Here is a 62,421-nt window from a genome sequence, read left to right as displayed (position 1 = left end):
TGGATAGCTAATACATTTAAATTCAATGCATTAAAAGTTTATTTCATTTTGACTGTACCATTTTAAAAATGCAGGCGAATTTATTACTCTTATCATTTTAATACACTCAAATTACAAAAACTCACCTACATATAACAGACACGAATTGCACACAGGAGTAATATTTACACATCACACATGCTATTACACTACGCACATACATATACAATTACAGACAGCACTGCACATGTACAACACAAACAAAAGGGTTATTGATCCATAAAACTACCTACAAATTTTGACTGAAATTTATTACTCTCTTCGTCCATAAAATGTTGTCTAATTTTGCCTATTTTGTTCGTCCGTGAATTGTTGTCGTCCATTTTGTTTTTTTCATTTTTTGTTAATGGACCACACTTTCCCCTAACTCATTACACTACATTATTTTTATAAAACTAATACAGTATATAAATGTGAGACTCACATTCCACTAATTTTTTTCACCCACTTTTCTTCACATTTCTCAAAAATCGCGTCAGTCAAATGTGGACAATATTTTGCAAATGGAGAAAGTAGTATTTTTTACAAACTAAAAAAAATTGGCCATGAATGTATTTAGTGTAGTGAATTTCTCACAATTTGAATTTCTGGTGAAATTTAAGGGAAAATTCCACCTACATAATTGGATGTGTCACGTTGCATTCAATTTAGGGCAAAACCAAACTTTTGAGAAATTCACTATAAGGAATGAGTTTATAATATTAGCGACCAAGTTTTAGTTCGTAGGAATGTCAAGTTTCGGCCACAGTTTATGATTTTAGGAACCATTACACCTAAATAATAGTATATCAAATGTTTTGTCATTATCTATCAAGCAATATATTTGAAATTAATGTTTTAAAAATAAAATTGATAAGTCAAACGGTAAAGCTATCGATTCACACTTTAAAACGGCTTGGTTGATCATCGTTTAAAGGTACAAAATTGAACCGGACCAATAGCCAAAAATAATGCCAATTTAAAGGTAAAAAGCGAATAAGACCAAACACCGATACATCATACATGGTTAAATCAGTCGAACAAGCCAATCCTATATTATTTTTAAAATATTATTTGAAACCGTGGCTCTAACTTCTTTTTTAATAAAGGGCCCAATTTATCCCAACATGGAATTTAAATGAGTCGATTTTTAAGGAAACTTCAAATCATCTGAACACACCTTAAATACTTTTCTTGCTTATCTAACACTAAAAGAAACTTAATATTTTTCCTCCAATAATTCGATGTCCGGATATATTTATAATAAAATTACTGTAGCCTCTTTCCAAGTTAGGATAAGTCCAAGAATGCCCATTCCTCATTTTCATCATGCAATAAGCAGAGATCACGTCCGTGCATACAAATTCAAGCAATAAATAAATAAATAATAATGCATCCCTCCAAAAATTTTGATTGAAATAATTTAAACCAATGGGAAAATCCCTCGTAATATTTCTTGGAGGCCAAGCAGTACGTAGGCGAACTTAGTTCAAGGTTTAAAAAAAGCATATGATAATTTCGAAGTAAATGTAGGGTAGGGCCACCCTCGTAATTCGTAAGATAAAAGATAAAATAGAAAAAAAATAAAAAAAAAAGGACAGGCGCACTTACATAATTGAGAACCTGTTAAAAATGAGAATCCAATGTGGGGCAGTATTAAATTTAAAAAAATTGGTGACTTCAATGCACTGTTTGCTACTATCAATTTTAATAGGCCCACATCATTCTTCATCATCAGGACTTTTGCAAAATATTGTCGATTTTATTATTTACGAACTGACACAAAAATCAATATACGGCGGAGAGGATGAGATGACAACCACCAGTCCCACGTTTTGTCCTCTTTCATATTCACATTTTTATTCATCAGAACAAGCATACCAAATTATTTAAATAACTATTGGCATGGATCAATTATGTAGGATGTGAATTTTCTATATATATAATGTACTCCTGATTATGGAAAATTCAAATAAATATATTTTCGATATAGTACTATAATTTACAAAAGCAGAGACAAAAGTGCATATATAAGGAATCTTCATAAAAACAATTTTGGTTTATGTTATAATCCTTGAACAACATAAAAAGAATGTTTTGTCTCTTAGAAAACAAGAAAAATAAGTAGTACTACTAGACAAAAAACATTAATTAAGCATATAAGCCCCCTGGAAGGAAAATTCGTGAGATGAAGAATCAATATTAATTGACTTGAAATGTCTTCACCAATTAATCAAATTTTGAAGGCATATATTATTGTGTTTGTTTAAGAGGTCTGAGAAGAGGGAATTTGGGTAGTGAAGGGTCACTCGCACTTGCTTCTTTATTGCAAAGATACACGCCACTTTTATTGGGATCATCACATTCACTCGTAACAACAAAGCAAATTTGCTATAGTAGCAAAAGCTGATTTCGACTTTCCACGACTTTGTTACACTATTTTCTTATATTTCAAGTAAAGCTAATTTTGTGCATGACATTTCATGGAAACACCGAGCAAAATAAAAATTTAGTATAGTATTTTGTTTCAAGTACTTACTATTCCTAGTTCCACTCAAGATATCCACATTCTTGATTGGCACAAAAAGTGATTTAATATTTTAATGAGGAGTGAGGAGAGAGGAATTTATTTCCAAATACAAAAAGTTAATATCTTGAGTCTAACAAACTAAAAAGGAAATATAAACATCTTGAATGAGACGAATGACGAAGTATTGCGCATAGATATAAATTGAACCTAGCAAGTGGGGGGACACTGGGGCCTAGGGTCATGGGCAGTCATTAAACAAGCCCCTATGCAAGGATGATATACATAAATCGAGAAATGTTATAGAGTAAACAATTTTAGTATTTAGAAGTATTTTTATAATTTTATGGAATTTGTAATTACATATTTTAAAAGATGTTGTTATTGAATTAGTTAAATTTCAAATTTTAGATATTTATCTCGTGCTGTAATAACAAAAAATTAGTTTATACAAATTAGTCCAAATTTTGATTTTTATCTAATTCTATTATCTTATACTCCAGTACATGAACTTTTTTTTAATATGGAAATTGTCATAGTTTTCATTGGCTAAGAACTCTAGTTCGTTAGTGATCGATATAAAATAGCAGTAGATTTTTTCTAAAATTAAATTATATGTTTAAGTTAGATTTTGGATATTTGAGGACTTTTGTTACTTTGTGAACTATTTAGAAATAGAGGGATGATTTAGAGACATAATGTCTCCAAGCCATAATACCCCTATGTCACTTTGCCATAAATTAAATTATTATATGGACTAATATATCCTTATTTTAAATTATAAAAGGAAAGACAATTCATTTATTATATCATTTATCTAAGTAATCAATCAAATTCATATCAAAAGTCAACTCATCAAATTACACTCTTTTATCAAAATATACTCAATCATCTAAATATACTCAATCAAAACTAACGAAATCTCAAATATATTAATTTCTCACTCCATAAATCATAAAAATGACTACATGCATATACATACTTAATTTCTTAGTATTATCATCCAACAAAATAGTTATACTCATTCGAATTAAATTATTTTATTAGTATTAAATAATTACTAAAATTCTAAGTCATAAAAATGACTACATGTATATACACTTAATTTTTAATTGTTATCATCCAATGAAATAGTAATAATTATTCGCATCAAATTATTTTCTTAGTGGTATTAAATAATTATTAAAATTCTAAGTCGTAAAAATGACTACATAAACACACATACTTAATTTCTTAGTCTTGTTATCCAACTTATATGGTAATAGTCATCCGCATCAAATTATATTATTAGTATTAAATAATTATTAATATTCTATGTCTTAAAAATGACGACATGCACATACATAATTTCTTCGTGTTATCGTCCAACGGAATAGTTATAGTCATCGCATCAAATTATTTTATTAGTACTCTATTAAATAATTATTTTTTAAAGAGAGTATTAAATAATTATTAAAATTCTAAGTTATAAAAACAACTACTATGTGCATACACTTCATTTTTAATTGTTATTATCTAACGAAATAATAATAGTCATTCACATCAAATTGTTTTATTAGTTGTACTATAAAATAACTATTAAAATTCTTAGTCATAAAAATGACTACATGCATATACATACTTAATTTCTTAGTGTTATTGTCCAACGAAATAGTAATACTCATTCACATCTAATTATTTTATTAGTACTAAATAATTATTAAAATAGTAATAGTCATTCTTGTATAAAGTATTTTAATAATATTAAATAATTATTTTATTAAATCTATTAAATACCTATAAGTTTAGAATTTAAAAAATATTGTATAAAGTATTATTTAAATACAGGTTAATTCATTATATTAAATTAAATTTTAAATAAACTAATACGTATTATGTGAAGTTAGAAAGAATAGTTCAAAAGCATATTTATGTAATGAATTTAAATAAACTAATATTACTTAATAAGTTGTTTGGAAATTTATGAGAGATTGATAAAAAGATTTGAATATATATTTGCCTAAATCAAGCCATCCATAAATATACACATAACTTTCCTAAACAAGTAATTTTTAAATACAAATAAATGTTTCATATGCATAAGTGTAGTATGGTACATGTACAAAACATAAATTTAAATAAAAATTTAAAATAATCTAAAATGACTATTTTAACCTCATTATAGCATTATGGCTTGGAGACATTATGTCTCTAAAACATTTTCCTTAGAGATATTGTATAGTATCTTAAAATACATTAATCTTTGGATTCCTTGATCAGATATTAAGGATAAGTATCAAAATTTCACTGTAAATTGTTTCATTCTAGGAGGCAACATCTCTGCCAACAATACATGTATCTATTTGTTTGGCTGAAGTGCTGTATTATTATGTAATTGTCCTTTTCACAATCTATGCACAGTGAAGGGATAATATATAAGGTAGATAGCCATTCAAATTAAAAAGTGCCCTAATTATGGACGGCTTAAATAGCTTAACAACAGACAATAGATCTTACTGCCGAAATACGTTCACTCAAATAAATGAAACATGTAGTCTATAATTCTATATCAATTGAAAGGAGCACTTCTGGAGTTTAATAATAATCAAATTTGATTTTTGAAATTTATCTACCCTTTAATTTGGAATTTTGGATTAATTAATCAAAACAAAATATAGTGACGTATTTATAAATTGTGTATGGAATGGATTGATTTTCTTCAAGACCTCTGTCAGCACAAATTCTTGGAATCCCTTAACCTCATGAAGCATATAGTAATATAAATGACAATTATTAAAAGACATCGAGTTTATTTGCGGCAAGTTAATTAAGTAGAAAATACACCTTTCAAGGTAAAGAGATAAGGGTTAGTACAAAGTAATATCAAATCAGTATGTACTAATAATTAAAAAACGAATAATCCGTACAAATTAAGTTGTCTGTTCTTATATTTTTTCTATCAACCGTGAATCTATTGATTTGTTTTGTGTGTGGGGACAAAACTTAAAGATTAAAGCTAAAGAAAATTTTGACTTGGCAACATGTTTTACTTTTTTTTCAAACAAATACAACTATCGTCTAATGATAAAGTAGGTCTTTTGTCTTGGTTTCAAATCACAATAACATCTTGATAAGTCTAAGTCGTAGATGTAAGTTATTCTTTAAATGCATATGAATGTGAGTTTGTGAGTAAAATAGTTTAATCCAAATTGACCTAAGATATTGGATTGGACTTATTGGCATCCAATATATATGTATCCTTACTTGAGATGTATCCGGAATTAATTACTATTAATATTTTTTTAGTTAAACAAATCCAATGTGTTCACCGTGCATATCTTCACCAATTAATATAGTATTGGGATCGAATTATGTATTTTAAGGTTGCATTGGCACAACTTAACCAAAGCCACCTAAGGGAATTGATTGACATTGAGCAAGATAAGGTAGAAGACAAACGCTTTTTAACATAAAAAGGATATATTTTAGGTTAAATACACTTTAAAAAAGTTCACGTTCTATAAAAAATTTCTTTTGCCTGTAACCAATTGTCTTATTTTTTTCATTTTAACTCATCTACAAAATTTAATCCTTTATTTTTTGTGATAAGTTTCTTTCTCAAATAAGAAAATCCTCATTGTCCACAAATAATACTTTAACCATTTTTTCCTTTTAATTCCTCTTATACTTTATCGAACTAACATTAAACCCCATATTTTTCATCATCAAATCTATAATTGGTAGTGGATGGATGAAGTATTTAATTAAATCTTAAATTATATATCAACTTTATATCAATACATACAGCTTTGAAGTCCTAAAATATTGACGTAACACTCATTATTTGTTAGTATTAAAGTGCAAAACAACGTCGTCATTTAATTTCATCATATCATTTTAAAGAAGGGAAAAATAATCGAAAAAATTATAAAGTTTTGGTCAAATTTTGATTTGTCTTGCGACTTTGAATATGAGTCAAAAAAAATTGTACTTATGAAATTTGTATTTGTGAACAAATATCCCATGGCAAAAAAATTAGGTGAATTTTTATCTAATATGGAGCTAAGAAATCATACGTAGATGACACTGCTAACGAGTTAAATAATATTACTATAGTTTACTCCTAAATAAAATGATGTTGTTTAGTTGAAAATATCATTAATATATTACACATAATTAGTGATCATAATTTTTATCATTAGATAATTAAGAACAAATCAAGTTTTCATGAATTTTCCAATTGATTTGGTCTTTTCGGCAATATGCCCTTTAAAAAAAGTACTAGTACTATAAATTAAACATTGGCAATTTTGTCATTGTGCATCAAATATAACCCCCTTAATTTCGTGAATTTTGTATTGTTTAAATAGCTCATGCCAAGAATCATGGTTTTGCACTCTCAGCTCATGCTTTTCCAGTGAGTAAAGACAAACGATATCGTTCAATCACCTTTATTTCCTCTCCATAACTCCATTCGTTATACACATGATGTTTTCTTCCCACCTGCGGCTGCAAGGTAGTAGTACCAAAATTTTGAGAGATAATATCTTCACAACTATAATTACCAATAGTCAACTCTAAGTTTTGATGAGAAACACGATGTTTTACTGCACAATTAATATCGAGTTCGCAACTCTATTCCATCATGATTCATGCACGTACATACATACAGGGGCGGAGGCACGATGGGGCCTGGGGGGCCCTTGGGCCGCCCCTCACCCATTTCAATATTTACTATATATAGTATATGTAATTATCTTTTCCAAGATGAAGTGCTAGTGTAGTTGGATTGATATTCAGCCTCTTGATCTTGGAGACTACAAGTTCAATTCCCACCTGGAGCTTCTGATTATTTTTCAAATTAGTAAATTTTGTTAATTTTCTTCCATTGTTCTGTTTTATGGATTTTTTCACATTACTAACTTCGACTTTTTATTTTTCAAATTAGTAAATTTTGTTAATTTTCTTCTATCTGTTTTTGTCTTATGGGTTTATTCACATTAACTTTTATTGATTATTTCTGACTTTTTATTTTTCAAATTAGTAAATTTTGTTAGTTTTCTTCTATTTGATTCTATCTCGTGGGTTTTTTCAAATTTACTAACTTTTATTGACTTTTTTACTAGAATTTTTTTGCATAAAATCATCTTAATTCATATTCATAAAAGAATTGTTTTCATAATTTAAGAAGATAAAAAATAATTCTTTGATTTCATAAATATTGTTAATTATTAAGATATTAATAAAATCAATTTTAATGTGATGCTCTTTATTATAAAAAATATTATCGTAGATAATAATTCTTTGATCTAATTATAAATACTACCAAAATATATTATAAAATATTAGTAGTAAAATATGTGCTATGTTCTAAAAAACTATTAACTTATTAGTTTTCTTATTATCCATTTCTCACCCGCGGTTTTTTATAAGTATTTTTCACGTTCGAGTTGTTTCCATGTCGTTAACATTGAACACACTTAATAAATTTTAATGGCAATTTGAGCCCCCCAATGTTAAAATTGTGGCTCCGCCACTGCATACATATATTTTCGATCTTCCCTCCACCATCTTAAATCTTGATTATCGTGGTCTAATCTCTTTGTGCGAGTATTAATGTCTCCTAATTGAAAAGTGAACTAGAATCCTAAACTGAAAAAAGAAACACAATATTGCTACAAAACTACAAAATGTAATTAAATTAGTCATAATGAAAATTGAACAATTTACAAGTATTGCATTGCTATTATTGTAGTAGTTAATTAAATAGAATGCACATTTTAAATTTTTAAAATTTTAAGAATGTGGTCCTGTCGTCGGTGCAGGGTACACCCACGGCCCCTCTATGTCCATCCTTAATTTTAAGCAACTTGATGAAACTAACGCGCAATTAATGCGTTACAGTGCTAACAATAATGAATAATAACGTGTAACACTGTTCAATTAAATGAATTTCTTTAATTTAAAATTAAATAAATGATTGATTTTTTCTGTAATTAATGATCGAGTTTGACCAAAGTTGACGACCATTCAATAAGTCAAAATTAGTTGACCTGTCGGTGGATTTATTTTGATTGAAAAGTTTCAATGGATTTATATTTTGGGAATCCATGTATTCAATTTTTTTTATTAGTATAGTTCTGATTAAACAAACAATTTGAAAAAATTTGGAAGTTATAAAAGATTAAAAGATTCCTGAATTATATTGTTAAGCTTTGATAAAAATGAGTAAAAGTTTCTCTTGAGAAAAGACCCCTTCTAGAATATTTTTCACAAAGTCGCCATATATTTTTCCTTAAAAATTGTTAATCCATTATTTTTGTACTACTGTATTAATATATTTATATTTTAATATCACTTGCAGAAACTGCCTTTTGAATTCATAAAATGCACTAACAAATATGGAATTTTTTTCAGTCAATAGAGAAGAATGCCGGTCATATACATGCTAAATTTTACGTAATAAACATTAAATTTCACACAGTGTCTATAAATGTAGTTATTACCAAATCACCTCAAAAGTCATTATTGGGTTAGTATTAATGAATAGAATCCTATGCATGAAGATATTTAAGGTTGCAAGAAAAAAAGAAGGAATGATTAGAATACATTAGACATGCACACATGGGATTTGAGAGGAATCCTATGTAATAGAAGATTCCACAATTAATACAGTGCCATTTAATTACTCACCTTCATTTAATTCTTTCCATACTTTTTTCAATTCCCTCCCATTTTTGAATTCCCTTAGGTTGTATTCGGAGTTATTATGGGAAGAAAAATGGAGATTTGAGCTTTTGCGGTGTACACATTCATTTTGAATTGATTGAATTGGAAAATTTTGCTATTGGTCAACTGGGTAAAGATGCTTTTCTTTTTTCCCTTACTATTTTTGTTATCTTTACGAGTCTAGCTTACACATAGATGTGATTTATTGCAGTTTTATGATTATCTAAATATTGACAAAATTTTATTAGTTTACATATAAATTTTAGATTTATATTTTGGTTTTAGTCGAGATATGTAATATTCTACTCTTAAAAATTTTAATTTACCGATACACTGAATACAATATGATGTTTTATGTTAAATCGGAAAAATATCCAATTACTTATAATGATATAGGTTTATGTTAAAATGACAACACTTCTTAAAGTGACACCATGACACTACATATACAGCAATATTATAAACGTTACACAACAATATTACAAACACTACATAGCAATCTATAGATTGTTGTATAGCGTGTTGGATATTGCTGGATAAAGAGCAACAAATTGCTGGATATTGCTGGATATTGTTGGATATTGTTGTATAAAGAGCAACAAATTGCTGGCCGAGCTTTTCAACCTTTTCTTTTTTTTGCCACGTGGCAGCTTATTATTCGTCCACGTGTACAAATGATTGGCTAGAAATGGTGGTATGGTGTTATTTTAAGGGGTGGTGGCACCCTAACATGCCCCTAAGGATATATGCATAAATAAGTTGCGATGCTCATATTTAATTGAAGAACTTATCTTCTGTCCATATTTTATAAATTTGGCCTCCAAAGTTCGAAATTATGTTCTCCATCTTATTCAAAGTTAAAGTAAAAAATTCCCGGCATTAGATTTTTGTAGTAGAAGAGAATTGCAGTTTTACTTATAAAGTTTATATAAAAAAATATAATATTTCTTCCGTTCCACCATAAGGTGCACTTAATTTTGTATTTGTTTTGTAAAAATAATATAAAATAATTAAAGTGAAAATAAATTAAAATAAAAAAGAATATAACACTTAGTAGTACAGTATTTAGTGAAGCATTGAAAAATCTAAAAATATGAAGCGAAACATCCCCCAAAGCCATAGACCAAATAGGCCTATTTGATGAGCCCACAAACCGAGTGGGTTCAGGCCCATATACCTCTTCTGGGGGGGGGCCTCCGTTGAAAATGAAAACACTGTACTCTACCCGGGCTGCCCGTAGAATCTGGGCGGGAAGCGAATTGAGAATTGGATTTGGCGCCAAAAGTGGGAGTATAGCCCGCAAAAAGCGGTGATTATTCTTTTTCTCTTTCATCAAGCCGTCGATTATACGGATGGTACTTTGTTGTGCACCTGCAAATTGCAATCCATTCAATCACAATCTCTATCCCTCCATATTATATTATCCTTGTGATTTACCGTATTGTTTTTGAGACAACCGTTTCGTATTGTGACTTAAATAGTAAAAAATATTTTTGTCAATTTATCTATGTTTTTGGTGGTCTTTTAAATAAATAATAAAACACTAAATTTCTACTGTAATGTTACATTTTTCGTATATTGCAATACTATTGTACTAGTACTACTTTGGTATTTGTATGTGTCCATATTCAACAATGATATTGTTAATCACACTTGTACTATTGCCACATTTAATTTGCATGAAAAATATAGAGTTGTTTGATAAAAACAATAAATTTTGATAAAAAGGTGCAACTCCCTTTGCTGCTACAACTGCCAATCTGCTGAAAAGCATCCAAGTAAGACAGATTTCCATGCCAAGAGTAAAAGAAGCAATTGTTTCTATAAAGGGAGGGGCTCCCTTTTCATGAAATCTGATAGCATGAAATACACCTAGTAAACTACAAAGGTCCAAGCTAAGACAATCTTTGAGCTTAAGCAAAGTAATTGTATACTGTCTTGATATCTAATGAACTGATACAACGAGGGAGGAGTGTACGCGTTTGGGACAGCTCAACGACGATGTAGTAAAATGCGAATACAGAGAACCCAGCAGGGGAGATGAACCATGCAAATATATATGTAAGTAGCACTGTTCCATGCCCTAAGGGACTCGGTCCAATTCCAGAAGTCATCTAATCTGACTCTGTCGAAACTATCTAATGCACCTCTCAACAAAAGAAATGCAGTTGGAGGAAATCCAGCAAATACCAATAAAATGTTACAAGCTCCATGGAGAAGTGCCTTCATCGTTTTGGCTGACACGTCGATCCTCAAGGGTACAGCCATTAAACACATCGGAACTAGTAGCAGGGCTCCGATTTGTGCTGTTGCATAATTTATCACAGACATGAGACAGAGTCCTATGAAAGCAGCAGCAACAGTCACAGCCTTAAGGAGAGTCCATTCCCTGATTTGCAGTTGGCTTGCACGTGGAATAGATAAAGAACCAGATGCTGCACATGTGAAGAAGAGCCCAACTAATGAAGACACGGTCCACATCAAAAGGCTGGTTAATGGTGAGGAATTAGGAAACTGGCAGAGAAAATAAGGAATTATTGTTACGATTGCACCCCATAAATGGACAATGAGAACAGTTTTTGCAGTGTGAAGCCAGTTCCATGCTGTAAAAGTTGGGATTGATTCACCAGGATGAGATGGTTCCAAACTGACATCATCCTTCCCAGACTTCGATTTACTAGCATCGGAAAAGAGAGCAGCAGCAACCAATGGAAGGGGTGCAATGAGCAATGCAAAGGCAATCATGTATATCCCAACTGAAACAAACCTATTCGGCGATGTCATGAGATACAGAAAAAAGGACTGATGAAACTTCTCGAGAAGATTATTCACAGACCTTATGACTCCTTCAACCAACCTGTAAAGAAGGTGAACTCGTCTTAGTGGAGGAACATAATTTAGAAATAAATATACAATAACCACATGGAGCAAATAGGACAAGAAAATTGAAAAAAGAGCAGAAGAAATTTATTAGCATCAGGCAAATGAATCACTAGCATTGCTTGGTTTAACTATATATGGGGACACAGGAGGAAGCACAAACTGACCTCCCAGCATGCAAAAGGAACAGAACCCTCTGACTTGACGAGAACCTTGGTGAGAATTCCAAAGTAATAGAATCAACTTGAAAATCACGGAAGGCACCATGTGGACCAGTTGGAACGCCTAAAGCCTGATATAAATGACAGGAATGCAATCTAAAAGTGAATAAAGGGTAACGGCACATTTAAGCCTTGAAGAAAGTTGTTAAAACAAGTAGAAATTAATCCTCAAAGGCCATTTGTAAGAACTATTTTCAAGAAGACGATAGAGTGGTTAAAAAAGTAGGTAAGATGATACATCAGTACTTCACATAAATTGTAAAGGCATCCATGAAATTAAAGCAATTACCTGATTGTAAAGGGAACTGGCAAGAGTGGCGCAGCCTTCGACGTAGTCAGAAGCAGGTATGCCAATTTTCCAATCAGGATTTAAGCTCTTAGCAACCTTGCCGAGCAACTCCTGTAGTTCACCCAGGCTGTACAGCCACCAAGAATCAAGCAGAGACCAAATTTTCTCTACCCTCACTTGTAATCCCTGTCCATGCACAGCCAAATAATTGACAATGTTGATGAGGTCCAGATTTGGCATCTGCCCGTTGGAAGCTTCAGCATATATCTTGAGACCATCCTTCTCAAATCCTGTGCTTCTTTCAGCAACCTTAATGACAAGCGCAGCTGCCATTGTGCCAGCACGTCGAAAACCATTAGAAACCCCATTTCTCTTTACAGAAGTCAATTCATGCCCAAGAACACTACTTGCACCGCACATATCCTGATTTTTCTCCAAGTCACCACGTGATAGAGCATAATAATCTCTCAGCCATGCAGCAACTGCAGCATGTTCCCCATGTCTTGAATCAGCAGCAAGCCATATGATATCTTTAGCAAGCCAACTAACTCGAGAAAGTAGAGAGAAGACTGAGTATGCAACGCCAAGAGATAATGCTTCACTAGTAGTGGTCTTGACAGAATTATAAGGTGTTACTATAACAATAGCTTCCTTCCCATCACCACGTGGAGCTCTTACTATTCCAACAGTATTGATCCCATAAGATGTACAACTGTAGTTTTCTCGGACTATACCGACATCAGGACCCAAGAAAAACTGCAGGGGGTGAAAATTATCAGATATTGGTTGGATTTGGTGATAATTAACTTCACCGCCTGATTCTATTATGTGCTTTCCTATCATCTCTGGAATTTCACTGCATGGAAATTTTACAAGGCATAAATCAAGACCATGGATAAGTTCCAAGAGCTCAACAACTCTAACAAATGCAGGAAGAAGCAAGTCCAACAAATTCTTGAAGGCAATGACAATATACTTTTTTCTAAACTAGTATAAGTGCTCGAAACAAGGCCAAAAATCATTCATGTATTGAGCTTTTGCAATTGAATGCTGTCCCGCTTGCCTTTGGTTTTAAAGAATCAATACACCAACTCATCTCTCAGTCATTATGCAGATATTTTCAGAAACATATTTCAGTCGTAAGAGGAGCATAGCCTTGTGATGCAAACTACTTCAAAAGTGGGACACTCTATCAGCGTATCTCAATATAGTTTTACATGTTGAGGAATACATCTGTCCTTAAATGCAAATCAGAGGGAAAAAGCTTAGATGAGTTGTTGTGGACAGAATCTGAATTCAAAATTCAACTGGTGCAACCCAAATTTCTTTTTCCTTATTAAAAGCTTTTGCCATCATATATGGACCACCTAACCACCAAAATTAACCAATGCAACCACCATCACTCCACTTAAATACCGTAAAAATAATGTAACTGGATAGGGTGAAGGAGGTGTGATAGAAGACAAATACTTAAGGATGTGATGACAAGGTGGGCATATTTAATGCCACAAGAGGGAGAAAGCGTGTGATGGTGTTAGAAATTCAACTAGATTCATTGTAAGAGCATAACATGGAGAAAATGGATGAGGTAGATAGATTAGGATGGCCATAACATGACCAATTGAAAGCATAATAAGCACACACCTTTGGAATATATTCAACCCAATAAATTATACAACAAAGGCATATAAGTAGACAAATATATGACACTAACGCATCTGCACAACCACAGCCTTGAAAGAAATACCTACATGCCAGTGTTGGTAGAAATTGAATCTATACTCATTATCTTGTTTAAAAATATATGCCCATCTGAAGCATCAGCACTAGAGAGCATTGGGCTTGCAGAACCTACAAATTGACAGTGCAAAAAGAAGGGAGGAACAATATCATCAGCGATAAAAATGAATGTAAAAAATCATGTTATTTTTCTTTTTTGATAGTAGTAACTATCTTTATTGCCAAATTGGCACAAGTTCAAGCATAAAACTGAAGCAGCAAAGTATTTAGAATAAACCACACCTACCAACAAAAATCAACTCAAAAATCCTGATTACAACAAACTGTGGTATTTTCTGATACTGCTCAAGATTGACATATACACAATCGTACAAACAAGTGATTTTAGTATGGATCACAAATAAATCCACAAAAAGTAAGTGGTGCTCTAATCCACTACAAAATTTTCACAAGCAACAGCTCAACAAATTTTTTTCACAAATGACCACATTATAAATGACTACCGTACAGAATAATCTAGAGAGAGAGAGGTAAAACCTACCAGGCATTAACGCATTCTCCGAGATATAAGTGTTCTTGGCGAGAACAGGCAAAAGCAGGAGAGTTAAAACTCCAGCTACGCAACATATGATGCTGAAAATTCGATTTCAAAACCAGTTTTAAGTTTCCTTGGCAGTAAGGAACTACTCTAGTCTTCCCATAATTCTCGAAATCTACACCGATCATACCTGACTAAAAGACTGTGAGAAATGAGAAAAAGGCCGATCCGAATAATTGGCCGCGGCTTCGGTTTGACGACAGCTGCAACTTCCGCCATCGTCGGTCGGCGTCAAGCTTCCTGAGTCTCGATTAATTATTAATAACAAGCTTCCCTTTTTTGAGTATAGATTCAGGGGTGGAGACAGTTCAGTTTCAGTTAGAACCAATCGATGATCTCGATTAACCAAAACCAAATTAGCCACATCCACCCACACACAATCCCAATTAATTCCTTTTTCAGCATATGGGTATTCTAGTTTTGGAGTAGGAAAAAAATAATTAAGGCAGAAAAAATTAAAGAGAAACAGAGACAGGTAGCACAAATTAAAGAGTGAGGCTCTTGGCGTGGAAATGGTGGGTGTGAGGTTGCCGGTGGAATGGCCGGAATTCGGGAGACAGAGGAATAGACACTAGAGTGCGACAGTGCTTGCGGTGCCCCAGCCCCTTGGTGTTCATTGATTTTCGTCCGGTTCTCGAACCACCCCATATCCGCTTCATATTTTACATCAAATCGAATCGGAAATATAAGCAGTACAACATTTTTCACAATTCAAATTCGTTTATGTGAATATATTACTAGTATACTAAAATATTTAAATTAGCAAAAATTGAGTGAGTGAAAATGCGTGAAAAAACATTTAATTTAGCAATAATCTCTCCATTATTCTCATCGTTACTTTATATTATTTTCGCTTTAACTATTTTATAGTTATTTTTAAAAAATAAGTGAAAAAATAAAGTATCTCACTTATGGTAGAACGAAGAGAGTATCACTATATTTTCATATTCTTATAGATATAAGTCTAGGGGTGACCAAACGGGTAGCGGGTATCGGGTAATCCCGAACCCGACCCGATACCCGCTATCCGAAAAAATCGGGTACGGGTTCGGGATCGGGTACTGTATGCATGAAAATATCGGGTATCGGGTATACCCGTTACCCGAGCGGGTATACCCGAATAACCCGCAATACCCGACTTCATTAATGTTTGTACCTTTTATTTACACAAGTCTAGCATTTACTCACCCTATAATACTTATAATACACAAACTCAAACAACCATCCATTCCATCCCCGATGTGGGACAACTGAAAATTCATGCAAATATGAAACTCATTGGAAGAGATGATTATAAACAAAATATTTCCGAGAGAAATTGATGGTTTAATTTTCTAACCACAAACAATCGTTCACTTCTATGATTACATACATATATACATATTTTTGTGATAAAAACCATACAAGCAATCAACCAATATTAATGTGAATTATGAAATAAACAAAAAAAATTAAGCATAGTAAACCAAATTAATTAAGAATATTTCTTATTAAGCTTTAAAATTTGCAAAATATTTATATATCTATTTCGCAATATTTTAATGAAATGTCCTTTGCATAGAATATTTACAATTATTTTTATTAAAGGCTTCTACTTGGTATTATGATTACTGGAGTATAGTGCTAAAATAAAGAAATTATTTACACCATTATTTGTCCATATGTTAATTAAAAATTAATTCATATTGAAATAAGAAATACTCCAATAAAGAAATAAAGAAATTATTTACACCATTATTTGTCCATATATTAATTAATTAATTAATTCATATTGAAATAAGAAATAAGAAAATAAGTAAAGCTAAACTTTTATCAATATTTAATTAAATATTAACATGAACTTGTATGGAATGAATATGACTCCCACAATGCTAATCCCACATCGGTCATGTATGAGAGAATTAATTAGACAAAATCTATATAAATATTGTAGCGGTTCATTGCAGCCAACATGCACACAACGGGTGCGGGTACCCGCAGCTGCGGGTTCGGGTATCCGATGCGGGTATTCGGGATACCCGTTTAGCCTTGCGGGTCGGGTTCGGGTAGGTAAAAATTGGATTTTTCGGGTTCGGGTACCCGCAAAATCGGGTGTAGATACCCGCGGATACCCGTTTCGACACCTCTAGATATAACGTATAGTTATGCTAATTGTTCAATGTGTGTGATTAGTTTGAATAAACTCGATTCGAAGAGCTCAAAAATCGATCCAAAACTGACTCATGATCCAATAAGTTTTGAACCGATTTGTCGCAATCTAAACTCGTCCCATGATTTAAACATATGGCTTATTTATAAAGTTAATAGTACTTGTAATTAATAAAAGTGAATTTTGTGTTGGGTAATTATCTACTTGTGTGTTTCAATGGAGTTCCTTTTTACAAACCTAGGTTTGAATGAATGCTTGTGAAATTTTCGTTTGTCAAAATCCAATATACTATTCATAATAGTAGTACAAAGTGTTGCAATCATCACTTTCTTTCTGATGAAGTAATGATCAAAATTTTCCAAGCTTAGTTTTCCTTGTTGCTTCACGCCTTCAACTATACACATTCGAACACAGTGTATTTTCCGTATCATTACTACTAAGCTTTATTAATTTAATAATTTTTTTAATTTTTAAAAATAGATATCAATCGTTAAAATGGGTTCGAATATTCACGCAAAAAATAATTTGCGAAAGGTTAAAATCAAAACTTTCCGAAAATGTGAAGGCAATAGTAGCTCGGCTTAATAATAAATGCTCCAATTATATACTACTTACATAATATTGAAAGTATTGAAATCCCTGCTGAAGCTTCCCCACACAATTAATAGATCAATTAGACCAAGTTTTGGTTTAAAGTTGAAACTCTAGACTAGGTCCAATTATATATAACTAAAATATAAAATCTGTGTTTGCGTGTATTAAATCTCAATACATTGTAGACTAGCTCCACCTAAGTAATACAGTATAGTAATAGTATCATTTTCTAGGGACAGTGGGGCCAATAATTTAAATAAAAAAATTTGATCAAATTTTAATTAATATCATAATGTTTGAAAATTAAATATTAATCAAATTGTTTAAATAGTCTCAATTATCACTTATGTGTTCAATACAACATATTTGGGTGGTGCTTGTTTCACTAAAGTAAGAAAAAAAAAACTACACATTTTAATAAAACAACAATATTTTGTAAACAATTGAGAAAAATGAAAATGTAGTCATTTAATATTTCATTTTCATATTGTATATATTGATCAGAAGTTAATTATATTTTGTGATTTAAATGAGTAATATCCATTACTAAAATGATCTAATTTGGCATTTGTTAAGATAATTAAATACTCCTAAGAAAAAGGAATAGAATCATCATATGCAAATTATATTTTTTATAATGAAGTAGAAAATTGAAATAGTGGTTTGAGTGTGTATGACCGGTAGGTCACGCGCACAATATCAGTGTGGTTTGAATTGGTTGGGCGTGTGTGACTATTGAGTTTTAAACAGCGATTTATATCATGTGCTCAACGCGATTCTTTTTCTCCCCAATCACACGCTTATATCTCCCCTCCATCTCCTCCAAACACCTCTCCAAAAATCTTCCAACACTCTCAATCAACCCCATTTCCATTGCCATGGCCGGAGAACCCAAGTCTTACGCCGCCGTCGTCGCCGCGGACGATGTCGACGCTAAGTACGGATTCGAGCGCACCGAGATGTACCAGACAAACCTCGCCGGCACCGTTGACTACTTCGAGCGCCACGTCTTCCTCTGCTACAAGTCGCACGACTCGTGGCCCTCCAAAGTCGAGGATTCCGACTCCGATCCGCTACCTAAGAAGTTCGCTTCCGCTCTCAAAGCTCGTAGGAGCGATAACAAAATCAAGGTCAGCCTAACAAATACGCTTATTTTTAGCTCTTTTTTTCCTTTAGAGTTTGATATTTTAATTTTCGTTGGATGTTCAGTAACGTAGTCTGCATTTCATGTTAATACACATGGTTTAGGTATGTAGTTGAATCAGTTTTTAGGCTTTTACTATCGATTTAGCTAAACCTAATTTTTGTGTGGTTTGATATGTATGTTCTGTTATTGATTTATGGTATACTATTGCTGTTCTTATTTAGCTCGATCGGTCAGATCATGACGCTGTTTGCTGTTTGATTCAGTTTATTGACTGACCGAACTTGGTGAATAGTTCATGTTTAGATTTCAATTTTGGATCTGCTGCTGTTTTCTGTTTCTTGATATAATATGATATGCCGCCTTATTAGGTTAGGCATATTTATATTCTAGATCTAACATTGAGAAAGACAATCATGATACCTAAAAGTTTTGATGATTTTTGAATTGTAGACTCGTTTGACCATATGCGAGGCAGCCCATGATATGAACTTGTCGGATGGAGATGTTCTCATTTTCCCTCAGATGACTGTATACAGGTATTAACAGAACTTGATTCCTTATCTGAACTTGGTTCACCAGTGTTGTGAAATGTCACTGAGATGCCCACATAGGGGCTGACTGTGTGTCACAGACTCACAGTAGGCAGGTATCCGTATCAAATGGAATGATTGATCAAGAAATTCAGGGCCACCCAGGGCTAGGGGGCGCATTGAGTTGTTCATGTTTAGTTTAATTGGCTCTTTAATTTATTAAGCAAAACAGTGCTGTTTTTTTGTCAAAGCTATTCAATTACTAAAAAAATTTATGAAGCCAACGTGTTATTCTAAGATATTCATTTACCATGGGATAAAAGTTTATATGATATTGCTGCTTTTGCAAATTTCCCATTTGCTTATTTAACTTTTGAAATGAAAGATTACAAACACTGAGTGATACTCAATTTAGACTTAGCAATTCTAGGTTTATGTAAAATCCTAAACAGAAGAAAATGGTGCTGCCTGACCATCCTATAGTCAATTCTGTAACTGTTGGTAATGCTAACACACACCTGATGACCAATTAGTTGGCATGTACTTTATAAGCTTCTACTTTCTATATTTATATAGTGTTTTGGTGCATGTTTAGGGGATCTAATCATGAATCACATGATTGCATCTTTATATTGGCTCCTTGATTTAGTAACTTCTAACAGCTTTTAAACTTTGTGTTTTGTTTGTGAAGGGGTTTGACAGAGTCAGATGTTGATAGCTTTGTTGAGGACGTACTAGTGAGTGGAAAACCTTGGCTTTCTGGAGTACAGGAGGAGTTGAATGGTTCATATGTGTTTGTTTGTGCTCATAACCAACGAGACAGGAGATGTGGTGTCTGTGGCCCACCTTTAATTGAAAAGTTCAAAGAGGAGATTGCATCCAAGAATTTGAGCGATCCTGTCTTTGTGACTGCTTGCTCACATATAGGAGGACACAAGTATGCAGGAAATGTGATAATCTTTAGTGCTGATTCTGATGGAAAGGTTGCTGGCAACTGGTAAGGACTCTGCATCTAATTGCAGTGTGTTATGTTACTCAAATATGCTCAGGACTGCTTGAACACATGTTAAGCTGTATTGCATGTATATCTATATTAAAGAAGGTCTATTGACTATCGTAATAGTAATATTATCTTCTTTTTTCTTTCTGCAGGTATGGGTATGTCACACCGAGTGACGTTCTTGAATTAATTGATACACAAATTGGGAAGGGAGAAGTCATTGAGCGGATCTGGAGGTTTGTGTTTTCCTCCTTGATAGTAGTACGACTTAAGAACCAATGTCATGTTTAAAGCTGCAGGCTAGTTGAAGCCACTGTTTCACTTCTCTGGCAAACAAAAGTAAAAGTGATTTTCAAGATCTCTTTGGGTCGTAGTGAGAGCAGCAATGATGTTCTTAATGGTTTTGTATATGTGCATTGGATCAACTACATCTCAAAGGCAAAAAGTTAGATACATCCTGTTTTGCTTACTCATGAAACAACATACAAAGCCAACTACCATGTAGAAAACTTTAAACTTCTCACGATGAACTGTGCACCTATTTATTTTTGTGATCTGATTCAGACAATATGGGAACTTTGTTTTTGAATAATGATTGAGTAGGGTTTTTCATTGTTTATTAACACTGGAAGTATTGTGGCTATTTTCCAGGGGGCAGATGGGTGTAGCTGTCAAAGAAGCTGAAAAGGTCGAGGAACCAAAGGTTGCTAATGGAACAGGCACAAACAACCATGAGCAACAGCCTCAAGAGGTTGCTGCTGGAGAAACAACAAAAAACGTGGGAGGCTGTTGCCAAGGTGCTAATGGTTTCTCATGCTGCATGAATGAGGTTGTGGAGAAGACAGACAAGGAACCACAAGGACTCTCTGCCTGGACCGGGAAATGGGAGCAGCGTCAAGTCCTCACAACTGTCGCTGTGGTGGGTGCGGTGGCTACTATCGCTGTGGCATATGGTGTGTACCGTAGGGCAAGATGAAGGGAGTATTTTACCATATTTTCAAATAGGAAGTTGCGTGCCCATGATTTTATACAGATGCTGAAGGTTATATGAATAAATATCAGAATACCTGTGATTGCATTAGTCTCGGAATGTAGTTATCTGAGATCTCGTAGACGCTGGTTGATACACCAATACTGAATGCTGATTCGTCATCCCCAATTGCCTAGCCGTATAACATTTGTGCTGTGGTTGGCTAAATGACTGAACCATATAGTATGTCCTGTTTTTTGCTGAGTGGCATTACCGGTTATATACAATGGCTATGTTTTTTGTTTGTTTCTGTTCAAATTGCTCATTGCATGAAATAGTCACTTTCGACTTATGCATATAAAAAGGATTTTTATATTGTCAAAAAACTTCTGCTAACCAGCCCAATAAAGGGAGTTGATGTTTATAGCAGTAGCTCCCGGAAGCATTTGTGGGCAGCCACGACAAAAAACATCGTTATATTTTTTGTCGTAGAAGATCAGCATTCATGGAGAGAAGTCTTAACTTGGGGATGCCGTTTTCTCGTAGAATAAATGTAGTGTAATTGCTCATCATTCAGTCTTTTTATTCTTGCGTACGTAGAGGAAAGTCTTCTGAATCATGATTACTCGACGTCACTAGAAGATATTACGATATAGTAATATAATTAATAATCGTATAGTTATAGACTTATGGTGACTATTTTTTTTCAAAAAAAAACGTGTCATTATAGTGCAATCATATTAGGTGGTGACGATGCTTGTGGGAGCATTTTTATTGGATGGATGGAGTGGGTCTGGGGTAGTGAGTAACGTTGGAGGATAGATTTTGTAAAATGAGTGAACGATAAATAATTATGACTCTATCTATCTTGGAGAGGTATGAACAAAAATTACCTTCTATTCCTATCATGTTTAGTTTATTTATCTTGTGTGTTCGGATTATTTGTACCGATGCATCACACAAGTTATTTGAGTTAACATAATTTTATTAGGGTAATTATGTTAATAAGATGGTATGTGAATAACCGAATAAATAAATACGACAGTTAGGAGGTATAAATGTATTTGTAATTTTTTTATTTTAAGTTTTAATAAAGCTATGATAAGAAGAAAAGTAGAAGGCTACGACAAAAATGGAATAATACTGGAGTACTAAAGTTGCACCAAAAAGCTCATTTGAAGAAATTCTGTGCCCCACCCCACATATGACATTTTGAATAGACCAATTTCACTGGAATAGGAATGTAATTTGTGTGTCACTATAATATTTTCATTCTTCTAATAATAAAAGTAAAAACACATCATAAAAATTTCCAACATCTCTCAAATGAGAAGAAAATAATTCCACTATTATCTCTGTACACGAACAAAGCAATGCTCCACGGTAACTAAAAAAAAGCCAAAAAAACTAAACCTACAGATTCTAATTTGAGCCAAACACGACACATGAAATGCGACTAAAACTAACATCGATCATGTCCTAAGTTTGGCAATCATTTCCTCAACCATCTGAAGAGAAGTTCCAGCCCTATCAATCTTCCTCATCACCTCTTTAAACACCGCTTTCTTGGAATGCTTTCCCCTCGAAGAAGACGCTGACAACGAACCATTGTCGTCGTCTTCTCTAAGCAACAAGAGCAATGCTTTAGCCTTCTTTCGAGCCAGCCATGTACCATCGATGCTCAACTGCAACAGCCCCGGCATCGCCCCTTCCCTCAAAATCAACCCTCTATACGTCTCCCTGCTGCTCTTGCATATCGCCAGCAGAACTCCCGCCGCATGCTCCCGACACACGGCCGTCCCCTCCTCCACCGCCTCCACCACCATCTCGATCGCCCCGTCCCTCTCACTCACCTATATATTACCACGCATTACAAAAAATTAGTCTCTTTATATATTTTTCTTATCAATTTTATAGTGTAGTTCACTACTAAGACTATTTTTTTTTTTTTCCGGATATTTGAATATTCAATTTTAACATGAGAAAGCAAGAATATGTATGAAAATTGTTTTAATACCTGATTTAAAGCAAGCTGCGATGAAGAAACGAGCGATTCGAGCAAGGCCATCGCCTTCTCCACCAAATCCGACGACTTATCCGACTCGTACACCAACCGGATCAGCACGATTGCGCCGCCGCAGGCGACGATCAAGGGGATTATCTGCGGAGATGTGGACAGATTGTGCAATGTCGATACGACGTCGAATTTGGCCTGATTGCCACCGACGTTTTGGGAGAGAGAATCCAGAAGCTCGACGAGGAGCTGAATCGCCCCCGACGACGCGATCTCGAGCTTATTCCGAGAGCAGGAAGAGAGAATCAACAGCGCCGCGAGCGACAGCTCCATCAAGCTCTCGTTCCGCCATTTAATGATCTTCAACAGAGCCGGAATCGCCCCTGCCTCTGCTATCAGCAGCTTATTCCTGTAAATCAATTTCGAAAAAAAAGCCCTAATTTAAAATCAGATTATTCAGTTTCACACATAAAACAGAGAGAGAGAGAGAGATTGACGAACCTTTCACTTCCGAAGGCGAGATTGAGCAGAGCAAACAGAGAAGCCTCAATTGAATCGTAGTGTTGAGCGTGGAGCATCATAATCAACGGAGAAATAGCTCCGTTTTCAGCTACTCTCTTCTTCTGCATTGTGTTGAGGTTCCCAATCGCTCTTGCCGCCGCAATCTGAGCTTCAGTTTCGCCGCATAGAAGGGCTTCCGCCATGGCTGCCTCCATGGTAGCCTATCTCCGAACTTTCTCTCTCTCAAAACATAATTTTGTATGAAAAATGCGGTTAGTATGTATATGTAGAGTGTGAGAATGAATAGAAGAGTGATTGCTTCAAGACGATGCAAGCTTGTTTTTTTTGTGGGCTGTGAGGGATTTTATCTTTATAAATTACAAATATATATTGTTTGAGTGGGAAGCAAAGCACTGCTTTATCTTTTTGTAACTACCTTATGTGGGAATTGCCTTTCTTTCAATCTTTCTCCTCCTCTATATTCACTTTTCCTATCCTAGCTTCATTTTGACATCAACTTAAATATTATTATATGCAGATACACATCATTAAAGCATACTAATATTCTTTACAAATTTGCATTCACTAATTAGTGCGTATTAATTCATTATCAAGGATGTATTAATCACAATTATGATTTAATTACCGCGCGTCCAAATTCCAGATGCACCAAATTTCACTTTTATAGTAATGCTTTTATGCATTATTATGATTTATGTGATGCATCATGAATCTATTTATGACATTACTAGTATATACAAAAATACTAATGATTTATATATTTATCTCTAATTCTTATACTCCATATTATGATAAGTGTGAATACATTTTTCTTGATGAATTAAAACTCATGTATTGCATTTATTTTGTATCGAAATGCATAGACTGTAGATCTTCGTTAAAAACGATTATAAGTAGAGTGCGAGGATAGTAAACGATTGGTATATATTCCTTATCGTTAGATTATAGAAAATCAAAGGACCACATTACTTATTTTTAGTTATCATTCAAATCCTAGTTCTTGATCCACACCCTATATTAGTATTGTAATATTTCTATATATAGATGGGGGAGAAAAAATCGATACGTTGTACCCTATTTGTTACTACATATCACGAGTTTCGCTATCGTGTGGTGCACACGTCAATCTATGTTTTTTTTTCTTATGCATCATAAATCATTAGATTGTGACCATATGATAATTAAAGAGTCACTACAATAAAAAAAAAACGGCTAATGATAGTTTCAATACTACAAGAATGCTAATTTGTATTCAATTATACCGCTAATGCTTTAAAAAGTGTCTTATTGTTAGTGTTCAAACTAAAATTTGAAGACACAAAATAAAAGTATCCTAATAAAGAAAAAATTAAGATAATTTGTTCTTAATTTAAGGAAGCTTTCTTCCACGTCCTATAGCACTAGTTATTCTTAAAAAATTCACAACGCTAGTAATTGCTTCTCAATTTTTGTGTCCTTCAAAAAATAATGCTTTTTTTTGTAGTGAGTGAGTTATTTTATTTATTTATTTATTTTACTTTTAATTGATTTATAGGAGTATATAAATTGCATAAACACCAAAATTTGATTTATTCTTTTTCCCATTAATTTTAAATAGAGAAATAAATATAATAAATCAAGCATTAATTGATTTTTATTAACATCTAAATCTAATGACTTTAGTCATATTCTTGAGATATTTATACTAATGAATAAAGAATTTTAATGACTAGTCATATTCTTAAGATATTTATAAAAAAAATAATTGAATGGCTTCATATTCTTGAGATATTTATATAATAAAATAAGTAGAAAATTTGAAAATGCTGAAATGCAGCACACATATTATGTAGTACGTGTAACTACCAGTGGATTTAAAAATGTCTAAAATATTTTATCCAACCGGAGATTGAGCATAAATATAAGGCATTGGAAAAATAAAATAGTCAATGCATCAGTTTCAGCCTAAAAATGTTTTGAATGAATCGAAATGTCATGGAATTGCTCAAAAAATCTCACTAAATTGTGGTAATGGTGAGCATAGTTGGAGATATTTCCAAAGATTATCATGTCTAGGGAGTATTGGTTATGCAACCATGTCTGTGGTCCAAAATAGAATACCTTGAAAACACCAAAATATCATTATTCCCTATTTCTATTGTTGTTTTATAATCAATTTATATTATCATTTCCACGTGAATAGTACTAATATCTTATACTGGTCATTTTCTTTTTTTTTATTCTCTCTCTTACTAGGTATTTTTCTTTTGATTTTATTAACTTTCTTATTTTATTCACTTTCCACTTTACTAATAAAATTCTATTTCCTTAAATTCTGTATCGAAAAGTTTGTGCTCACTTATCTTGGGATGGAGGGAGTACTTGAAAAAAAAATTATCGGGATTGAAAAAACAAAAAAAGTCAAAACATGATATCATATTTAATTATACTATATGGGAGGGTTTGTTGATTATAAAACAACATTGAATGAATGAAGGAGTAGATGCATATATAGATAGATACAAAAGTGAAGAAAACATGGGCTCCTTGGGTCACATGGGCAAAGAGAAATCATTATTGATAAGAGGGAGAATCGAATAAAATAGACGGAAAGGGTAAAAACGAGAGGATATTTTGGCCTTTATACGGCGGCGTATTGGTTGCAGTTGCTCTTCTCTTTGTAATCGATGGTGTCAGTGCTTTGAATATTTCCATATGGTGAGCAGCGCCGCCGCCTTATCATCTTTCTCGAAATGCATTTGCAAATTGAGAACCGATTCCATAACAAAAAAAAATATGTATGCTAAATTCTGTTTTTCCTAACCAAGCTAACTAACTGGCTAAGGCGTTTGTGAGAGAGCCAGAGAGATATTATTACGAAATTACCCTTCTTTACACCAACGATCATTCGTGCGTTTGCTACGTGAATGGCATCTGAGGAAGAAGAGCCAAGAGGGTAAATTTGTCCATCAAAAGTGGGCAATGTTTTGCTTGTTTTTTATGCTATTAGTCCCTAAAATAATGAACTACATCGTATGTTGATATATTTGACAAACTAAAAACGTGGTTGAAAAATTATGAATTTTAACTTAATAGCAAATTTCGTACGATTTAAGATTTTTGGCCAAATCAAAATTTACGGGACAAAATTAAAGATGAAGTAAAATTGGTACGACATTTGAATAGTAAATTTTTTTCAAAAATATTCAACTCAGCTTTCCCGTTTCTCCTAAACAATGTTTCCAAATAAACATTTCCCGCACCCTAACGTGCTCTCCTTCTCGCACCCGTTGTCCGAAAAATTTGTACAAAAAAGTAGAAAGATTCAATTCCGGCAATTGAACTCTGTGACAACACTGTATCGACACTTGTTCTATGACCAATAGTCTTATTTTTTTTCATTTTGGTTTGATTACGACAATTAATATTGTTCTATTTTTTTTTGGCAAGTTTCTGAAAATACATTATCTCAATGCATCAACTTAGCTTTTTCCCTATATCACTTCTACTTTATCATCTTCTACTAACGATATTTCAATCAATTTTAGTTCTCTTTCGTACTTTACTAATTCTATATTTCCTTTTTTCATTAAAATAGTCTCATTTTGCATTTTGGTATGTCCACCAAACTTTCTTACCCATTTTTTTTCTCACTTCACTAATCCATATACAAGATATTTTATGTAGACGAAAGTATCAATAAAATTGGTTTCATGATTTTCATCAATGGGAAGAGGATTTTATTTCTGAACAAAATTACTTTTTGTACAGGCCCAGAAAAAGATCTGAGGCCCATCAGAACTTAAAAAGGCCCAAGTAAAATTGAAGTTCACGAACTTTTGTAATTTACATTTCCCACCCTATTTGTGCCCAAATATATAGCATCCGAATCCGAATATGAATGATCAGATTAAAAACCGTCACCATCACCAAATTTCCGATTCCCATAACTGCTTTTGATTACTGCATGATTTCATTTTCAGTACGTGAAGCAAAGTAGATTTGTGAATTTCTCCGTTTGATCGTCGAGTTTCTCGCGTGGAGTTCGAATTTTCAGATCGCACTGAGTGATCACCCGATTCCGTAGTTACATTCGATTTTCAGGTGCGGAATCCTGAATCTAATTGATCCGTGATTTTATCAATGTTTTCTCGATTCTAGCTCGATTCTCTCTTTTCTTTTGGTATGTGTTTCTCATTTCAATTTTTTTATGCGTAGGCGGAGGACCGCGCATTCTGAGGAATTTAAAGGAGAAATTGCGAAAATGAACCGCCAGTCGTATAGTTTCATCCATGAACGTGATGCATCGCCGAAGCTTCTTCTGTCGGAGCCCAGCGGTTACACTGCGGAGGTTCGTCGTGTTGGTTATTGTAATGATTGTTGCTATTTCTTTGTTAAATTATACAGTAATTGTTTCCATAGTGGAGTGTGATTATCTTGATAAATCATTTGAAGTCTAGGTCTCGTAGTGGAGTGTGATTATATTGATGAATCCTTTGAAGTATAGGTTCTCATAGTTGAGTGTGATTATCTTGATAAATCTTTTGAAGTATAGGTTCTCATAGTGGAGTGTGATTATCTTTGATAAATCTCTTTTGAAGTATATGTGCTCGTATTGGAGTGTGATTATCTTGATAATCCTTTGAAGTCTAGGTTCTCATATTGGAATGTGATTATCTTGACAAATCTTTTGAAGTCTAGGTTCTTATATTGGAGTGTAAGTATCTTGATAAATCGTTTGAAGTATAGGTTCTGTAGTCCTTCATGGCAAGATTTATTCTGTTTCTTTTTCATATGAGCGTGCATACGAGCCAATTTGATGATTTGTAGATTGTGTGGTTTGTGGAAGGCGTGGACCATTGAAAAACTTGGATTCAAGTCACTAAGGAAAAATTTGTTTATGTGAGGTTTAGAAGATTACAAAATTTGGATAACAGATTTTGACACTTGACTTCTCCATTTGGGCTGGATTGTGTCATAGCTCCATAATTCGGGACTGTAAGTAGAAAATTGGCATGATTTGTTTGTTTCTTTTTCATATGTGCATACATACAAGCCAAGATTTGAAGTATAGGTTCTGTAGTCCTTCATGGAAAAAGCATAGTTTTCATTTGAAGTATAGGTTCTGCAGTCCTTCATGGCAAGTTTTTTTGTTTCTTTTTCATATGAGCGTGCATACGAGCCAAGATTGATGATTTTGTACATTTTGTGGTTAGTGGAAGGCGTGAACCATTGAAAAACTTGTATTCAAGTCAGCACGAGGGATGAATTTCTGAATGTGAGATTAAGCCATGGTATGCAGGAAGATTGCAAAACTTGTTAAATAGATTATGGCACAACACTTCTCTATTTGGGTGGGATTGTGTCATAGCTCCATAATTCAGGACTGTAAGTAGCAAAAAATGGCTTGGTGATGGTAATGATGATTATGGTAGTATGTTTTTGAGATGCGAGCTTTCAATTTTCTAGAAAAATGACTGGTAGTGAATCTTGATCAAGATATAATAGAATGTGTTCACTGGGTGCAAGTTTTACACATAGAAAGATGAATTTTGTAGTTTTAAACTGGTGTAGAATAAGACTAGCTCTCTGTCTAACCAGAGGGTGGATTTCTGCGTGATGGTCGAGGGTAAATGTAACTCTAGCTTTTTATTTGTGGTCTCAGATTCTCTTGTTTGGTGCGCAAGTGGTTTCCTGGAAGAATGAGAGAAGACAAGAGTTGCTCTTCGTCAGCAGTAGGGTGAGTTTTCAAGTTTATGAATGGCATAATTGCATTATGTAGATTAGAAGATGTTGTATTATCAGCATCAGCTGAAAATAATTTTAAAAAAGAGTATAAGTCTATGAGAGTTACCCAGGATATTGACGACAATTGTTATTTTAAGAGTTGTACATTTGTTGTGTTTTAGGCTGCGTGGAATGTGTCAAAAGCCATAAGGGGTGGCGTACCTATTTGCTTTCCACAGGTTAGTTTCAAACTTGTGTAAATGTTTTACATCTATGATCTATCATACTGATTGGATGCATTCTTATACTTTGATTGCACTTTTAGTTTTCGAATCTTGGTACACTGGAGCAACATGGATTTGCAAGGAACAGGTTATGGTCAGTTGACAAGTCTCCTTCACCTTTGCCTTCGCCTTCGCCTCCAACTTCGACTTCAGCTTCAACTTCGACTTCGACTTCAGGCAGTACTCCGTCAACAATAGATCTCGTCTTGAAGTCCACTGAAGATGACCTGAAGACTTGGCCACACAGGTGAGGGTGCAAGTAATGTTATTTTCCTTTAGTAAGCACTAAGTAGTAATCCAGAATTTTTGGTCTTATGTTTCAATGGTGTTCTGCTTCTATATGCAGATTTGAGTTGCGTATACGTATTTCTTTGAGTGCTGGAAAGATCACATGGATCCCTCGCGTGCGGAATATTGATAGCAGGCCATTCACTTTCACATTTGCGCTGCGTAATTACATGCCTGTTTCTGATATCAGGTTTACCTACCTCATTCCATTACTACTCTTGCTTTAAGTAAAAAATATCATGACATTTTCCTATTTCATTTGTCTGTTGTGTAGTATAATAATCAGTCCATACTAGGTTCACATTAGTTTATAGCACATTGATGAGCAATTCAATCCTTACTTATACTCCCAGTTATTATACCTTCGGATAGGTTGAATGATGCCATATAATTTTGCAGTGAAGTGCGTGTCGAGGGCTTGGAGACGCTAGATTACTTTGATCACTTGTTGCAAGGAGAAAGATGTACTGAACAGGCGGATGCAATAACTTTCGACGGTGAGGTAATGCTTTTAATCTCACCCTCATTTTCCCTGCTTTATGTGCCTGCATTTCGATTTTTGACTAGTCTAGGACCATGTTGTATTACTTTGGCCACTGATTATTTCTTATCTTTTGTTATGCAAAAACTCACGAAAGGAGCATTTGAGTTCAAAAGTTATATCATGCTGCATCATGAGTCTTTTTTTTGGAATTAAAAACCATATGCAGTCACTTAATTGTTTGTTATCTGCTTCTTCATAGATTGACCGAGCCTATCTAAGCACACCGTCGAAGATAGCTGTAATTGATCACGAGAGGAAAGTGACATATGAACTCCGCAAAGAAGCCATGTGTGATGCAGGTATTTTACTTTATTTACACTTGGGTTTTACATTGAAGACCTAGTTTTGTGGGCACTTTTATTAAGAGAAGGTTGTGTGATATGCAGTTGTGTGGAACCCTTGGGATAAGAAAGCAAAAGCTCTGCCAGATTTAGGTGATTCAGATTACAAAAAAATGGTATGTGTGGATTCAGCAGTTATCGAAACCCCAATAGCCTTGAAACCCGGTGAAGAGTGGAAGGGTCGACAAGATCTGATATACGTCTCCTCAAGTTACTTCAGTGGGACGTTGGATCCTTCAAAAGTTCTCGGCTACATGGGAATGAAGTAATGGATATTCATCTGCACAAAAGCACTTCTTGTTCAGCATTCGCTCTGTATATGCTAATCCATATTCCTGTACAATGATGGTCCTCCTCTTTCGATCTATAAGATACGAGAAGCATCAATGCAGTATTGACATTGATACAAATGAGTATGATTCTCATTCGAGTTTATGGAGTAACAAAGATTGCAACTTTTGATATGCGACGTATTCTTACATTTACAAGTTGGGTTATCATTTTTATATTTTGATTTTTTTTGGCAATTATTTGGTACATGTAATCACTTTTGTTCTATTTGCTTCACTGAGCATGACGATAGGTGTCCTTAGAACATTGGTCGTCTTGCTATGATAAAATCAAGATGGAAATTAAGTGGTGTTGCTAATATAAAACCAAAATAAAAACAGAGATTTAAAATATCTATATTGTTGTTTGTGAGATAAAGATCAAAAACTGAAAAGTCACGAATAAGGCAAAGCCCTAGAGTTTGCCACCGTGTTTCGGACCAGACACGCGACTATGGGGTTAAACCCTAGTGCCACCTGTGTCATCCACGCAAATCGTCACCTTATCTTCTTTGTCCAACAAAATGTTTATACTAATTCACTTTTTAAAAAAAAAAGTTACCTGCTGTCACCCTAAAACATTTTGATTGCAGTTATTAACTCCATTAATGTTTCCACCCAAAAAACTCTTGAATCCATCCCAACTCAATAGATACTACAATTTACTGTTAGCACAAGCCGTCGGTGGGCCAGAAGTAGCTCAGAGCCTCTGGAGGTTATCCGACACCAGTATCCCATCCCAAATATGCATTGCATGTATCTCCTCTGAATCAGAATGACTTGGTCATTGGTGTGAGAGATTGCGGCATAATCAGCATTCTGTACAAATCTCGCGCTAGCTCAAATCCACACAGGTGTAGGAGTACAGCAGGAACGAAGAATCCAATAAGTCCAAAAGCACCAGCCATCGACAGAGTGAATAGCTCCATCATTAGATTGTACCTATTGTTGCTGAAAACCGATGAGAAGAGAATATGTCTAGAGAACAACTATGTTTAATACTTAAGAAGCAGACCTTGAAAGTAATGTGGAAGCCACTGACACGTGCATAAGGTTGTAGGCAACGGAGGTGGTTATGTTTGATGTGATGCAGCAAATCAGTAGCAGTGTAGCAGGATAAATCATTGCAGCATAACTTGAAAGTCCTGAGACATTTGCACCACAGTCATATGTGTAATTAGAGTGCCTTATTAAATGAGTTTTGGATTATACCGGAGAGCTTCCTCTTAAGGAGATGAAACAAGATTAAAACGGACAGAGCTGCTGTAAAGGATGTTGACAGCGCCTGCATAAATGCAGACTGGTAAAAACGCCATGAAATTTAAACACACCAGTTATGGTTGCTCCAAGATTAGATGAAATCCTTTACCAGTCCCTTTGCTCCAAGATTCAATCTAGAAACTGAAAGCCAATCCAGAACGGCATTCAAAGCAACGGCACCTGCGCTGACTAGAAAAGGCCGCTTTCCATCTCCAAGGGCATAGAAAACTGCCACCAGCAAGTCTTTAGCGATGAAAAAAGGTGTACCAAGAGAATCTGTGTTCAAATAGCTGTATCAGAAATTTCAAGGCTGAGATAAAACATTCAGGGGAACTTTTTAATATTTGACATGCAGTGTTGCTAGTTATAAGTTGCACTGTGAAGCTTTAGTCTTTTTTGAAAAAACCTGAATAACAAACACGGGATTATAGACCAGGATTAAACAAATAACCATCTTTCAGACAGTCAACATTGCATATGGAGACGTGAAGAAACTCAAATTTCTCCACGTTTCCTTAAAAGGAAATCTTCATCTTAGAGAAAAAAAAAAGTTTCGTATCAAACGACAACTGCTAGAAAATCTAGGAGATGATTCTAAACTAGATCAGAACAGTTACATTCGTAATGGCAGAAAAGCTTTTATGAATGTACAATAATGAACACAAACATATAGTCAACATATATACATTGATTAAGCTCAACATATAAATAATGTCATAAAGCTAAGGGATAAGTTCATCTTGACACTCACAAGCAAGGAAGAGACTGGATACTAGAGCACTAGCTGAAGAATCAAATGCACAACGTTCAAACAAGATATGGACGATTGGCTCAACCAAGCTACGCATAACTGAAAAAATGGGCAAGAGAAGCACCTGCACCATAGGCAGACATATACTAGAATTAAAGATGGACCAGGACGACATTCAGTTATTGAAGAATTATGATAGAAGCAAGGATATGGAATGCTTAAATACTAAAGATACAATACTTAAATTGAACAGAAACCAGTTTAACAGGCCTTTCCCAAGCAAATTGCCATTAACCATCTTCAAACATTGGCAATGCAACTCTTCAGGTCAAACCTGCTTACATTGAATTAATGAAGTCTAAGTTCTTACAGTTGACTGTTCTTATTTATTATTTTGAAAGTAGAGACTACTTAAATTATTGTATACTTGGGATCATAGGCTTTATGTGGTAATCAAGCCAATGTGGTAGATGTTCTATTCAATAGGTAAATGGTTGTAGAATTGACAATGGCCTACCATGCAAAGCAGCAGAGCTCTTTGTAGATCGTTGGCTAAGCTTTCCCATGATGACGTCTATCATGGAATAAATCATTTAAAATATTAATAGATGAAAAAGAAGAAGAAGAAAAAAGAGAAGGAAATAAAAAGACAAACAGAAAATGCTGAATAATTCAGAGGGAAGCAGTCTAAAACTACCTTCACTAGTTTGGAAAACTTAGGCACAAGAGGTAGTACAATGATACTTGAAAGAGCACCCAGTGGTGCCATGACCAAAAGATAGGCATCTGAAAAGCATCAACAATGTATTGTGAATATGGAAGTCAAATCCAGTGGAAAACGAACTATAGAGAACACAGTTCTAGGTGTACTAATCACATAGCTGACTCTAAATCCTATTGGCTTGAGATAAAAACTGAAAATCATCCAAGGATACATTTTTCAGCCACTGAAACTTCTGTTAGTATAAATACAAAGAGATAATACCAAAATGAATCAGACTATATCCAACATTCACCATAGCAGGATTTCTGTTGTGTTAACTTGCTTCTTAACAACAGGATAAATTTCTCTATCATCTGCAATATTGTAGGAAGACTTAATGTGTGATAGCTATATTCTTCACCGCATGATAACTATCAAATTTTACTTGGAATTGTGACTTGCTTGATTGTGTGTGCGTGTGTGTATACACATCAAGGTAATGAATAAAATCACACTAGAAGTTACGTGGGAGAATCACCTACATGAGAGACCGGCTGCAGCACCCGGAATAAGAGATGCGAAAAAAAGATCAGTAAATGATGCAATTTGGGCCAAGCCTGAACTTACAGTTGCTGGGAGTAACAGTGAGAAGAACTGAGCCAAGGAATTTAAAAGAAAGAAGAAGAGTTAGTGGCAATGAATGTTTGAACATAAATACCCTGTGATCTAAAGTTCTTGAGCCTGAACCTGACAAACATCCACACTTTTGAAGATGGTAATTAATGCATATGGAGTAATGTCAGACCATCTTCTTCTGAGCACAATCACCTGGTATAATGTTTTACATTCCACGAAATAATAGATCAGATACAATATCACAAGAGGCTTCACTGTGCCCCATGAACAAGCTCCAGGAATGGGAGGGGAAGCGCTAACAAAATGAGGTAAACCTGGATGATCCACTGGAGAAATAATCCAATGGAAACTGCATATGAAAGAAGGCTTGCACCTAAAGAAAGAAACAGGAACCATAAAGGAAGGTATACATGGGGGTTGTAAGCAAGGTTTGAGAAGCATAAAAGAAACTTACCAGAAGAATAGCCATTCAATCTGCTGGTAAGAGCACAAACGAGACACTGCAAGTGTTTGTTAGTCTTACTACATCCTGTATAGACATAATTTGGATAGCATGCCTAGGTAAGAAAGAGAAATAGTTCAATGCCATCACTTACACTAGCAATCACGAGTGAGCTGGACATAGCGGGGCTAATGCAAGGGAGAACATCATTTCCTTGTGCACTGAGTGGGTTGAAGGGTGGGACATTAGATGTTAGATAATACAAGCTATGAAAAACCACTAAGAAACATGCATACCTCATGTATCCAAAGCCAAGTCCAACAGGACCTGCAAGGACTATGCATGGTGTCATCATTTTAAGCTGAAAATGGAACATAACAAGAGAAGAACAATTAATAGAAACGGTAGAAAGATCCAAATTCACTTCAGCAGCACTTGCAAAGAAAAATTTTCAACAGTGAGTAGGTGGTATGACGCTAGAGATTGATTTAATTTGCATGTTTACATGTGTAAATGGGAAGGTATGGCTTATTTTACATAAGACAACATATTTCAATATATGAAGTAATATATTCCTTACCTGCTTGATAGCTATTTCCCTTATGATTTGGCCTTCAGCCATTATCCACAAACTGTAAAGTGATACCATGCAACAAAAGCAGTCAGCAAACTAGCACACTTCTGACCCTTGTCCATATATGAAGTGGTGAGAATTAACTAAACAATAAATACGTCTAGCCTGCTTACTGTATGTAGTAGTATTATTTTATCTTACCCTGGTGCATAAATTTGAACCACGAAATCTGGGAAGATATAAACAAAAGCACCCACAGCACCTCCTACCTGCACGTAACTACTGGCCATTATGAACATGTAATGAGTTTATTAGACGCAGAAAGGAAGTTGCAATTATGTGAACAAGCAAACCAGAAACATAATGATGGTCAGATGCTGAAATAGCTTCTTTCCTCGCTCCTCTGGCAGTTTACTGATCAAAGTTCAATTTGAAAAATGCCAAAATAGTAACCACATATTAAGCATCTTCAAACAGACAAGACCAATATTCAGTCTATTGCTTTGGGAACAATATAATTGAAATAAGAGACTGAGAGTATTACTCTTTAAGGCATATAGATTCAGAATATAATAACTGATATTCCCTATCAAATTCTTTTGCATTCCAAGTTTATAATCATAAATCAAGAGAATGATCACACATCCCATAGAGGCATGAATGGTGGTGCTTCACTAGAACTCAAAAAGTATAAGGCTTGGTAAATTTGCATGATTGCGATATGGCATGACGAGTAAGCATAAAAAATGTAACAAAGCATTTTTAACATAGAAGAAAATAAGCAGTTTAGGGAGAAAATATACCTTAAAGTAGTAGACATGATAATATGTATAGGGCCATTTACACCTGCATGGGAAAAAAGGTCAGTCAGAAATAGTTGGTGGTATTGCATATCTGTATAGAGAATGGAAATCTACCAGGCATTATAGTTGAATTTTTCCCAGATCCCTTAAGACTTCCCCTTACACATTTATTAACATGAATATATGCAACTACATTAGAGTTTCCACTAAATCATACATCCCCATCACATAGGAAGCATAGTATAATAGTCCATTTATATTTAATGACCCAAAGATAGATTTAAAACCAATCCATTGTTAATTCTTGATAAGGGAAACCTAATCAATAATCATTTCAAATTCATCCTTTGCCACTCTCATGCTCTAAGGTCACAAAGACGTGTGCTTCACAAATATCACACTGTGCTTATGTGCACTTCACATCCACACTATATTCAAACAAAAGATTTCCATTCATTTGAAATCCATTGAAATTTGAAATTCCCACCCATGCACAATTCATTGATATCTGATTCAAATAAAAGGCAATTCAAAAGAGGCAATAAGACCAAGAAATTTCCCATGATCATTTAAGACTGAACAACTTTGAAACAACAACTAACCACCAAGAAGCGATGATGAGAAACCAGGCAAAACCCAGGCATACCTGAAATATCACCATCAAAGTTCAAAGCAAAGAAAGTTCTTGCCACGCAACTGATTACTGAAATACTATATTGAGAAAACAGACTCAGATTTAACAAAAGTACAATACTTGAAAGCAGTGGCGACAGGGCCAACACCAAAAACTGAAGCCATTATGACCTCTCTAAGCAATCCCTGCATTGATACACACAAATAAGTTACTACAAGTATGCAGACACAAAAGATAGAAAGAAATTGCATTCCCCAAAACACCGAAAAGCTCATTTGAGTTCATTTCGTAAAGCCCATAAAAGTAAATAATTGATCTTAAGAAGCTTGCGATATGAAAGCTAGGTGATGTACATGTGAGCTAGCTCGATAATTCAAAGCTATTAATTAATGTTTACAGATTACCATTTCTTTCACTTTGATTAGCACTAGTATATTAGTTGTCTAGTTAAGATTTTGTTATAAGAAAATCACTGATACTATGAAAATAGTGCATATTCAAAATTTAAAGATAAATCTACAAAATTTGTTTAGGCTCGTGAAACAAATTTCGAGCTTGAGTCCATATAAATGAATAAAAACTTAGCTAAATTAGATATGGACTAGTCTAGCCATGGAAATTACCAAAATCTTGCTCACAAGAGTAGCCACGCCAACCAACGTAGCAGCACTCACTGATTTATCACCTATGCATTAATCGCCAATTTAATTAATACAGTACAAAACGCGAGATATAAACAGCAACTGAAAATAATAAACTTATGCGCGAACCTGGTGGTACTGCGACTTGAGCGTGCGAGAAATCATCCTTGTGCGGCGAAGAACTAAACGACTTCTCCGCGCGAAATGCGATTTGAATTCTTCTGAATCGGCGAGGCGAGAACCGCAGTGACGGCCGGCCAATCGGCGAGGGCGGATTCTGGAGCGGAGAATCCGCGGGAAAACTAAGATCGAATGCAATTCGCGCTTTGATCATTTCTGCTGAAACAAGCGATTTGATTCTTAATCGCGCAGTTGAAATTGATTGAGTTTCAATGCGACAGAACGGCGGCGTGTTTTATACTGGTTGGCGCCAAAAAATGAATTAATCGAGGCTGCCGGCGCTGATATGGGCAGCTGTAAACCGAGCCGGTTCGCTTCTTCATACGTTCAACGGCTAAATGTATTTGATGATGCGTAAATTATAAGAAATTAGGTGGAAAATGGAGTAGAAAAGATGAAAATTTTGGCATAATTATGAAATTTTTCATCAACTTTCAATTTAGTTCAAAATATTAGTATAAATTTTATATCTCGTATATTATTTTCTAACCCAACCTAAATAAAATTTTTAGGTAAAAACTTATTCTATGTGATGATATATTAAACCACTTTTTCAGTTCATAATAAATTAGATAAAAGTAACGAAATATAAAATTTGTGGTATTTTGTAGAACCAATTTCAAGGTTTAACTTTTAAGTACTCCTATTGTTTTGTTGTACTTTCACTATGTACATATAATACTAATACGATATCACATATACTCTGTGTTAGCTTTAATATGAACGGAATTGTTTATCATGGAAAAATAAAAAGAGTAAAGGCTAAATGTGGTTCCTAACATATGACCGTTTTATCAATTTGGTCCTTAACATTATCTTTTTTATTATTTGATCCCTCACAATTAAACTCGGACCCGAATCGGTCATCACTTAATAAAACCGTCAAAAAATAGACGATGACCGCAATTTGACTATATTAAATTGCTAATGGTAATTAATTATACCTAATTATAATGCTTTTCCTATTAGCAAAATTGGAAAAAATATAGTATCGGTTGCAAAATGAAATTAATAATTTGTAATTTAATAGGAATTAAGAATTATAATTAGGTATAATTAATTACTATTAGTAATTTAATATAGTCAAATTGCAATCACCGTCTATTTTTTGACGGTTCTGTTAAGTGAGGACCGATTCGGGTCCGAGTTTATTTGTGAGGGACCAAATAATCAAAATATAATGTTAAAAATCAAATTGATAAAACAGTCATATATTAGGGACAATATTTGGCCTAACTCAAATAAAAATATCATGAAATTTATGTTTTAATTAAAAATCATTTACTTACAAACAAATAACCTCTCAATCACAGCACATATTTGGGAATATATTGACTACAATAATTAAAGAGCATAGTATCCCAGCAATAAATCCAGCTCTTAGATTAGTGCCAAGTGCCAAATATTAAATTCCATGGTAGAATGTCCACTGCACACTACTTAATTCAACAGTAGTACTAGTAATATAATAAAATAAAAAGGGTAAAATAGACTTTTCAGTTACATCAAATTCATTTCTAGCTTGGACAGCAAGTCTGTTTCAGTAGCCCCAGGCTCGGAGTCAGGTTCAGTCAACTTGGGCCCCATCCGAGGCTAGACTCCTTTTCGAATACCAGGCGCGGAAACTCCGAGCCTATTGATATGGGTTTTCCCGCTCATTGCACACTCGCTTACTTAACCGAGTGTAGAAAAGGGGAAAGCATCGGTCGTCCAACAGTCTCTTCGAAACTTCAAATGAGAATGCATTTTGTCATCTGATAACATATTATCCCGGTTTCTTCCTTATCCATGGCTAGGTATTACAGGATGTCAATTTTGATTTAATATCTCATCCTTTATGCTCTAAATTCTTGAATGGATAGGTAAAAATTCAATCTTGGAACCAACAGAATGTTCATCTAACTCTAAACTTTTCTGGGCCTGGTTCAGATTGCATGATGGGGGCCAAAAATACTACATTGTGTCTGTGTGTAAGGAAGAGGGTATTTTTGGTTTGAAATTGCTCGTTTCCAGTTTTAAGGTTTTGAGTTCAGTGAGCTTATATGGAGTTCACGGATTATTATTTGAGGAAAAAGGAAAACTTTTCATGCGGGCTCGAGTTTTTTCCCCTAATTTTTTTTTATCTGTTTCAGTGGATGAGGGGTTTGATTTCCGATGATGTTTTTCTTGCGCTGTTTTGTTTGAGCAACAAGATGGTTTACACTCAAGTGAAAGTAACATTTACTAGTTCGAATAAAGGCGTTTTGCATAAGATTAAAATCAGGGCCGACTTCTTTAATTCGAGATCAATACATGAATCAACAGTAATGTGGTGTTTTTTGATATTCGGAATAGGGAAAATGAATAATGACAGATTCTTTCTTAAATGCTTGCTAGTTTTTTACTCACATTCTTCATAATCAGAAGATTCAGAACAGACAAAGGGTTGATTTATTTTTTATCGTCTGTCTGTAATTTCTAGGTGGTTTTGTAGTGCGGTGTTATGCCTCACATTTCTATGTGCTGCTGTTAACAATGTGAGTGATGCAGGTCGTGGCTTATTGATAGTCGGGGGCTCGCGAAGAAGGTGATCAATGCTAGTCTTCCTGCTGCTTGTCAGATCAAAGATTGTGGGGCAAATACCCGATGCCCCAGCTGCGACCATCTAATGGACAACAGCGATGTAAGAAGCTTTATTTTTCCCATTCATCAATTAGTTTGTATAGTGTTTATATGCCAATCCTGTTTGGAGCATGTTTTGGGATAAACTATGGAGTTTACATTGCTTCTTCTTGGCTTTATATTAATTATTGATTGAGTTTCATGACTTTTTCTTGTAGATTTCATATGAATGGCCTGGCCTTCCTGCTGGTGTAAAATTTGATCCATCCGATGTGGAGCTGCTAGATCATTTGGCTGCAAAACGAGGTGTGGGGAAATCGGAGCCCCACTTATTCATAGATGAATTCATCCCCACTTTGGATGATGAAGGGGGGATATGTTGTACTCATCCAGAAAATCTTCCTGGTTAGTTAGGCACCTACTATTTCATTTGATAATTTGGTGACATTTGTATATCCTCTTTAGATTATTTATCATCATTGACATGTGATGAATTCAAGTCCCAAATTTTAATGTTGCTTAATAGATTAGGTTAAGTGTGTTATGCATTACTTATTTATATAACGCAGGAAGCAACAAGGAAACAGTTTTGTAATGCATCTTAATATATGGAAAACCATTAAAAGCTCTTGTTGAGTACAATCTTTAAGATCATCAAAAGATTCAGATGGTTTTTTTGGCTTTAGAGTCGCGCACATCCCTTTTCATTCGCACAATTGAAGCGAAAAGGTTGTGTTATAGTATGAGTCGTAGATTTTGATGGTCTAGATACGATTCTAATGAATTGATGATCCCTGATGTTTTCAGGAGTCAAAAGAGATGGAAGCAGTGTCCATTTCTTCTATAAAATAATCAATGCTTATGCTAGTGGTAGAAGGAAGCGCCGCAGAGTTGGGGATCAAGAAAGGACAATAAACTCATGCGTGCGTTGGCACAAGACCGGAAAAACCAAAGCAGTGATGCAGAATGGAATCCAGAGAGGTTTTAAGAAAATCATGGTTCTTTATGAAACGTCAAAGAGGGGATGCAAGCCCGAGAAATGCAATTGGGTTATGCATCAGTACCATCTTGGGAGTGATGAAGACGAGAAAGAGGGAGAGTATGTGGTCTCAAAAATCTTTCATCAGCAAGAGAAGGAGACTGACAAGAATGAAAATCCTACTTTGCTGAAGGAAGAAGCTAATGTGAAGGCTGTTCCCGTAATCCCAATGACTCCTAAGACAACTACTCCTGACCCTCCTCGTCTGGACCAAACTCCCTACTCTGATTGCCTCTCAAATGATTATTTCCTTAAGTCACTACTCCTTCAGGTTGGCATCTTTATATTTTGTGACTTTATTTATTTTCATTGAATTTGTAGAGATATTATTTGATTGTATCTTCTCACATTTTCTTGTTTCTTTCTCATGAGAGTTAATTGTTTTGTTGAGCAGGAAACGGAGCATCTCAAGGAACCATATCAAGCTTCTTATGGTTCTCGGTTGGAAGATGTTGAGTTCAGCTCTTGCTTGGGTGGAAACATTAAAGCTGTTGATGCAACTCTTCTGGAGCCCTTATTCTGCAACGAAATAATAGAATCCTATGATGCATTTGGTGAATTGGAACCACAAAACCCTTGCTCAACCCAAGTAAATTGTGACATAAACGCTGTGAACGACAGAGATGCCAATGGTTGCAGTGGAATTGGCGAGCTTGACAACATAGAGCTCGATACTCCACCAGATTTCAATGTAAGCCCGTCCTCTGCTCCTATGAATCTTTAACATCATACATTTATCTCACAATTCGTAGGCTAAAAATGTCCTTTTTATTCCTCAGTCACAGGAGTTAGAGTTTCCCTCTCAAGACAGCGTATTCGATATGCTGGACCTACTGTATTAGGACGCGAACCGTCCCATTTTTGACGACTACAGACTTCTTGTGATGCCCTCTTAACTCATAAGAGCAGGAAGATTTCAACTAATCAAAAAATAGCAAAAACAGAAGAAAAACTTGAGCCTGATGAGACCTAGCTTCGAGGCTTGTTACCATCGATTGCATTGAGTTTACCAGAGCTGATTGCTGGAGGTTCAACAACATAGTAAAATATTGGTTATTAAACTATGTGTGGACCCACTTTCATTTTGTCGAGTTTGTTGAACTTCCATAGCTATCAGCTGATCTTAGTTATCAAACTATGTATGTAATCATGTTAAAAACAATATTGTTTGTTTGCAGTCCTCTGTAAGATTGATGCATTATATGTATCAAACTTTTGTCTCTGCATTTGTAATACTATCATTGACATTGTTTTTGTACTATTTGTTGGTTTGTTATGGATGGCTATGATCTTGTCTCTGCCTAGTTGTATGTCTATTCATGCCGGCTTCACTGCAAAAAAGAAGCGCGATTAGCAACCGACCAAGAGGGTGTTCGGCAAAGTTTTCGAAGAGCTTATAATTTGTGATATCTCAAGGTTTATAAGTAATAAAAAATAATTGAGTTTACAAGCTCATGGGATAATTGTAAATTATTTTTTGAAAATAAAATAATAGTACAAAATACATTAAAAAATATAAAGTGTAATACCATCTCATATACCTTTCCCTTTGGAGAAGGTTTTTTTATGAAAAGAAGGCAAATATGTAGTTATAAGATTTTACCTCTTCAAAAAAGTATAATACCTTCTCATATACCTCTCTCCTTGAAGAATGATTTTTCATGAAGAAAAAGTAAATATAGTAGTTATATTAGTTTACCTCTCCTCTTGGAGATGTTCTAAGACAAACAAAGTTTTTGTGCAAGAAGACAAACAGAAAATAGAAAATTAGTTTAAAGAACATACTCCCTGTGTCTCCTTTATACTTTATATACATCTGAAAAGGTTTTGTCATTTGTGCATGAAGATTAAAGAATGCAGTTTTTATGACTATAGATTAAACAGACCCAATTTGTAGGCACTTTTTAAATTTGAGACATTATAAATTGTAAGGGAGATGAAGTGAAAAGTTGCTTTCAAACATTATTCACATTTTGTGCATTTAACAAACCTAAACTAGAGTCTATGTGGTTTGCCTGAAAGATATTCAACACCAGAATAATTAAATAAAAACATAGGTGCCCCTAATTTCCACATGAATGAGTCTCACTGGAATAATATATAGCCACAAAGACTTAAGTGACGAAATTAAGTGACGAATAATATCTCGTATGCAAGCAATCAACGACAAAATAAATAAATAAATCTTGTAAGTACACGTGACAAATTTAAGTCCTTTAAAATCACAAACCATGGAAATTTAATGTCGTCCACTAGCCACATGTTTAATTTGAGACAAAATGAGACAACAATTTTATTGGGATATTCTAAAATTCCTTCATGTCTAATTGTGCTCTGCGCTTTCCCAACCCCCACCACCACATGCCTATACTTTCTTATATTAAATACGCATATTATCAGTATCAACGTCAATATTTACACCAATACGAATAATTCCTACCACAATAACAGTTGAGGCCAACACAAGATAATGATAAAAGCATTGACCAAATCAAATTTATAAAAATATATACTATGGGTAGGTATGAACTTTGAGATATTGTTTGATTTTACAAAGGATTTGGAAAATGGATAGAAAAAAGTCAGTGGAATATCATTTTTACTTGTATTATATATTAGGTTTATTATCTTTTGTCAAGTGGAACTTTTGAAATCCACATCCCTCATTACAGCATTTGACCAAAATTGGGATGGGAAGCAAGAAACAGAGCAACCAGAATAAAAGAAAAACAGAGAAAGTAAACATCAGTGCTAAATTTCCACTAGTCCTAATATGATGAAGAAAGAAGAATCTATAAGAATACACAATTAAATAGCCTTTCATAGAAGTGTAAATATTTCACCAAAAAAAGGGAAACTGAAATCAAAATAAGAAAAACTCAGAATTATAGAGAAGCTTTCCTATACAGCACTAGTGAACACAACACTAGCTGGTCACTACTCACATCTTCACCATTGAAGCTCTCTTCACATCAAAATGGAACAGCTTCTTCTCAACTAGGAAGGGATGCATCTTGTTTACAGTATCCTTGCTCGTCCCTAAACAACGACGATCTTTATATGCCTCGTCTGGGATCATCTGTGCTCTCGTAAGCAGTGTCCCGGCAGAAGGTACTTGTACTTGTCCGCGTTTTCCAACAGATAGGACGGGAGATTGACGGCCGACAAAGAATGAGGGATCGGTCCCATTGTCCCGATTATGTCCCTAAAAGTGTACTCTTCGGGCAGCATGTCGTACAGATCGCCCCCCTTGCAGATTACCTCCTGAATCCTTTTGGGGTTCAAGAATCGGGAGAACCTCACTCGATCACTGTGGCTGTAGGCTTTCATCTTGAAGATGAAATCGCTCAAGTGGCGGAAGCAGAAGCTACAATGCCAGCCCGAGTCAGAGAATAGGTAGTCAGTTCGTCGATAATGAGCGTATTTAGTCTTCCCCTTCTGGTATCTATGGATAGAAGCTCTCCAGCTGAGCTGATGCTGCTGAAACTCGAACGAGTGCAAATAGTTCCGGAGCTGAAGGTGGAGAATCGGAGGAATATCGTCGCACCACCTGAGGAGATCAATAGTGTGCCCGCTAGGAATCTCATCGACATCAGACATTATCAGCAAGTCATCGTCCTCTATCCCCGCAACCTTCAGAAGCTGGTCGAGGGCAAGCCTCTGATACGCCTCCTCAACAAACGGATTCTCACCTCTCTGGAACCTTCCACCAATCTCACCATAAGTCAACCTAGGCTCAATGAACTTGAACAGTTCCCGATGAATGGCGAAGTTGTGAGGCTTTGGTAGGCCGGTGAAGGTGGAATTGGACTCAAGCAGCACGTACTGCGTGATGTAAGGATAAAGCTCCTTCCATCGGATGGTAAGCATGTCAATCTCGTTGCTGAACAGGACTGCATCATACACACGCCTAGGGAACTCACGGATGCCCCAACCGTGGAGCTTGCAGAGAGTCTCCATCGACACATTCTGATTGTAATAGTGAGTTAGAGGGATGAAGGGCTTCGGAGGCGACTCCCATAGGGGGCGGAGGAAGTAGGTCAGTTTCTGGCCATGGCAATATATGGTGAAGACAGCTGCCGGGGCAATGAGGAGGAAGAAGAAAATTACTCGGAAATCTATGCCGTGGAGGAAGCAACGGAGCCTAGACATGGTCACAGATGATGGAGAAGCTTGCTGCATATAAAAACAAGTGGTGCCTAAGATCAATCCAATCCCAATATCAGATATATATACTAGCATCATTCATCACTAACAACACCTAATTTTACTAATTTGGGGGATTTTTTAGGGTTATGAATCACAAAAATGTTCATGATCACATACAATAGAGAGCCAAAAACACGCACACAAAATACATACATGCATTTGTAAATGCATACATAAACACCAACCAAATAGATGATTTCCTGGTTTAAACTAAATACAAGTATTTCTCATGAAAAATCCCCAAAAACGCAATGCAAAAACCTAGGCTACAGATGATTCTCCACAAAATAAGCCAAAATTCACAAAAAATCAATAAATTAAGCTATGAATACAAATTCGAAAAGAACATTTTATCGTTGAAGAGAGAAAGTTATGGCGCAAATTGAAGAGATTACCTCGTCACAGTCATCTTCGCATATTTCATCACTTTTTTTGGAAGTATAATAACCAGTAGAAATCATCTGGGCGCAAGCGTTCTCCCTCTCAATGTTCATACAGCCTTCCTTTCTTTCTCTAATCCCTTTTCCTCTCCGTGAGGAATTGCACATCACATGAAAATCGAGATCACATAAGAGTAAAAAAACACACGAATTTGAGGCCAAGTCTTTTTCTTAAAAACACCCCATTTTCGTAGACGAAAAAAGGGCTGGTTTTAAAATTCTCCCAAGATTCAAAATTTGCGTAATTTTGGGGAGTCGTCAAAATATTGAATAACAACTGCTCGTCTTCTTCTTCTTCTTCTCCTCTTTCTCTCTCAGGAAGGTGGTTGCAGTTTTTTCAGAGAGGGAAAGGGAGAGGGGAAAACAAATATGCAGAGGAAAATCTTTGGAATTCCTATGTTCACTCAAAAATAGGAATTATCCATGATTGATTATCTATAATTATTCTACTATATTAGTACTAGTAGTAGTTATTACATGATACAGATAGGATGATTTAGAAAGTTGGAAGGAAATTTATGAGGATGAGCGCGTCGTACGTTGTTCTAACAATTTTACTATTTTGTCCTGAACAACATCTTCATCTTCTCCGTTTGTTCTGGGAAATCTTTTTTTTTTTTTTTTATTTCAGCAAAGTTTTACTGTACTACTGTAGTTATTTTTTTAAATAAAAAGGATAAAAAAAACTAAATGCATTAGATGATGATTAAATTACTAATTGAAAATGATTAAAAAAACTAAAGTCCATATATACTACAGCCTATAGATGAGTATTCATATTTTGAGCGGCAAACGATTTTGTATTGGTTTATTTTGAGTTAGGTGGATAAAATAAAATAATTGAGAAAAATAAAATAAAGATAAATAAATTTTTATATTTAATAATTAGTTATTTTGGATGGGACAAATTAAAATTGAAAATGGATCACCTTCCATTGAACTATTGGAGTAATTTTGAATGGATGGACGCAAAAGAGAATTAAAATGCTTACAATGAAACCGAAAAAAAGATTGAAAAAATTAAATACATCAGCAGAAAATTGTAAAATATTTTTAAGAGGAAATTAATTTATTAGAAATTTTAAACATAGTGACTAAAAAATAAAATTGTAAATGCACTAATATAAAAGATAAAATATTAATTGAACTATAATAGAATTAAAATGTTTTACAAGAGAATTAAAAAATGATAAATAAATAAAATAAATGCACGCATTAGAAGATTTTTTGTGCATTAAAAACGGAAAAAGAAAAAAAATGTCAACTGGATTAAAGAGAATCGAAATGCTTTAAAAAAGAATCGACAAAAAGATAAACAATTAAATACACTTATAACAAAAATTAGAAAAATATTACAGTTTTCAATGCATTAAAAACAAAAGATAAAAAAAAGTCAAAATGCATTAAAGTGAATTTAAATACTCCCTCCGTCCCACATTTGCAGTACTCCCTCCGTCCCGAGATAAGTGACCTACTTCTTTTGGGCACGGGATTTAAGGAATGGTATTTAAATAAAATAAAGTGGAGAGAGTAAAGTATGAGAGAGGGAAAAGTAGAGGAGAGAATAGAGAATAAAGTAGGTGGAGAATAAAGTAAGAGAGATGACTTTTTGCTAAAAAGGAAATAGGTCACTTATAGTGGGACACCCCAAAAATGAATACAAGTCACTTATCTTGGGATGGAGGGAGTAACATTTAGTTATGGCACGTGTTTTAAGGAATTGGTGAAGTGTGTAATTAATGAAGTGAGAGGTAAAGTTTGTAATAAATGAAATGAGATGATGGAGTGAGATGATGAAGTGTGTAATAAATGAAGTGAATTGGTTGAAAGTGGGTCCCTCTTTGACTTTTTGGTTTTTTATTTTTGTTTTAATTTATTTTAATATAGATAATGGCATTTGGGTGTAATTTTAGTGAATAATGGGGTAAAATTTTATGTGCAAATATGGTAAATTCTAAATGTTACTCCAAATGTGGGATGAGACTTTTAGAGCATGAATAACCCTGGCCCGGATTTGGGCCGCAAGTCCCCTCCACGTCATCATTCCCTCAAATTAGGGGTTCCGGGGCCATGCCACAACTCATCTAACACCGCAGGCCACAACTCGGGCCCAACTCAGGCCACAACTATTCATCTGCACTATTCACAACATATTTTAATCGTAAAATAGAATACGTTGAACAATTAAAACCGAGAAAATTCATTGTTCAGTCGGAAAATAGAAAATTACAACATTGAAATTTAAAAATTCGAAAAAAAAAATTTAAAACATAAGTCAATTGCGGTTCCAAATTTCTTCAATTAGATCCGCTTGGAGGCGTGTGTGTTGATCTTCTTGGCGCATTGCCGCTGAACGGGCCATGACATTGCGCACGTCGGGAGGAACACCTTGCACGGTCGGATCGGTGACAGTGTAGCTACTGCTGGTGCTGACGAGCGGATCGTCGCTCCAGTCAGTGGCGTTGTCTCCCTCGTCCTCAACGATCATGTTATGCATTATGATACATGCATACATGATATCGGCGATTAGCGGACGGTGCCAACCACGGGCCGGTCCCTTCACTATAGCCCAACGTGATTGGAGAACTCCAAATGCGCGCTCCACATCTTTCCGAGAAATATTACTACAAATCTAGGACGGAGGGAGTATTTTAGAAAAGCAGTGAACATAAGACTGAAAAAATTTCAACACACATGTACAAAATTAAATTTTTTTTGCCTTGCAATAGCAGTAAGTGCATTAGAAGTGTGAAATAAAATAGTCATAAAAGAATGGTTTCAAGTTTCAACTTTCTATTGGGAATCTTGGGCCCGGAATGTTTGATGCTTATTCAGGATGTTGTTACAAAATTTAAATTAATATGTAGAAATAACAATATTTACTGGGTCAATAGCTTTTTATGTACACATGAATAACCCAATTATTTTTATATGTTAATGAATTTTTTTTTCACGTGTCTAATTTACATACTCCCATTCTGGTCATTTCGGAGTTAAATTGGAAGGGAGACGAAATTTGAGGAATTAAATTTAAAAAAATAGTACGACAAATTGTCAAAACTAAAATATTCAAATATTATCCAATATCTAAAGTATTAAGTATTTGGTTTGAGAAATTTAAATCCATAAGCACGAGTTAAATATGCATAAATACATAAATTTAAAAGACATGAGAAGAATAAATAAATAGGAGTACTGATTAGTAATTTCGGCCTCTAATAAAAATCGAACCCAAATACTTAACTGTTCATCTTTTATTCAATAGAATTATGCATTTATATAATTATATTATTATATATGCCTGCATATTTAAAATTTCTCAAGTTAAATCCAATATTTACAACACATAATCTCACACCTTACATAACAGAGTAAATTTTAAGTTTAGTTAATGAAAGAGGGCTTTTCACCTTAGAGTAATATTTAACCTAAAATAGCTAAAGAGAAAGAAGGTCTACATGAAAATGAAATCTTATTTAAGTGTAAAACATATTTTTACTTATATCAAAAATTTATTAAATATAACTTGATTTTGTTTCTATATAAATGTATAAATTTCAAATCAACTAAAAATTTAGTTCAATTTATATTTGTTTTTAAAAATAGGTCAAAATAAAACAAGTATTGAATTAATTCAAAAAATACCATTCAGATTCTAAATGATACAATACTTAAATAACTCATATAGTTATAAAATAAAATAAATTATTTTGTCATAATTGAAAACCAAATCTTATTACGATTTTCTACTAAAAATAACTAAAGAATAAAAACAATACTACTCCATAGCTTAAGTTCAAAAGCAAAACAAGAATTAATGCCATATTTATTTTTGAGATACTTATAATAATAATAATTTCATATTAAAAAAATCTATGAATCCTACTTTTAGGAATTAAAGTTGGAGTTAACGCTAGTAATGGAAATAAAATATTCACATGGATGTATTGTATCAAATGGATAAAGCTTAAATCAGCCTGCAAAGAGTCAAACCCACTCAATGTGTGCATAACTGCGTGAAACTCCAGCACACGTATAAATAGCAATAGTAAGACAGTTCGAAAATTGAAGGCTTACAAAAATGGGGATCGATAAAGATGCAGTAATCGAGCACAGAGCGTATGCTAGGGTGGGTTTGTTGGGCAATCCCAGCGACGTCTACTACGGGCGCACCATATCATTCACCCTCGCCAACTTCTGGGCTTCCGTCAAACTCCAGCCTTCCGATCATTTGATGATCCTTCCTCACCCCGCACATGATCTAGTTCAATTCGACTCTCTCCCTCACTTGGTTCATCTCTATCCTTCCCTTTTTCATCTTCTGTGTTTGATCTGGGAATGCGTGTGCTTTAATTGAGTTTGGGTGTTGGGGGTTCTTCATATTGTGCCAAATTTGTTCGATTTTGTTTTAATTTCGCTGATAGTTTAAGTTGAATTTAAAATTTAGATGGATGTAAATGACATTTAGATCTGATGTGATAGTTTATTTTATTTTAGGATGCTTTTGCTGTAGTAGATCTGAGTCCTTGATTGAAATTTGGATAAGTTGGGCTAGATTCTAATCTATTTGTGTTAGCTATAATTAAGATCTTGAAACGATGTTTTTGATGCAATGCTGTAAGTTTCTTTGTGTAATTGTGTGGACGGATGATGGTTTCATTGAACTCTGTTAGAATGGGGGATGATGGTTTCATTCAACTTTGGTCTTATGAGTGTTCTGTTTGTGTAGGTTAATCGGCTCTCTACCGATGGTTACTATGGAGGAGTGCGTCTGCTGATGGCGATCTGTAAAATCTTTCACAATTATTGCAAGGAAAACAACATAAGTTTACATGAGGGGAATTTTAAGTTGTCTTATGATACCAACATACCTCGCCAGGTATTGCGTATGATCTTCCTCGTACGTACTTGTTGTGAACAATCCAGTTTCTCTAGAACCGTAGAATGTGATTTGGACGTCTTGATTTATGGTTCGCCGTGTCATTTATAGAATAAGCATGTTATGAAAAGCTAAAGTCCTGTATCTTCTTCATGGAATCATGCTCTTTCTCTCCATGACACGATCTGAGCAGAATATTGATCTTTCGCATCTTCCGTGCTAACCTAGAAATGACATAAAGTAGGAGTATAGTCAATTCGCACTCTCGTTTTTGGCTTAGGAGATTCAGTAGGCAGTCTGATGTAGGATTCAGGATATCATGCGATCTTGGAACATAACTGTATGTTTTCCTGTAAATGTACGAAATTAACTGTAGTTTAACTAATACATAGTATTACATTCACATATGCCATTGTATATTATTTTCGATACATATGCGCTCAGCTATATATTTTGTTTTGAATTGTATCAGACTGGGCTTTCTGGTTCTAGTGCTATTGTATGTGCTGCTCTTAGCTGCCTACTTGACTTCTATAAAGTCAGGCATCTGATAAAAGTGGAAGTCCGGCCAAACCTTATCCTTAACGCAGAGAAAGAACTTGGTATCGTTGCTGGACTTCAGGATAGGGTAGCCCAGGTCTATGGAGGCCTTGTCTACATGGTATGCATTTATATCGATGTATCTCTATTAGCCTCAGAGTGAAATTTTGTCTTTATCCACCCCTTAATGAATTTCCTTGTCATTCTTTGTTTCGGGTGGATTAGGATTTTGACAAGAAACTCATGGACGATTTAGGACATGGGAACTATACGCCCATGGATCTGAATCTTCTACCACCGCTCTACCTCATCTATGCAGAGAACCCAAGCGACTCTGGGAAGGTAATAATCTTATGATAGGATGCCACTCTGTCTTGCTTTCTCATTCAAAATAGATAAAACTCAGGAGCAAGTTTTCAAGTAAAGGTCTCATCTGCTGTTTAAAAGAACAGATAGTACTTAGTATTCTTCAAATGCGACTCGGTTTGTTTGCATACATCTAATCAATTACTTATATGTCCATGGTCTGATGATTTATCTATGTGTGCGTATGGCGTTTGGGTCGTATGTAGAATATTTCAATCATATAAGGTGATGAAACTCATATGATATTATACAACAGGTTCACAGCACAGTCAGACAAAGGTGGTTAAATGGTGATGAGTTTATCATATCATCGATGAAGAAGGTTGCAGATATTGCATTAGAAGGAAGGACCGCATTGATTGAAAAGGACCATGCTGAACTCGCAACCCTCATGAACCGTAACTTTGATTTGCGAAGGTAAGGCGAACGAAAGCTTCACCCTTATGATCTATATACTGAAGTTATGTGCGTGTACACACACACACTCACACTCACACTCACACATATCCATGCTAGCATGTGGGATTTGGAAAGTAGTGCTAATTCAAGTTGGTGTTCTGCTCAGAGAAATGTTTGGCGACGAAGCTCTTGGGGCTATGAACATAGAGATGGTTGAAATCGCAAGGCGAGTAGGTGCTGCGTCAAAGTTTACAGGCAGTGGAGGTGCTGTCGTTGTGTTCTGCCCTGAAGGCTCTTCACAAGCAAGCCTTTTGGAGGATGCATGCAAGAAAATTGGTTTCGCCTTCCAACCACTTGAAGTTAAGCCATCTATGCTAACTCAAGAAGATCTTGAAACTATGTCATCGAAATGAATTACACATGTAACCTATATTCCCTTTGCTTTTTTGTCTATACTTGTTTGGCATGTCTGGTTTTGTCTGGTTTCCACTTCATTTAGATGAGATGATCGTTCCAAGATATGTCTGAGGTTTTATGCAATCTTGTTAAGACTATACCTAGTTTTTCAACTGTATTCTTCACCACAATAATCTTTGTAACTACCGTTTATTATATACAAATCACAATCCTTTTATTATGCAACTTGCAGTTGCGGAAGAATGAGATCTTACTAAAAATGAAATATTATCTTATTATGATGTACTTGAGTTCTTAAAGAAATGACATTGTTATTCTTTTTGGCTAAAAACTGAAATGTGAATGCGTGCACCTCACAAATTTATAACTTATTCCAGGAAAAATGAGAAGGGGATAGTCCACAGAATTGAAGAAAATGGCTCCAATAAAGATGTCTAAAAATACACAAATTAATAGGACATGTAGATGCTTATAAACACCATATATTTACAATCAAAACAAAGTAAGAGAATAAAAATTGAAATAGTAACATGGTCAACAAATTACTCAGAAAAATCACATGAAGATTAGATCATTGCTTGCTAGTTTCATCTTACAACATCTAACATCTAGCCACCTTAATCTAGGAACAAACCTGCATACAAAGCGCAGAAGCTTCGTATGAACACCCAAATCCTCCACTGGACCACCACGCCACCACCCATTCCAGCTCCAATACTTGAAGATAGACATCAAGCAAAGCCAAAAACCAGAAATGTCATCAATGATTTTACATTCTTGTTGCTCGAAGATCAACAACCCTGACACCGTGAATCCTAGTTTATACAGCTAAGAAGTGACTCTACAACTCAACCGATTCAAAACTAACCTCATTGCACTACCACTCAAGCTAAAATACATATTGCATATCGCAGCCATTGTACAGTTTGCCCTAATTGCTAGTACTTTTTTGTTTCAATCAGAATAAAAAATCAAAATATTCGACTTAAATATTGCTAAAGATGCCTACTTTGATCATCACCTAATGCAGCCATGAGCTCCTGTGGAGAAGGATCCCAAATCGGTAGGTCTATTAGCTGCTGCCTTACAATTCCCTCTTTTGCACTGCACAATACTTGGGCTATATCACACATATTCGATACATTCACTATTATTGCTTCTTGCTCTTTAACCTGAAAATACCCAAAATTGACCTAATTAAAAAAAATTAGAAGCTTCCAGAAACAAATTGTGGAGATGCTGATGAAGCTCCGGCGAGTACCTGAGAGAGAAGATCATCGACGAGTCTCCGTCGATAGAAATCCGCCGCGGAAGGCTCGCTGGAGCTTGAAGCCCCATCAGAAGACGTCGAGGGATGCAGCTCATGACGCTCCATCAATTGCGCAGAAGCGTTCTGCTCCATTGCCGTCAACGTGTTCGACAAAAGTTCCCACCGGCTGATCTCTTCCAAGTACCTGTCCCTCAACTTCAGCAGGGCCCTCTTTTGCCGCAAGAGGCGGTGGTTCTGCTCCGAAGCCGGAGGGGCGGCGACGATGGGTTCGAGGCGGGGGCGCTTCTTGCGCTTGTAGACGAAGCCGTCGTCGTTTATGAGCTCCCAGTCGTCGGGATTGTCGTAGCTGGCTTCAGTGGCCATAGCTACAAGAGGAAAATTTCGGTTCGTAAATGCAGGGGAATTCAATGGATTCAATTTCCTACAAAAATATTCAAAAGATGGCAAATTATTTGAGCGCCAAACCTTGAAACATCAATTTAATTTGAGGTGTCGATCCTCATTTCGCCCCTATTTTTATTCAAAATCATGGTTCGGCCCCTCTAAAATAGGAATTTGTAGAATGAGACGCATCAAATTATTAATGAGCTGTGGTCTGTGGAGGACTACATATCGTTTTGCATTGAATTTACCTTTCTAATTAAATAATTAATAGTAGATTAGTAGTAGTAATTTTAATAGAGCGTTTTTGTTGTGAAACAAATTTAACGGACCGGAACGATCGGTCATAAATTTTTGAATTTTGCTGTTTTGCACCACAAAATTGGCATTTCGGTGTAACCACCAACTGGCTAGACCGGTCCATAATTCTTTTATGTTCAGTTTTTTCATTTATATTTTGTTCTATTAACTTTTTCTCTAGTATTACTCTCTTCGTCCTATACAAATAAATTATTTAGGGATAACACGAGTTTTAATATGTAATTAATAAAATAAGAGAAAATGAGAAAAAAATAGTAGAAATAGTGTATTAATTATTCTGTGGAGAGAGTATTATTTTTCTTTTTTCAAAATGTTGATTATAATGGAGTAATTATTTTTATAAATCACGTCAGCACATGAATTGAGATATACTAGTATGAAGTGGTTGTATTAACGAAATTGGGCCTTCTCATTTATGGCAAGCTGTGGAAGCCGCAGTCATCGGATCCGACAAATTTCCGGTCAATATACGCCTCACGATCCAATGATTTGCAGCTTCGGTATAGTGAACGCCGTCCCAGCTTATAACCGACGAAGCATTCCGACAAGAATCTGCGTATACTTCCCTTCCATCCACGTTTCCTCTGTTCCCGCACCAAACATCATACCCGACCCCATGATAGCCGCAGCATATATCGAAAGGCTTCCCAAATCCTGCAACATTCCATCTTTTAATTAGACCACGTTGTTATTGTGCATGATTCAACAATTCCAACAAATATAATCACCTTGTTTGTTAACTTGGCTGATCAAATCATACTTGGCAGCATACATATCAACATACACTACAGCTGCATCAGCCAACTCCGCTCTCACCTTCACGACTTCATCCCTGAGTTGTTTATTAAACTGCTTGCAAATCTCATTTTGATATTTCACACATCCGATCTCGTCTAGATACCCCGGCGCCGGATCTTTGACTTTTGTCGTTGCCGCCGCCAAACAACCGATTGGTCCCGTGTTGTGTATCCAAAAGGTCCTCGCCCCTCTCACATACAGAGCCTACAAATACCAACCAAATTATACCATAAGCATGACGGATAAATTTATGAGAGGATTAAGTAAGTGAACAGCTTACTTTCACTTGAGTGATGAACTGGCTCACTATTTTGGGCAGCGCTTCTAGTTGGAGACGCAGGCTCATTGTTCGTATACCAAAAGCGATGTCGTTTTGGCCTATGTCGAGTGTGAAGAGAGCTTTGGAGATGTCCTCATCAGGTTTTGGTACTCTTTGTTTTATGCATTCATCCTTGGCTTGATTGTAGGCATAAGCTGCCCTGTCTCTAAACTGTGTGAAATGCTCGATTTGAATGTCGAGAGAGAAAGGGCTGATGCCGTTGGCAGTCCATGACTCGTTGGGGCGCTGAATGGTTGCACCTCCCGTTGCGAAGTTTGCACCATGTTTGTAGTTCGATCCGATTGAGTCAAGATATGGGCTTAGGTATGGTATTCCCAGCTCCTCAGCTTCAAAAGAAAAAAAAAAAAAAAAAAAAAAAAAAAAAGAAGGAATTATTGAATATTAATTGAGAATGTTTTAATTAATTTTTCACTACCGATGAAGTCAATGATGAGGCGGCCGTCAGAGGCTCTTCCGGCCGGGCGGTGGAAGTAGGTGATGCCGGAAGGTGGCCCCGGCGGATAAAATGCTGCTGCTATTCCTCCGGTGTCTGAATTGGAGTCACCAAAGTTGTAGATTGCAGTGTAGTTGCAAGGTGCCAAATTGGTTATCTCATTGCCATTTGTTATCATAAAAGATGAGAAAAAATATAAAACCAAATACATCTCCATTGATCTATGTAATAAGTATTTTGATGGTGTTACACGTCTCCAAGTAAAATGAGTCTCCTATAAATATAAAATATGCGTTGAATCATAATTCCACAATCAATATTCTACAATGTGCTGAATTACTATTATTCTTAATTATCATACACTATGTTTATGTTTATGTTTATTTTTATTTTTGTTATATGTGAAATTAATAGTATTAACTAAATATTAAAAATTATATTATTAAAATTCATAGAATTATGTTGCTTAAAAATTAAAATTAACCTAATTTAAGTTACTAAAAATTACATCATAGAAGATAAATTTTAATGATCAAATCTGTTAGTGTGCGATGAAACTTAATCAACGCCACTACATGTTGGGCTGTGACCCTTCGTACAACAACCCTCTGCTATACTATGGATCCGACCGCTACTAGCTGAACAATAGATTCCTCGGCCAGAATCGAAGGCTAGACGTGTGGATCTATTTAAACCAGATCACATGAAGGTCGAATTTCTCTATTTGAATAGGCAGTAAAAAAACATAATAATGTGAACCAGCGGCCCATAATAAAAATATATTTCTATGAATATATTTTAATGCAAATATGTCTAGTAGGCCAAGCCTCACTCATTTTTCCTTTTTAATAAAATTAACAAAATTGTCCATCCTTTTTAGGGAAATAATGAGACTCATATTGAGATCAAGTGCATACCATATCTTATCTTATTTTAGAAGTCTCCTATAAATATGAGATTCATCATTTTAATTTGTTACTCAGTGAAATACAAAAATGCTATCCAATCCATTACTAACAGTAACAGTAGGCCAGTGATTATATAATAATAAACTGATACTCCAATTGAAATTAGGTCTCTTGGAAAGTCAAGAAGCTATCTTCTCTTGTACCCTTATTTCAGGAGTAGTTTATTGTAATTATTGAATCATGCTACTTTGATCATATTGTTGTCCACTATTACTATACTGGTACTGTTATTCATGATACGCTACTAAATCAAATTCATGTACTTAGTGACCTAGCTACTCATTAGCCAAGCCACTTAAGTAGAGTAGTATTTCAATGAACAACTTCATTGATTAGTTAGTTGGATAAATAGATACTCACTAAGAATCATAGTTGCAATTGCCACTACAAAAATGCATCAATGACTGAAATAATGGTAAGATTATGTGGAAGGTAAGGTGGAAAATTAATCATGGGTTAGCGGTGGGGTTAGAGCAAGTGGTTCCTCTTTATTATAGTATTATATTGCGCTTATATGATAATTTTATAATGGGAAAAGCTAGATGACCACATTATGGACAATCATAATGTGGTTTAATAACAAAAAAAACCGGTTTATTTGTTACTTCCGGTTTAGTAACAACTTAAGTTACTCTTCTGTCCTTTGTACTAAAAATGCAGCCCCTTCTTTCTCTCCCTTGAGTGGCGCCTAATTTTTAGTTTGTCCCTCTCTCCCATTTCCTTGTTTATTCAGTTTTCCCCCATTTCCTTCTCCCCAAAATTGCAACAACCCATAATTATTTATATATTCCCAACTAACTATCGATATTTATTCCCAGTGAAAAAATAATTCTACATAATTTATTTTTTTGCATAATAGTCTTTAATTTAGTTCTGTCCTTAGAATATAATTTTATGACTAGCGTATACTTAGTCTATAATTTATTTATACTAGTATTTACCACTAGCATATTAAGTAAATATCATTACTTTTTAAATTAATTATGATAGTATTTAATTTTGAAATAATTTAACTTTATTTAGAAGTATATATTTTAAACTAAATTTTGGTGAGGTATAAATCATTAATGCAGTAACAATAAAATCCTTTGTATTAACCTATGAAAAATAATAAAAAATAATTAAGTATTTTCTTTATTGAAATGTGAATTAGATAATAAGATAATGATAAATGATATACTACATATTTTATGTGGGCTCCTTATGTGAGCATTAAAACAAGTGGTGCAAAAAAAACAAACAAAAACGGGGTTTATATATGATTTTAAAATAAAAAATAAAAAAAACGAAAATCGGCCGATCCTTTTGGGCCCCTCCCCGGGGCCCCCACCCAAACGGGGGTAGGTCGGGTGCGTTTCCCCCCAGCGGCCAAACGTCCGGGGAGGCCCCGCCGATCCCTTTTTCGGATTTTCCCCCGTTCTGATGGGTTGGTAGCCGTCGGCGGCCCCGAAGAAACGGCTAGCCCCTTAACCCCACCATTGCGGATGCTAAAGGTTTTAAACATAACATTACTCATAAGATAATATAGTTATAAGGATTAAAGTATTTTTCTTTTTTTATTTTTTTTTTTTTATTTATTTATTATTTTTATTTAGTTTGTACTTTTTTCACTAACTCTCCAAAAATATATTATTTAATATTTTTTTTAAAAATTTTTTTTACTTTTAGAGATAAGTTTTTTTTTATGGGAAGGACATATTAAATTATCTTTTCCTTAAGTATATTTACGGGGGGTCAATTTTACATTTGTGATTTTTAAAATTACTTTATAATTAAATAGTTGGATGCAAATGATTATCCACAATTTAAATTTTTTAATATTATAAGGTAGGGTATCGATTAATTGTAATTTTTATTTTCAAGAAAACATATATAGATAAGGAAATCATTTAATAAAAATCAAATAGTTGGAAAATGTAACTAATAACTTGGTAATATAAATGTGGTTGATTTTATAATTAATAATTTTAAGAACTAATACTTATAAAATAGTTGGATGTGAATGACTATTTTTAATGTATTATTATTAACTAATAAACATATAGTATAAAAATAAATTCCGTGATTTTAGCTCAAATAATGGACCAAATAAGGGTTTTTTTCATTGAACCTTTTTTCCTATAAAAGAAATACTTAACGTAGAATTTATATCCTATAATATGGATTCAGTTTTTTCAATAAAATCATATTTATTTCCTTCTCTGGGATTCAATTTTTATTCCAGAAAAGCAACACAACTAAAAGTGTTAAATTTATAATAAGTAAAAAAACTTAAAATATTAAAAAAAGAATTTATTATTCTTATTCTCAACTTATTCGTTCATCAAAGCATATGTATGTATATACGTGTAGTTGTGTAAATACAAAAAAAATAAAATTATCAAATTTTTTAATATAAAAAACTAAATTATAACTTTTTTTTTCTTAACCTCTTCCCATTTGGAACATATATCATTCGATAAAATTGGTATACTGTATTAAACTTAAAATTAGTTAAGTGAATAATTATAATTAAAGATAGTAAATGGATCAATTAGAAAAAAATTATGAAAAAGAAAAAAAAAAGAAGGAACCGGGGGAGAAAGATAAGGTGGAATATAAATTTTTTTATTCAATTTTCCAATACTAGCTATTAAAGGTTAAGAGTCCGTAATTAATGTATAATTTGAATTCAAATTTTTAAAAATTCCCAGCTCTCTTTCTTAAATATTTGGGGGGAGAAAATAAACAAAGGTTATATAAGTAATCTTAACTAATCCACTAACTATTTATCTTTAAATGCACTTAAATTTACCAATATGTTCTTAGTGGTTAACCATAATGTGGTTGTTTTGCATCCCCCTTTTTATAGCTACTTAAGAGTGGCAGTCAAGGAAAGTTAATGCTAATTTCTACCAAATTTTAAAATGAAATAATATTTTGTATTATTGAAAATGAGAGTATTATACCCGTTCACAACCCGCACCACATTTCTCCTCCAGTCCGCAGCATATCTCTTCTTTCTTTCTTTTTCACGTAACTTTTAATTGTTGAAACTATTGTAATTCAATTTATTGTACTGACTAAGTCGACTATTAAAGCAAAAACGCTCAACTAATCGCATCAATTTTTAATTGTACTGACTAAGTCAACTAATCGCATCAAAGGTTTGAGGATTCCTCATTTAGTTTTCACCTTTATTGTAAAAAAAAAAGAGAATACTATTTCTAAATTATTGGACTTGTTGTAGAAAAGAAGCTTATACTATTAAATATAGCTCGAGTGCTATTTAAATCAAGTACGTTAATGTTACAAAGTGATACATACTTAAGTTCAAACAAATTAAATATAAAAGAATTACTCCATAATTTACATATATAAATATGTTTGTGATATTTCAATGCTTTGACTTCCCAGTTTCTCAATACTATACTGTATTTTAAATTATGAAACAAAAACATTGCCGACCATATTAAGATGAGTATGAATTACTCTTCCGTCCGATTTAAGTCTCATTTCTTGATGGCCAAATTTTAAGAAAAGTGAGTGGAAAAAGTTAATGGAATATGAGTTACTTATATATATTAGTTTTAAATGAAATGTGAGTGAATGAGTTAGTGGAATAGATCCTATTAACATTTATGGTAAAGTGACCGAGACTTCTATTTGAGATGATAAAATAAAAACGGGCTTATTCCGGACGGAGGAGTACTACATTTCAATCAGATTACAAACTTGTTCGTCTCTGTATATATGGAGTAGTTGTTTAGGTATTGAAATTCATTGACCGTAAGATATTTGTACCTAACTACCTAATTCAAGAAAAGTGGACCATCCAACTTGTTTAATTAGGCTTAAGCAAAGAGTAGCAATAAGCCAATAATAATCATCTATTGCCATTTAATATAAATCAGAATCATATTTTGATAATTTTGGTTTTATATTTCTCGCTTTTATCGAAATAAGTATAACGAATAATAGAGTTTCGTTTTTATCGAGAGGATAACGAATAAAATCCGAAGATTTCAGTCCCCTAAATAAACAATCCGTTAAATAGCACTAAAATACCCCATTTCTCCAATCAAATCTATTGCATGACATGTGACAAAATTGTATACCTTCGTTAATGAAAATGTAATAGAGATTAACCATAGCAGATCCACAAAAAAAACATTAGAGTACTAGTATATGCTATTTTTTGTTAGGGAAGATAATACATATTTTCATCCCAAAAGAAAACCTTCAATCCTTTATCTCTTTTATTACTAACATTTCAATCATTTTTTTAAATCTATATCCTTTTTATTTTATCAATTTTGATTTAACTAGGCTGCTCACAACTGAAACTATTTTTTTTTAGGGGAATGTAGTAAAAAAAAATAAATTGTAATGAAGTAGAGTAAAATTCTAGTAATTGACAACTTTAAAATCTGAATGGATAAAACTGTGAAGTTCACAATTATCACACAACAATAGAATTTGTGAAGTTGTATGAATGTGACCACTAATTAATTAAACAATCAGTATTGTATTATTTCATTAAAATATATAAATATATAATACGCATGTAACTTAACCTTTTTCTATAAAATAATTTCAAATAAATCAGAACATCTAAGTCACACATATAAATGAACGTCAAATACAGTATAAAATAAATATGCAAAAACCAGATTAATGAAAAGTGAAAACAGAATTCCAAAGGTGGAACATAAAAAAAAAACCCTGGAAAAGAGTTGGGGTGTTTCGTTAGAAAGAAACTGGCTGGGAATATGGTGAGTTCGGTATACACCACCGTCCTCTTTTCCCCTTACCAGTATCCATTAAAATAATTATAACCTTCTGAGAAGAAAAATAATAATTCTTCAGAAAAGTGAACTTTTTCGTTTCTGATTCCGGATCAAATTCCCTTTTCTTTCCCAAACAGATTCTGAATCCTGGCGATGAAGTAATGTTGCCAAGTCTCTAGTTTTCGCTGCTCGTCTATCTCTTTGATTAACCTGGTAAGTGGGATATTG

General features: G+C 34.4%; 10 protein-coding genes across 16 annotated transcripts; 4 read left to right on the top strand and 6 right to left on the bottom strand.

Moving 5' to 3' along the window:
* Positions 1–10,950: 10,950 nt before the first annotated feature.
* LOC125215333 (glycosylphosphatidylinositol anchor attachment 1 protein-like) lies at positions 10,951–15,850 on the bottom strand. 2 transcript variants are annotated; one of them, XM_048116721.1, is made up of 7 exons: positions 15,112–15,850; positions 14,925–15,016; positions 14,395–14,494; positions 12,644–13,499; positions 12,301–12,425; positions 12,090–12,110; positions 10,951–12,020 (listed from the first exon to the last, which is right to left on the bottom strand). In XM_048116721.1, exons 1-7 carry the CDS (start codon positions 15,198–15,200, stop codon positions 11,246–11,248), a joined length of 2,058 nt encoding a protein of 685 aa, XP_047972678.1. In that variant the 5' UTR covers positions 15,201–15,850; the 3' UTR covers positions 10,951–11,245. The 2 variants fall into 2 exon arrangements, with proteins under 2 accessions (XP_047972678.1, XP_047972677.1); XM_048116720.1 differs by having other exon boundaries at positions 10,951–12,110; positions 15,112–15,844.
* A 2,662-nt stretch (positions 15,851–18,512) lies between these two features.
* On the top strand, positions 18,513–21,675 carry LOC125212970 (altered inheritance of mitochondria protein 32-like). Its single transcript, XM_048113285.1, has 5 exons — positions 18,513–18,854; positions 19,322–19,407; positions 20,093–20,398; positions 20,554–20,637; positions 21,053–21,675. The coding sequence occupies exons 1-5, from the start codon at positions 18,603–18,605 to the stop codon at positions 21,375–21,377; spliced, it is 1,053 nt and encodes a 350-aa protein (XP_047969242.1). The 5' UTR covers positions 18,513–18,602; the 3' UTR covers positions 21,378–21,675.
* A 1,023-nt stretch (positions 21,676–22,698) lies between these two features.
* Positions 22,699–24,261, bottom strand: LOC125212971 (U-box domain-containing protein 3). Its single transcript, XM_048113287.1, has 3 exons — positions 23,887–24,261; positions 23,389–23,794; positions 22,699–23,224 (listed from the first exon to the last, which is right to left on the bottom strand). The coding sequence occupies exons 1-3, from the start codon at positions 24,099–24,101 to the stop codon at positions 22,844–22,846; spliced, it is 1,002 nt and encodes a 333-aa protein (XP_047969244.1). The 5' UTR covers positions 24,102–24,261; the 3' UTR covers positions 22,699–22,843.
* A 3,556-nt stretch (positions 24,262–27,817) lies between these two features.
* LOC125216859 (putative glucose-6-phosphate 1-epimerase) lies at positions 27,818–31,534 on the top strand. Its single transcript, XM_048118632.1, has 9 exons — positions 27,818–27,990; positions 28,105–28,237; positions 29,552–29,626; positions 29,796–29,852; positions 29,939–30,144; positions 30,244–30,375; positions 30,585–30,687; positions 30,929–31,028; positions 31,116–31,534. Exons 2-9 carry the CDS (start codon positions 28,151–28,153, stop codon positions 31,337–31,339), a joined length of 984 nt encoding a protein of 327 aa, XP_047974589.1. The 5' UTR covers positions 27,818–27,990; positions 28,105–28,150; the 3' UTR covers positions 31,340–31,534.
* A 210-nt stretch (positions 31,535–31,744) lies between these two features.
* LOC125216225 (probable lipid II flippase MurJ) lies at positions 31,745–38,300 on the bottom strand. Its single transcript, XM_048117882.1, has 21 exons — positions 37,973–38,300; positions 37,826–37,887; positions 37,323–37,387; positions 37,171–37,214; positions 36,569–36,611; positions 36,119–36,179; positions 35,967–36,034; positions 35,772–35,823; positions 35,488–35,552; positions 35,346–35,412; positions 35,204–35,249; positions 35,064–35,122; positions 34,861–34,941; positions 34,656–34,767; positions 34,108–34,196; positions 33,928–33,984; positions 33,411–33,534; positions 32,769–32,935; positions 32,612–32,684; positions 32,415–32,544; positions 31,745–32,341 (listed from the first exon to the last, which is right to left on the bottom strand). Exons 1-21 carry the CDS (start codon positions 38,175–38,177, stop codon positions 32,170–32,172), a joined length of 1,842 nt encoding a protein of 613 aa, XP_047973839.1. The 5' UTR covers positions 38,178–38,300; the 3' UTR covers positions 31,745–32,169.
* Positions 38,301–39,704: 1,404 nt separating this feature from the next.
* LOC125215936 (SUPPRESSOR OF GAMMA RESPONSE 1-like) lies at positions 39,705–42,961 on the top strand. 2 transcript variants are annotated; one of them, XM_048117521.1, is made up of 6 exons: positions 39,705–39,819; positions 40,553–40,685; positions 40,843–41,029; positions 41,432–41,934; positions 42,058–42,354; positions 42,443–42,961. In XM_048117521.1, exons 1-6 carry the CDS (start codon positions 39,812–39,814, stop codon positions 42,503–42,505), a joined length of 1,191 nt encoding a protein of 396 aa, XP_047973478.1. In that variant the 5' UTR covers positions 39,705–39,811; the 3' UTR covers positions 42,506–42,961. The 2 variants fall into 2 exon arrangements, with proteins under 2 accessions (XP_047973478.1, XP_047973479.1); XM_048117522.1 differs by lacking the exon at positions 39,705–39,819 and adding an exon at positions 39,834–39,885.
* Positions 42,962–44,456: 1,495 nt separating this feature from the next.
* LOC125211445 lies at positions 44,457–46,779 on the bottom strand. Of its 2 annotated transcripts, none has more exons than XM_048111243.1 (2): positions 46,268–46,779; positions 44,457–45,862 (listed from the first exon to the last, which is right to left on the bottom strand). In XM_048111243.1, the coding sequence occupies exon 2, from the start codon at positions 45,843–45,845 to the stop codon at positions 44,739–44,741; it is 1,107 nt and encodes a 368-aa protein (XP_047967200.1). In that variant the 5' UTR covers positions 45,846–45,862; positions 46,268–46,779; the 3' UTR covers positions 44,457–44,738. The 2 variants fall into 2 exon arrangements, with proteins under 2 accessions (XP_047967200.1, XP_047967199.1); XM_048111242.1 differs by having other exon boundaries at positions 44,457–45,839.
* Positions 46,780–50,364: 3,585 nt separating this feature from the next.
* LOC125210806 (glucuronokinase 1-like) lies at positions 50,365–53,133 on the top strand. 2 transcript variants are annotated; one of them, XM_048110400.1, is made up of 6 exons: positions 50,365–50,603; positions 51,042–51,212; positions 51,664–51,852; positions 51,957–52,073; positions 52,354–52,514; positions 52,663–53,133. In XM_048110400.1, exons 1-6 carry the CDS (start codon positions 50,394–50,396, stop codon positions 52,907–52,909), a joined length of 1,095 nt encoding a protein of 364 aa, XP_047966357.1. In that variant the 5' UTR covers positions 50,365–50,393; the 3' UTR covers positions 52,910–53,133. The 2 variants fall into 2 exon arrangements, with proteins under 2 accessions (XP_047966357.1, XP_047966358.1); XM_048110401.1 differs by having other exon boundaries at positions 50,366–50,603; positions 51,042–51,191.
* Positions 53,134–53,455: 322 nt separating this feature from the next.
* Positions 53,456–54,945, bottom strand: LOC125215755. Of its 3 annotated transcripts, none has more exons than XM_048117290.1 (4): positions 54,649–54,945; positions 54,175–54,548; positions 53,935–54,017; positions 53,456–53,630 (listed from the first exon to the last, which is right to left on the bottom strand). In XM_048117290.1, the coding sequence occupies exons 1-4, from the start codon at positions 54,656–54,658 to the stop codon at positions 53,531–53,533; spliced, it is 567 nt and encodes a 188-aa protein (XP_047973247.1). In that variant the 5' UTR covers positions 54,659–54,945; the 3' UTR covers positions 53,456–53,530. The 3 variants fall into 3 exon arrangements, with proteins under 3 accessions (XP_047973247.1, XP_047973246.1, XP_047973248.1); XM_048117289.1 differs by having other exon boundaries at positions 53,935–54,085; positions 54,649–54,922; XM_048117291.1 differs by having other exon boundaries at positions 53,923–54,085; positions 54,649–54,920.
* Positions 54,946–55,202: 257 nt separating this feature from the next.
* LOC125216303 (GDSL esterase/lipase At5g14450) lies at positions 55,203–56,689 on the bottom strand. Its single transcript, XM_048117984.1, has 4 exons — positions 56,439–56,689; positions 55,964–56,349; positions 55,614–55,887; positions 55,203–55,539 (listed from the first exon to the last, which is right to left on the bottom strand). The coding sequence occupies exons 1-4, from the start codon at positions 56,671–56,673 to the stop codon at positions 55,295–55,297; spliced, it is 1,140 nt and encodes a 379-aa protein (XP_047973941.1). The 5' UTR covers positions 56,674–56,689; the 3' UTR covers positions 55,203–55,294.
* Between the last annotated feature and the right edge of the window lie 5,732 nt (positions 56,690–62,421).

The sequence above is a fragment of the Salvia hispanica genome, chromosome 3, assembly GCF_023119035.1.
Source record: "Salvia hispanica cultivar TCC Black 2014 chromosome 3, UniMelb_Shisp_WGS_1.0, whole genome shotgun sequence".
NCBI lineage: Eukaryota > Viridiplantae > Streptophyta > Magnoliopsida > Lamiales > Lamiaceae > Salvia > Salvia hispanica.
The sequence above is the reverse complement of the archived record's forward strand: the minus strand, read 5'-3'. Positions and strand labels throughout refer to the sequence as shown.

What these genes read in the sequence shown, in the direction of transcription:
- LOC125216303 (XM_048117984.1), bottom strand. Translation starts at nt 56,673, where the DNA reads ATGGAGATGTATTTGGTTTTATATTTTTTCTCATCTTTTATGATAACA. An exon ending in CCTCATCATTGACTTCATCG is followed by an intron (nt 56,350 to 56,438) that starts GTAGTGAAAAAT and finishes TTTCTTTTGAAG; the next exon opens with CTGAGGAGCTGGGAATACCA. An exon ending in CAGCCAAGTTAACAAACAAG is followed by an intron (nt 55,540 to 55,613) that starts GTGATTATATTT and finishes GGAATGTTGCAG; the next exon opens with GATTTGGGAAGCCTTTCGAT.
- LOC125215755 (XM_048117291.1), bottom strand. An exon ending in TCGATGATCTTCTCTCTCAG is followed by an intron (nt 54,086 to 54,174) that starts GTACTCGCCGGA and finishes GGGTATTTTCAG; the next exon opens with GTTAAAGAGCAAGAAGCAAT. An exon ending in TGCATTAGGTGATGATCAAA is followed by an intron (nt 53,631 to 53,922) that starts GTAGGCATCTTT and finishes TCTATCTTCAAG; the next exon opens with TATTGGAGCTGGAATGGGTG.
- LOC125210806 (XM_048110400.1), top strand. Translation starts at nt 50,394, where the DNA reads ATGGGGATCGATAAAGATGCAGTAATCGAGCACAGAGCGTATGCTAGG. An exon ending in ACCCAAGCGACTCTGGGAAG is followed by an intron (nt 52,074 to 52,353) that starts GTAATAATCTTA and finishes ATTATACAACAG; the next exon opens with GTTCACAGCACAGTCAGACA. An exon ending in CGTAACTTTGATTTGCGAAG is followed by an intron (nt 52,515 to 52,662) that starts GTAAGGCGAACG and finishes TGTTCTGCTCAG; the next exon opens with AGAAATGTTTGGCGACGAAG.
- LOC125212971 (XM_048113287.1), bottom strand. Translation starts at nt 24,101, where the DNA reads ATGGAGGCAGCCATGGCGGAAGCCCTTCTATGCGGCGAAACTGAAGCT. An exon ending in CTCGCCTTCGGAAGTGAAAG is followed by an intron (nt 23,795 to 23,886) that starts GTTCGTCAATCT and finishes ATTGATTTACAG; the next exon opens with GAATAAGCTGCTGATAGCAG. An exon ending in CGCAGCTTGCTTTAAATCAG is followed by an intron (nt 23,225 to 23,388) that starts GTATTAAAACAA and finishes GGTAATATATAG; the next exon opens with GTGAGTGAGAGGGACGGGGC.
- LOC125215333 (XM_048116720.1), bottom strand. Translation starts at nt 15,200, where the DNA reads ATGGCGGAAGTTGCAGCTGTCGTCAAACCGAAGCCGCGGCCAATTATT. An exon ending in GGAGAATGCGTTAATGCCTG is followed by an intron (nt 14,495 to 14,924) that starts GTAGGTTTTACC and finishes GTCAATTTGTAG; the next exon opens with GTTCTGCAAGCCCAATGCTC. An exon ending in ATTTCTACCAACACTGGCAT is followed by an intron (nt 13,500 to 14,394) that starts GTAGGTATTTCT and finishes ATTTCCATGCAG; the next exon opens with TGAAATTCCAGAGATGATAG.
- LOC125216859 (XM_048118632.1), top strand. Translation starts at nt 28,151, where the DNA reads ATGAACCGCCAGTCGTATAGTTTCATCCATGAACGTGATGCATCGCCG. An exon ending in CAATAACTTTCGACGGTGAG is followed by an intron (nt 30,688 to 30,928) that starts GTAATGCTTTTA and finishes GCTTCTTCATAG; the next exon opens with ATTGACCGAGCCTATCTAAG. An exon ending in AGAAGCCATGTGTGATGCAG is followed by an intron (nt 31,029 to 31,115) that starts GTATTTTACTTT and finishes TGTGATATGCAG; the next exon opens with TTGTGTGGAACCCTTGGGAT.
- LOC125212970 (XM_048113285.1), top strand. Translation starts at nt 18,603, where the DNA reads ATGGCCGGAGAACCCAAGTCTTACGCCGCCGTCGTCGCCGCGGACGAT. An exon ending in CCTCAGATGACTGTATACAG is followed by an intron (nt 19,408 to 20,092) that starts GTATTAACAGAA and finishes TTGTTTGTGAAG; the next exon opens with GGGTTTGACAGAGTCAGATG. An exon ending in GGAAAGGTTGCTGGCAACTG is followed by an intron (nt 20,399 to 20,553) that starts GTAAGGACTCTG and finishes TTCTTTCTGCAG; the next exon opens with GTATGGGTATGTCACACCGA.
- LOC125215936 (XM_048117521.1), top strand. An exon ending in TCATCCAGAAAATCTTCCTG is followed by an intron (nt 41,030 to 41,431) that starts GTTAGTTAGGCA and finishes TGATGTTTTCAG; the next exon opens with GAGTCAAAAGAGATGGAAGC. An exon ending in TTAAGTCACTACTCCTTCAG is followed by an intron (nt 41,935 to 42,057) that starts GTTGGCATCTTT and finishes TTTGTTGAGCAG; the next exon opens with GAAACGGAGCATCTCAAGGA.
- LOC125216225 (XM_048117882.1), bottom strand. Translation starts at nt 38,177, where the DNA reads ATGATCAAAGCGCGAATTGCATTCGATCTTAGTTTTCCCGCGGATTCT. An exon ending in TGCTGCAGCCGGTCTCTCAT is followed by an intron (nt 34,197 to 34,655) that starts GTAGGTGATTCT and finishes GATGCTTTTCAG; the next exon opens with ATGCCTATCTTTTGGTCATG. An exon ending in CCTTAAGAGGAAGCTCTCCG is followed by an intron (nt 32,545 to 32,611) that starts GTATAATCCAAA and finishes CAAATGTCTCAG; the next exon opens with GACTTTCAAGTTATGCTGCA.
- LOC125211445 (XM_048111242.1), bottom strand. Translation starts at nt 46,420, where the DNA reads ATGTGCAATTCCTCACGGAGAGGAAAAGGGATTAGAGAAAGAAAGGAA. An exon ending in GCGAAGATGACTGTGACGAG is followed by an intron (nt 45,840 to 46,267) that starts GTAATCTCTTCA and finishes TTTTATATGCAG; the next exon opens with CAAGCTTCTCCATCATCTGT.